The sequence below is a fragment of the Marmota flaviventris genome, chromosome 11 (assembly GCF_047511675.1).
Source record: "Marmota flaviventris isolate mMarFla1 chromosome 11, mMarFla1.hap1, whole genome shotgun sequence".
Taxonomy (NCBI): Eukaryota; Metazoa; Chordata; class Mammalia; order Rodentia; family Sciuridae; genus Marmota; species Marmota flaviventris.
In genome coordinates, this window is record NC_092508.1 from 74735673 (window position 1) to 74807761 (window position 72089).

Sequence of the window (72089 nt, forward strand, 5' to 3'; positions counted from 1 at the left end):
TCACACCCTTTCTTGTTCTTTACCCAGCCACGCTGTCACTTTCCTTCTTATTCTGTGTGAAGGGAATGAATGTTCTTCCTCCAGAATAACACACAGCTAACTTTTCACCTCTTGTTTTGCTCAACAAGACCTATCCTGATCAACTGTTAGAATTCGCATCTCTAAGAATGTCTAGCACCTCTTTTCCTGTTTTGTCTCTGTATATAGCAAGCATTTTTTTTTAAATACCGTGTTGCTTATTTTTATGTCTCTTGGTTATCATGTCTTTCCTGTGCTACAATTTAAATTCAGTGAGGTCCAAGATATCTGTAGGTTTGTTGTTTTTAAGTGTGGAACTTTTTGTTCATTATTATATCTCAAGCACTAGAACCTGGTAGACAGATAGCAAGTAGTCAATAATATTTGTTGACTTAATGAATGAATGAATAAAATACTCAAGGGAAAATATCTCCCATTTTCTTGATGAAAAATATTAATCAAGCTAGATAACTTACCATCATCATCATCATTATTATTAATATAGGAATTGAATGGTTTATAAGACAGAAAAATCTAGCTTTTACCCAGCTAATTGTTTTATTGGTTTCTTTAGTTCAACCACAGGGATGTGAAATTCTTTACAATTTAACTCTTTGTGTGGTTAAAACATTATTTTGATTTTTATTATTGGTCATATGCTTTAATCTCATGCCAATACCTGACATCTAGATAAATGTTTGGGGTCCTGAAACCAGTCTTCTTCTTTCTTGACTGGTATAGCAGATTTTTTTTTTCAGCACTAAATTAGCTTGAATTGGTCATATGGATGTCAGATTTCTAAAGGCAGAAATAGACATGGGTTTCATGTAAATGGAAATTAAATAAACCTTTATATTGTATATATTTTCTTTGATTCAAAAAATCTTTGTTTCAAAAAATAAATAATCTTACTGTGATGAGAAGTTATCTTTGGGGGCAAGGGTAGGAGAGGCAGGCTCCAGGCTTAACTCATGTGTTCTCTGAGGAGGATTAGAGGACTCTGAGCAACAACTGTGGGGTGAAGGAGGTTAGAGAGCTGGCAAATCTGGAAAAAAAAATCTCTATGTGCCAGATCTGCACAGCTGTGTCCACCACTCATAATCCATCTGCAGGAACAAGCCAGTTGCTTCCATTGAACATCCTGGAAGGCAATTTATTACACAGGAAAAAATAGAGAGCTGGGAGTCTTGTTTAGAAGCTCTCTACTTGTTGGCTTGACTTTTCCCCTTTGAATATTTCCTTATTTCCTTCATTGATTGGGTAATGGCACCTTCTGACCTTTCTTAAGTACAATGGTAAACCTAAGTTCTAAGTAAAAAATAAAAACAAAACAAAATCCTATTACATATAGACTCATTTCTCTTGTTTTTTCATGTTTAAAATCTGATAGTTTGTTAATTCCAATGAGAATACTCAAAAAAGGCCCAAGTCACCACCATTTCTTCTGGTTTTCCCTATGTTTCCAATCTTTTGTCTAATTCTAGCTTATCAATTATGTTGGTGGCACTTTTCTAACTTGTTCTTTTTAGCAATGACTGAAAACAAAACACAACAAAACAAAAATGTTCAACTGTAAAAGCCTGAAGTCTGTGCTTTTGTATTTTCATCTGGTAACTCAGTTAAAAGTTTCAGTGAAAAGTAAACTCCTAGAAACAACACAAAATTTTAATAGTTTTGTGATGTGATGTCTCTTATTTAAATTGTACATTTTGTATAATTTTTACAATGTGAAAACATTCCTGTATAAAATTCCTGTATAAAAAAAAAATGTCTAATAAATATTGAATAGAAGCAATGAGAATAGGCATCCTTGCCTTGGTCCTGATTTCAGGGAAAAGCTTTTAAAGGTTAAACTTAAAAATAGACTGTTCAGAGACACCCATCAGAGTTCAGGCTCCACCCAGGACTGCCTTCGCCCACTGGCAGACAGCTGCCGAAGTCAGGCTTGGCCCAGACCTACCTTGCTGACCTGCAGAGGAACTTGGGCCCATGGTAGGCCCAGGTCTATAAAGTCACTGGCAGAGCCCTGATGGCACCAGCCCAGACTGGCCTTGCTGACCTGTGTGGGAGCCAGGGTCCAGGATAAGTTTGGGTCCATCCCTCCCACCAACTTGGAGCCCAGTCTAACCCACTTTCATCTTGAGACACTGCGGCCATCCCTATGGGCTTCCTCATACAGTAGTCTCTACTGTGGTACAACAGACTGGGCCTAGAAACAGCTGCATCTTAGAGTAGGCATCCCAAAGCCAGTGTAAGGCCCACCCTTTCATTCCCATCTCTGAAAGACATTGCATCCATCTTGGGTACCTCCACTGCTATCTCAAGTTATCTTCTTCTATTGCTGCCACCACCTATATTTGTGGTAGCATCCATCCTGAGACACTGGCAGGGTCTGGAAGCCCAACATCAAGGTGAGGTACAGATAATCTGCACAGATGCTGCAAGATTATAGGGTAGAAACTGTAATAACTCAGATCTACACTGTAAAAAAGGAAATCACAGAGACAACATGAAAAAACAAGGGAGGAAATTTCCCCAAACAAACCAGGATACTACAATAATAGAACCCTTGGACAGCACAGTGGATGAAATGTCAAGAAAAGGAGTTCAGAATGCTCATAATTAAAATAATCTGTGAATTAAAGAATGACCTCAATGAGCAAATATGGGTAAAAATCGATCACTCCAACAAATATTTAAGAGAGCAAATACAGGTAACCTTTGATGACACCAATAAACTGATAAGGGATCAAATACAGGCATTCACTGACCACACCAACAAATAGATAAGGGGACAAATACAGGTAGCAAAAGATTATTTCAAGAAAGAGATAGAGATTCTGGAAAAAAAACACAACAATCAAAAATACTTGAAATGAAGGAAATAATAAACCAAATAAAAAGCATCACCAATATACTAGATCACTTGGAAGACAGAATGTTAGATAATAAAGATAAAATATACAATCTGGAAAATAAAATTGACCACATAGTGAAGATGGTAAGGAATCATGAGCAGAACATCCAAGAATTATGGGATAGCATAAAAAGTCCAAATCTAAGAGTTATTGGGATATAGGGAGACACAGAGTTTCAAGCCAAAGGAATGCACAATCTCTTCAATGAGATAATATCAGAAAATTTCCCAAACATGAAGAATGAATTGGAAAATCAAATACAAGAAGCTTATAGGACACCAAATGTACAAAATTACAACAGATCTAAACCAAGGCACATTTTAATGAAAATGCTTAAAATACAGGATAAGGATAGAATCTTAAAGGCCACAAGGGAGAGGAATCAGATCACATATAGGGGGAGACCAATTCGTGTCTCAGCAGATTTTACAACCCAGACCTTAAAAGCGAGGAGATTCTGGAACAGCATATACCAAGCTCTGAAAGAAAATAAATGCCAACCAAGAATCTTATATCCAACAAAATTAAGCTTTAGATTTGATGATGAAATAAAAACCTTCCATGATAAACAAAAGTTAAAAGAATTTACAACTCGAAAGCCTGCACAATAGAACATCCTTGGCAAAAATTCCATGAAGAGAAATTGAAAAACAACAATGAAAATCAGCAGAGGGAAGTATTACACTAAAGGAAAATTTAATTAAAGGAGAAACCAAGTCAAGTTAAATAACAAAAATAGATAAAAATGACTGGAATACAAATCATGTCTAAATAATAACCCTGAATATTAATGACTTAAACTCACCAATCAAAAGACATAGACTGGCAGATTGGATAAAAACATACAAACAAACAAACAAACAAAAAACCAAAAACAACCCAAGAGACTCATTTTACCACTCCCATGAACTGTGGAAGCAGGGAGGGGCTCCCATCCTCATATCAAATAATGTAGACTTCAAGCCAAAGTGAATCAAAAGGGATAAAGAATATTTCATACTGCTTAAGGAAAACATTCATCAACAAGACATAACAATAATAAATATATATGCCCCAAACAATGGAGCATCTATGTTCATCAAACAAATTCTTCTCAAGTTCAAGAGTCAAATAGACCACAACACAATAATCTGGGAATCAGGATGATATACACATTTTATCACACCTCTTTCACCACAGGATAGATCTTCCAAACAAAAGCTGAACAAAGAAACTATGGATCTCAATAAAACAATCAATAACTTCAACTTAACTGACATATATAGAATATTTCATCATTCAAAGAGTGAATACACTTTCTTTTCAGCAGCACATGAATCTTTCTCGAAAATAGACCATATATTATGCCACAAAGCAACTCTTAGCGAATATAAAAAAGTAGAGATACTACCCTGCATTCTATCAGATCATAATGGAATGAAATTAGAAATCAATGATAAAATAAAAAACAAAAGCTATTCTAACACCTGGATACAAAATAATATGCTACTGAATGAAAAATGGGTTGCAAAAGATGTCAGGGAGAAGATTAAAAGCTTCTTAGAGGTGAATGAGAACACAGATGCAACATGTCAAAATCTCTGGGACATTATGAAAGCAGTACTGAGAGTTCATTCCTTAAAAGAAGAAAAAGTCAACAAATAAATGACTTAACATTACATTTCAAAGCCCTAGGAAAATAGGAACAAATCAACACCAAAAGCCGTAGAAGACAAGAAATAATTAAAATCAGAGCTGAAATCAATGAAACTGAAACAAAAGAATAATTGAAAAAAAATGACTAAAAATAAGTTGGTTCTTTGAAAAAACAAATAAAATTGACAAACCCATAGCAATGCTAATGACGAGAAGGAGAGAGAAAACTCAAATTGCTAACATCTGTGATAAAAAGGAAATATAACAACAGACATTACAGAAATACAGAAAAAAATATTTTGAAAACTTGTACTCCAATAAAGTGGAATATATCAAAGGCATCAATAGATTTCTAGAGTCATATGAGTTGCCCAAATTGAATCAGGATGATATACACAATTTAAACAGATCAATTTCAAGTGATGAAATAGAAGACACCATCAGTAGCCTACCAACCAAGAAAAGCCCAGGACTGGATGCACCCAGAACACAGCCAAGTTATACAAGATCTTTAAAGAAAAACTAATATCAACACTCTTCAATTCATTCAGAAAAGAGGTAACACCTCAAAACTCATTCTATGAGCCCAATATCACCCTGAATCCAAAACCAGGTGAAGACATATCAAAGAAAAAACTTCAGACCAATATCTCTAATGAATATAGATGGAAAAATTCTCAATAAAATTTTGGCAAGACAAATGCAAAAACATATCAAAAAGATAGTACACCACGATCAACTGGGGTTCATCCCAAGGATGAAAGGTTGGGTCAATATATGGAAATGAATGAATGTAATTCATCACATCAATAGATTTAAAGATAAGAACTGTACGATAATCTCAATAGATGCAGAAAAAAACATTTGACAAAATACAGTTTCCCTTAATGTTCAAAACACTAGAAAAACTAGGGATAACAGGAACAAATCTCAACATTGTAAAAACTATTTCTGCTAAGCCCCAGGCCAACATCATTATAAATGGAGAAAAATTGAAAGCATTCCCACTAAAACCTAGAAAAAGACAGGGATGCCCTCTTTCACCACTTCTATTTAACATAGTTCTTGAAACATTAGCCAGAGCAATTAGAGAGATGAAATAAATTAAAGGGATACAGATAAAGAAGAACTCAAGTTAGCACTGTTTGCCAATGATATGATTCTATACCTAGAAGACCCAAAAAATTTCACCAGAAAACTTCTAGAACTAGAAAATGAATTCAGCAAAGTAGCAGGATACAAAATCAAAACCCATAAATCAAAGGCATTTCTGTATATCAGTGACAAATCCTCTGAAAGGGAAAAGAGGAAAACTACCCCACTTACAATAGCTTAAAAAAAAACTTGGGAATCAACCCAATGAAAGAGGTAAGAGACCTCTACAACAAAAACTACAGAATACTAGAGAAAGAAACTAAAGACCTTAGAAGATGGAAAGATCTCCCTTGTTCTTGGATAGGCAGAATTAATATTGTCAAAATGACCATACTACCAAAGGCACTATACAGATTTAATGCAATTCTAATCAAAATCCCAATGACATTCCTCATATAAATATAAAAAACAGTCATGAAATTCATCTGGAAAAATAAGAGACCCAGAATAGCTAAAGCAATCTTTAACAGGAAGAGTGAAGCAGGTAGCATCACTGTACCAGACCTTAAATTATACTATGGAGCAATAGTAACAAAAATGGCACCAAAATAGACTTGTAGACCAATGATACAGAATAGTGGACACAGAGACTAACCCACATAATTTCATTATCTTATATTAGACAAAGGTGCCTAAAATCTACATTGGAGAAAAGATAGCCTCTTTAACAAATGGTGCAGGGAAAACTGGAAATCCATATGCAACAAAATAAAATTAAACCCCTATCTCTCACTATGCACAAAACTCAAGTCATTGTGGATCAAGGACCTAGGAATCAAATCAGAGACACTGCATCTTTTAGAAGAAAAAGGAGGCCCAAATCTCCATCATGTTGGATTAGGCCCTAACTTCCTTAATAAGACTCCTACAGCACAAAAATTAATATCGAGAATCAGTAAATGTGATGGATTCAAACTAAACAAGCTTCTTCTCCACAAAAGAAATAATCAGTGAGGTGAATAGACAGCCTAAAATGTGGGAACAATTTTTTACCACATGCATATCAAACAGAGCACTCATCTCTAGAATATACAAAGAAGTAAAAAAGCCAAACACCAAAAGAACAAATAATCCATAAATGGGTCAAGGAACTGAACAGACACTTCTCAGAAGATGATATACGATCAATCAACAAACATATGAAAAATTGTCCAGCATCTCTAGCAAATAGAGAAATGCAAATCAAAACTAATATTTCATCTCACTCCAGTCAGAATGGCAGCTCTTAAGAATACAAACAACAATAAGTGTTGGCAAGGATGTGGGTTTCGAAAAAGGCACACTCATACATTGCTGATGGGACTGCAAATTGGTGCAACTGATAAGGAAAGCAGTTTGGAGAATCCTTGGAACACTGGGAATGGAACCACCATTTGACTCAGCTATCCCACTCCTCGGTCTATACCCAAAGGACTTAAAAACATTATACTACAGGGACACAGCTACATCAGTGTTTACAGCAGCAAATTCACAATAGCTAAACTGTGGAACCAAACTAGATCCCTTCAGTAGATGAATGGATAAAGAAAATGTGTGTGTGTGTACACACACACACACACACACACACACAATGGAATATTATTCAGCATTAAAAGATAATAAAATCATGGCATTTGCGGGTAAAATGGATGGAGTCGGAGAATATAATGCTAAGTAAAGTTACTCAATCCCAAAAAACCAAATGCCGAATGTTTTCTCTGATTTAAGGATGCTGACATAATGTGGTTGGGCAGGGGATGGGGCATGGGAGAATTAGATGAACTCTAGATAGGGCAAAGGGGAAAAAGGGAGGGGGCATGGGGTAGGAAAGACAATGGAATGAGATGGACACCATTACCCTAAATACATGTATAAAGATATGAATGGTGTGACTCTTCTTTGTATACAACCAGAGATATAAAAGATTGTGCTCTATATTTGTAATATGAATTTTAATGCATTCTCCTGTCATATTTAATAAATTAAAATTTTAAAAAATGTGGTGTTCACTGTGGGCCTGATATATATGTTTTTTAAATATGTTGAGGTAAAATACAAACTAATAAAAATTAATTAACATTATTGGTGATATTTGTTATAATTTTATTATTTTAGACTACTCTTTAAGCTTGTGGTTCACAAATTATTTTGTATTTTTATTTTTCATTCCTTTTGACATCTGCTTCTTTTTATCACTTTTATTTGAATTACCACTATAATAGTTTATTATTACCAAATATTCAGAAAATTGTATAAATATTTACACATAATTTTTATAAACTTATAAAATCAGAAAATATGTAAAAATACAATATAGACAATGAATGCAATTGCACCATTATAAGATGACCATCATTTATATTTGCTAAATATACTGGTTTTGTCCTAAAATTTATTGTTTTATTACATTTATCACAATTCCCCAAATGCACATTTGAAAAAAATGGAATCATTTAGTACATGCTGTTTTGTAATTTACTTTCATTTAAATGATATAAATGCCATCGGATGGATAAACCATAAATATTATTTAATCTATTACTAATAAGCATTCTGATTCTCCTCCATTTTTCAATATGATGAAACTTCTTTAAACATACTTTATACTTGTATGAAAGGAAGTCATAGTGTTTGATACTGAAATTTGAATAAAAATTGAAGTGTAATGTACATCCAATAATCTTATACAAAGTTATTACATTTTCTCTTATAAAGGTGAGACAAGATTTCTTCTTTAAATTTCTATTTTACTGTATTTATATATGTGAATAGTGGTCTCTATGGAAGTAATTAATGCAGGATTGTTGTACTCAAAACCTTCTAATTCAGTGTTAAGCACCCTACTACATTTTCCTGGAGCTGTGTTTGTGCTGATCAGAGACTGAAAACTTATTTAGATGTAGTAAAATTTCATTCTAAGTGTGTTGTCATCATTTCCTGAGTTCACTACTGGTAAAGGTAAGTTTGTCTCGAGAACATATGTTATATGTTATTTTTTGTATCTCTTGGAAAACTTTAGCATGGCTGTTGTCTCCTCTGGAAATCAAAACTGATTCCTGTCACTTTTGCAATAAAATGTAATTAGGAATATAATATACTATTATGAAGAGACACAAAAAATTCAGAGGATATATTCTAAATTGTATTGAACAGCAGCATCAGTATCACCTGTGAGAATGGTGAATTCTCAGGTCTTACTCTGGACCCACTGAATCAGAAATCTGGGTATGTTTAAAATTAAGAATTAAGAATTGCTGAGCTAGGTTATGCACTTGCAATTCAAACAAAATAAATGAATCTGGAAACACTTATTTCCTGATGATGCTTCATCTTTGCTTCAACATGTTCATTGTGGGTCAGTTGAGGCTCTGTTCTTTGTTTTCTTCCCTCTAAGACTCAGGCTGATGTCTAGCTCCTGTGGAGAACGTTGCCAGTCATGCCACCGGATGTCAATGAGAACATGGCTTCAGGCTGGCTTTTCAGGCTTTTCCTCAGAAGTGACAGAATTTATTTATTTATTTATTTGGAGGCCAAAGTTGGTCACATGATAGCTTTGAGTTTCATGTGTCAGGATGTGTCTTTCACAAAAAGCCGTGGGAGGAAACAGGATTATTGGAGATGAGGACAGCCTTGATTTTGGAGCTGGGCTGCTGCTCAGCAGGAGAGGAAATGTAGATTCAGACATTGCTAAAAAAGAGGCTCAGAGGCTGACCTCCACTCCATTCCTGGGTCAGCATGAATCCTATGACAGGAAAGAAAGGGTAGATTCAGGATCTGGGAATGATGACAACCAGTGAATTATGATCTCACAAGTTATCATCATCAATGACTTTTGATTTATATGCTGTCTTGTCACCTGTATCCTTGTTGGCCATACTGGAAAAATTTTTCTCTTTATATTATGTATCTTATTTTAGAAAAGACTTTATGTCCTACTGAGTTAAATATGATTTAACTATCTTGAATTTGATTAGTTATTTTTAATTACATTTATTATTATTATTATTTAATGGGTTTTTTTTTTTTTGTGCCACTGGCATTAGTGTTAGGCAACTTGGCCTCAATAGATTTAGATGAAAATGATCTTGAGACATTGTGCAATGTCAACTCATAAAACAAAGATAGCTTCTGTTACTGATGACAAAGAAGAGAGTGGGGAGTGGAAATGTCTTCAACTGAGAGTGATGAGAGTGAGGGACTCTTCAGGGTGTTTCAGGCAGGCTTATATAAGTCTGAGAAAACCTGTTTATGTATCCATAAAAAATTTGGTCAGGATACTCTCTAGGATTATTTTGTAATATAACATAGCGTAGTTATTTCACATTTGCTTTATTACTGGATGAATGTTGATAGAGGTGGAAGTGAGACATAGAGTTGACTGCCACTAATCATCTTATTTTCATTAGCATTTTATATAATGTGACACAACAAGTATTAATGTACACTCAAACATTTTAACCTAAGAAAACATAGTGGATGTATTGGTAGCAAATATTCATTGATTTGCAAATTGGCAACAGGACTCTTGGAAAATGCAAGATCACACGAACCACAGTGACCCTATGATTTGCTTTCCTTGGAGAACTGTAGAAGCTAATATCTATAAAAACTTAAAATAATGTTTGGCATAGACTAAGCACTAAAAGAGTGTTAGCTTTTTTTTTTACTTTTATGTCTTAGTCCAGTACTCACACAGTTTGATAAATGCCTCTCTACAACACACATGAGTACATGACCAGCCCCTCCCTCTCTCTCTCTCTCTCTCTCTCTTTCTCACACACACACACACACACACACACACAGACACACACAGAGACACACACATACATACACACACACTCAAAACAGCTCAAATGATATCACTTTCAAAAGTGACCCTCAAAGGACAGTAGCAATATGTATAGGTTTCTAAATGACATTTTATAAATGGGCACCAAAAATTCTTTTAAGAAAAGAGAGGGAATGCCAAATGCCAAAAACCAATTAAATTGTATGAAGAATAAAACACTATGTGACACAATCAGGTGGCAGGGAATGAAGGCCAGGATAGCGTTTCCAGCCGTACACTCTGGTGCCCTTTCCCCCTCATAACGGGGTGAGTTAAGGTGGAGTGTCATCCTTAACTTTGAATTTTGCTGCTTTTGTCAGTTTGTGTCACAACCTTAACATTATTTAAATGTACTTTTTTGTATTTAATATTCATATTCAGGTGTTCAAGCCATAATTTCTGTTAGTAAAAGTGACATTTCTTAAAGTTCATTATTTTTTCCACATAGAAATCTCAGACATTAAAAAAAAAACAGACTTTAAATAATGGAACAGAAGTGTCTTCAGGCTAACAGCCATCCCTATGATTTATCATTTTAGTACTTGAGTACTTGGTAGAAATAAGTTTGATAACACTCGAGTCATTTAGCTTTGTGATGAGAAACCCGGCAGTCAGAGCTGCGTGTCTGAGGCAGCTCTTCACATCAGGGGAGAGCTTATATAGACTGTGTTGCTTTGACTTTTTTTGCTTGACATTTTCAAGCCAAGATGCACTATATAAAATGTCCATTAAATTTGCCAAGGATTTCAAGTTATCAAGGCAATATACCTTGATGATAATCAAGAATGTGCCAGCAATTATATGGTATCCATTGGTGGAGTTTAGGTAAAGTACTCAACAAAGATTCTCAAAGTAATTCATTTATACAAAGCAAAATGAGTAATTCTTATTCTTCTGAGAACAGAAAATAGAAATTAAACTTCTTGAAATGTACCATGAGAAGAAATATAAGAAAACTCTAACCATATGAATGCTAAGACAGGGTTTCTGGCCCGATTTTATTATTTACATAGGAACATAAGATTTTTTCTATTTCTTTTAATGTGGCATGTATTTTTGAAAGTCAATCCAAAGAGTACAAAGAATTTCAGTGGCATTGCATATAGGTCTGTTTCAAAAGCATGGTATCATTCAGATATTAGAGTTTGACAAATACCATTATCATAAATACCGTATTATTAATACTGTTCCTTTATGATACTGCAGATGTAAAGAGAAAGGAAAGAAGAAATAAACTATTCAAGTTTTAATGTTACATTGAACTAGACACCACATTTTCCATCCTCAAACCCCTAATGTCTGTTTCAACAGCCTGTAATGCTTGCTTGTTTATATAGCATTCTTACTGAATGGTTCTTGTCCATTTCTAGGCTAGAGAATTCTGGGTCATATTCACATTAGGAATTTAACAGGAGGGATCCATTGATTTTTTTCTAATCTATGCAAACTTTAGTACATTTGTGGCAACTTTGATAAAACTTAGCATCATCTACAATGCTATAAAGTATTAAACCATGCACTAAGTATTTAAATAATAAAAATAAATCTTTCTCTGCCTTATTCAAGGTTTTATTCCTAAGAGTAAAAAGAACTAGCTGATAGTGTTTACAATGTACAACTTGTCAGAAACCTCTAAAAACATCTATATTATAATCTTACAAATGATGGTCTTCATAGGCCTTATCAGAACTATATACAATGAATGAAATATTTGCTGATATTTTAAAAAATATCAGTTATTTTTATATTGCTGTTTTTTTCTACTAGCTATCACATATAATGATACCTGTTGACTAGCATTTTTAACTTTTTTATGGAAGTGAATTGTTGTACAACACTTGTTTCAAAAGACAAAATGTGTTTTTGATCCATGCTTTCTTAGACTTTTGATATAAACATGTCCTTTCACTTTTAACGAAATTTATCCAGTTTCCACTTGCTAAACAGAGTATTTTTTTTCCTGAAAGAAAATTTTTTGTCCCCTCCTAAACACTTTAGAGTTTCTTAATAAGTTTCTTGCATTTTCTAGATGGTAAAAAGGAATTGTGAAGCTCTTTTCTCATCAAGGAGAGTGCTCTTCCAAATACACTGTACCTATTTAAATTCTATCCAATTCTTTGAAGCACAGGGTAAATTTTGTGGCTTCCTCAAGTTTTCTTTATCTGTTACTGTTCTTTTTTTACCCATCCCCCCACCCCCAACCAGGATTCCAAAGGCATTTGTAATTTTTAACATATCACATGTGTATTTTAAATTCACATATTTGTGTATTTATTAATTTCTGTAAGCTCCTGAAGGCAGATACCAAAGTTGACCATTTCTTCAAATAATACTGTTTTCATGTTGTATATAAAGCATTATTTCAATATGAAGTCTCAGAAAACTGCAAGCATTCTTTTTAAGATGTACAGTGTCTACAAATTGTGTGTCCCACATGTCAAAACTCCTTTAGAACATTTGATAAGTTTAAAATATTGTATTTTTAAAAATGTGATTAGTTATGTTCTGATTACTTATGTTCTTATAGTAATGTCCTTAAAGAGATATAATTGTTACTACAAGTATTTCAGGAAATAAATGAAAGATGCAATGTAGTTTTATTCCTAAGTGGAAAGCAACATTGGGTCACAGTTTAATTCTTGTTATAGAGTATGGATAACAGAAGACATTTGTGTTAACATCCAGAACTATTTAACTTTTCATAACATTTATATAGTTTTGGTCATATTATATGACACAAGCTTAGCTGTAGGCTATTCAGGTTCTAATTCAACAGGAACCCACAAAGTAAACCTGCAAACTGTGAAACTCAGATGACTGAACTCTTTGAAATGGGTTTATGTGTTGTCTTTCCCAATCAATGAAAACTATTGGTGGTTGAGCCCAGTAACCATGGAACCAGCCTGGTAAATAATCTTATTACCCAGATAAACCAGGATGGAGTTGATTTTAACACATTCTATTGAAGCAAAGAAATTAATCCTCTTCCTTAAGCTACAGCTCCCTGCAGTACATTTCCAAGTAGTCCATGAATAAGATGACTTTATTAGCTTACACCCAGGGCTCTTCTAGGGATGTTTTTGGAACGCATTTGTGTCTTGACATGACCAATTTCTCCAAATTTGATTAGAATTTTCTTATTGTGATTCATACATATGTTATATTAATATATTTCTGGGTAAAATATACTGGGCTCCACTGGAGAAAAAAAAGTAATCAGGTCATAAGAAGTTATTTTCCCACATTTTTTTTCTCTTTTTGCAGTGCTGGGAATTGAATCCAGGGTCTTATACATGCTATGCAAGTGCTTTACCACTGAGCTAAATCTCCAGCCACTTGCCTACAAATTTAATTGAAGAGTATCTGGGTTAGGAAACATGTGATAAACAATCCCTTTATATATTGGGTTTCTTATAAAGCTTAAAAAATACATATTTTTTGTGAGTCAGTGAGAGCCTATGTCATAAAATAATGTGCTATTCTAATAAATTAGAATATAAAATTAAATTACTAACCAATTCCTGGTATGACATGGAAAGGATTAGGGGTTATTAACCTTCTTCAAACAGGGACTTGGTTTTCTTAATTTCTTTCGCTTTTGTTTTAGAAATGAGTTCATACAAATTTAAATATTCTTGGCATATATAAGAACAATAGTTGAAAAAAAAATCATTTAGAAGTGATTCTCTTTTCCCCAAAATAATGTAAGATGTGTTAAACAAAATGGGCAAACAGATGACACAGATCTAGTTCATCTAATCCTTTGAAAGATGGGGAAGAGGAAGAGACAATTGGTTACCGTTTCTATTGTTTTTATTACTCTCTGAAATTCATTTGTTCTTTTCTTACTACTTTGCCCCCTGAAAACTTGTATCTGTCTTTTCCATACTGTGGCTTCTACATATTTCTGGTAAGATACTTTGTTGGAGGTTCAAGAACTCAGGTAGATTTTAATAGATGCATGCAAGGTGAAGGTGTGTCCCACTTCACTTTTGTTAAGCATCTAAACAGGATTCAAAAACTGTGGACTTGTGTGAGCAGATGGGAATTATTAATTGTGTTTTTTTCTCCCCAGAGATTTAAAATATCACACTCTTTAAAATGGTCCAAGGTAGCACTGTGTTTTCCTCTGAAACAAAAGAAGTAGATTTAAGATGAGAAAACTTAATTATGTTAAAAACTTTGGAGCAATCCAGTATAGTAAGCTACACATTGAAGGTATGCAAAGAGTAGATACAGATTCAAGTTGTGTTGAAGGATTTAATTACTGGATTAGATTGAAGTTACCTATGTGAATTACCAAAGCTTTACATAGATGCTAATTATTCAATAATCAATTTATTTTAAAAGTTCCCAAAGTATAATGTAAGTATTCTCACTTTCTATTAAATTAATTATTAGTTTCTATAGTGTTAATCTCACCTAGAAACATGATTTTATTTAATGATAAACTGAAAGACACACTTGGTCTTATTATTAACATGCATTTGATAGCATGAATGGCATATCAGAACCTCTCTAGAAAGAAAAAAGAAACCCTTATAATTATGAAATAGAATTCTATTTCCATGGTAATTACTTGTATAGTAATTACTTTAACCACTTGGCATTTAGCCTTTATGTGATAGCACCTGCCAATTATGGTCACCATGAGTTGGCTTACCTAGCATTTGTTACTTTTTATGTTAAAGTTTTTATCTCATGTTCTTTAAAGTTCCTTAAGAGTTATTACTGTTTCTCTTCAATTTCACCACCTTTGAATGCTGGGTGTTTAGGTAGTTGCCTAGCAAAAACTGAACTAAGCATCGTCTAATTAAAGATAAACTGAAGATAAGACAAAATCTAAGATAAATAGTTATTTTTTATAAGCCTAATAGAACTCTCTAAAATAAAATAATTTAAAAGAAAAGTTAAAAAAAAAAACAAAATAGAATTCATTCCTTAAGCATACTTATTGAGAACATAATGTACCAGAGGGTCTATTCTAAATGCCCCACAATAAGAATGGGAGCATTAAGAAGCATCATCAAGAGAGGTCAAAGAAAATATATGAAAAGAAGTAGTACACTCTGATAGTACATGGGCCATATAAATATCAAAGAAAATGCACTCAGGTGTGCAGAAATGATTAGACCCTTGTTTTAAATAAGTATTCTCTTGATTCTGCAATTCCATGCAGACTAGTGGTATGAATCTTAGATATTATTACTACTATTATTATTATTATCAATGTCTTGGAAACGGAGGACCACTATTAATGTACAGAAATGGCAGTTTGTTCTAGAATTGCTGACATATTCAATTTCAACTCTGGAATTCCTCTGGCAAACATTCTCCTAATATTTGGGAGGTGTTTTAATCAGCTATTTCACTGCTGTGACTAATGGACCCAACCAGAACTATTATAGAAGAGGAAAAATTCATTTGAGGGCTCACAGTTTCAGAGGTATTAGTCCGTAGAAGGTCAGCTCCATTCCTCAGGGCTAGAGGTGAGTCAGAACATCATGGCAGAAGAGCATGGGAGAGTGAAGCAGCTTACGTAATCAGGAAGCAGAGAGAGATAACTCCACTCTCCAGATACAAAATATATACCTCAAAGTCACACCCCCAATGAACCATTTCCTCTAGCCACACCCCACCTGCCTCCAGTTACCACTCAATTAGTTCCATCAGGGATTAATTCCCCTTATAGGCATTCTTTCTGAAGTCTACTAAGTCATCTAATAGAGTCAGAGTGGGCCTTTATTCCTTAGTAACCAACAAGATGGACTGACTTTCCCACTCTTATAACATTGGAACTCAACCAATGTTTCCTGTTTTTTTTTTTCTCCTTGTTTTCCTTAATGTCCCCCCACCAATCTCTTCTCTCTTTCTATCTTTCCTGTCTTTATCCATGGTACCTAATGTCATCTTCTCACTCACGACACTGAATTTTGTTTTCTCAATGAACTCAGGCTTTACAGAAAACAGCAAGAGCTCTGAATTCAGATTTCTTTCCTTTATCTGATTCCTAAATTCAGGAGAAAAGTCACACACAATCTGTGTATATAAAACACACAGAATTACATCTCAATGAATTATACTGATGCTGGATAAGCAATCATATAGCAGATAAATTTATAATTATCTTATTTCTATTCTTAGAGAATTTCAAACTGCAGGAAGTGAATTTAGTATTTCTTTTTAAAAAAAATTTTAGATAGTATCATTCAAACTTCTAATTTTTGGATGTCTTACATGCATTTGTTATGTTAATAAAATAGTAAGCTTATAAATTAACATAATTAATAAATCAATAAATGCATTGACAATATGAAATTTAAACTTTTTATCCATAAGGGTACATGATTTTTTAAAAAGTAGAAAAAGCTTGAGATTTTACTTAATAGTAAAGTTCTTGTCTAGAATTTGGAAGGTCCTGGGTTCAATTCCTAGCTCAGCAAAATAAAAATAATAATGATTAAAAATTTCAAAGAATGAAAAGTGAATAAAACTGATTTAAGAGATAAAAATACAGTTCAATTTAACAATTACATTAGTAGCTGACATGTACAAAACAATATGCTGATTTTTCGAAGTGATACAGAACATTAAGGAAGGTCTTGCTTTTTTGAAATTTACTATAATAAGGGAACTAGAAAATAAAGTTAAAATCTATACTATAGACCAGTCCTGTAAAAGAAGATCTTACAAATATAATCCTATTATAAGTTTTCAAAAGAAAGTAATACCTAGCTGTGTGTGTTTGTGAGATGGAGGATATGAATCAGAGAAACTTCATGGAGCTGATACTTTGGGACTTGGGTCTTCACAGTGGGGTTGTTATTACCTCTAAAAGTTTAAGGAAACAAGATAATCCAGGTTAGATGTCTTTCAACATGGAGGATGATGGGTCACCTCTGAAGGTACATAGACAATTTGTAGGAGGTATTTTATCTATCATGGCTACCTTTTAAAAAAACAAACTTTCATAGCAACAACCTTCTCTGTATTATTTTTAAAAATAGATCTGCCTGCTTATAAAGATCTCAGTAACATAATCTAGTAATTTGGGGATTCATTTTTTTTCCCTACACAACATCGCCCCCTGTAGGTGGGGGAAGAATCATTGAATACACATTAAAAGTGTTGAAACTCTGGACTGGTAGTTGTTAATATTCAAAAGAATGGTAGAAGACACAGAATGGCAATCAGAATATAGGATACATCACACACTGTGTAAAATATAATAATGTTTACTGTTGATTTTGTCCAAGAACTTAGTGATTTAACAATTATAATTTAACAATAAAAGCATTTATGATGCTTTAAAGAATCTACAATTTCCACATATATTATTTCCTTTTTATAACAGCCCTGTGGAGTAGATGACTATATACTATCCAACGATATAAAAGTAAATTCTGTCTCAAAGAATTGATACAACTGGAAAAGAGTATACATCTTGACTTAGAGAAACTATAATTCTATTCCAAGACTTTGGAAATTATCATATTATTTCTATACTGCTATCCAGTTTCTATGCTTGATCATTGTAAATCTGCAAAGAATATTGAATAAATTTGGTTAAAAATGAAGTTCAGATAGGCAAACTGGCCAAAAATAAAATATAGTACACAGAATAGATCTTTACATTCCAAAATCCACTCATTCTTGTTTCCAAAGTTTAGTCAACAGACCAGCAATGATAGCAACCCATGGTAATATGATAGAAATATAGAGTTTCAGGCTCCTAATTCAGATGTACTGAATTCAAATTTATATTTTTAACACATTTCCAGATGATTTTTTAAAGTTTGATAAGCACTGGTTTAGATGATGAAGCAACCCTCTCAATATAGGTAAAATAGCTTGTTTGCTATTTACAATGCAAATTCTCCAATGAATGGTTCAGACACTTTCCTCGATACTAGAAATTCTACTTGTTATCCACAAAAATCCAAGAACCAAAAAAAAAAAAAAAAATTCCCATTATCTCCACTTCATGTAAAAGAAAATAATGTGTGGTGTTTAAAGCTAATATCTCTTAATTTAAAAATAATACTTACCCAATTATCTGCACAATATTCCATTCTAATGATTACAATTTATATATAAACTGTGGGCAGTTTGCTTATTACAGAATTTATAAAGGCTTTATATAGAAGGTTATATATTATGTTTGAGCTTCATGGTATCTCCTTCATATAAGCAAAACATGGATAAATTCAAAAGGCAACCACAAAGATATGACCTTAATATTTGTCTCCTGCAATTTTGAAGTACTACCCAATGTGTCCAGTATTCATTATTTTAACATCAAGTTAAAAAAGTAAATATTTATAAAATTGGTGGTGTTTTGTTGAAACTCATTGTAATTTTGTAAATTTCAAGTGACAAGTGTGTTCTGTCATTAATAGAGGTTTTGGAGCCACTCATATAAATGTGCCTGCACATGCAAAAGCCACACATTCCTTGTTAAACTAAACAGTCCTAAGCATTGTGTGGACTCCTGGCATAGTGTGGCTAAATATTCAGACACATGCCTATATAGTACTGTGTGTTCTGCCAAATGGAAGGAAAACAAAAGAAAGAAAATCATATAAATATACTGGTAAACATTGACTTTGTAAGATACAGCATAAGCTGCTTTGGAAAAAAAAATGTAGAGCATGATTCAAAGAATACATTTAAATTCTTTTCCTTAGGAATATGTATCTAATTTGTTTTTCATGAAAACATGTATTTAGCAGTGGGGAGTTTTTCATTGGCTAAGATATTTTGGCATATTTATGGTGTAAAGGTGATTGGAATAATGTTTGCATTCATTTTGCACTGAAATTTGAAATAAGTATAAGATATACACTTTGAAACATAAAATCATTGCCAGTTAGGATATACTCCCTTTAAGAAAACATAATTCAGTATATGAAAATTCAAAGTGACTAGCCTATAAATATGGGGGAATTATTCATTTTACCAAAGATTCTTTTCTTGACCAAACATTTATCACAGGATATCTCTAAATAAATAGTTTCCTTTTAGGACATTTAAAAGTACTAGATTTAAATTTTTTAATGTTCAAGGAATATCCAAGGAGTACATCTATTACATAAGGCATGCATCTTAATAGATGGTTTTTGAAGTTCTGTATAATCTTGATTTATTCTGAAATGACACATCATTACCAGTCAAGGAATAAACTGAAAAGATGATGGCCAAGCCAATGTGATATTTCCTCAGATAAGCTCTCTACTCATGAATGAATACATTAGACTTCCTTTTCCCCCACCTCATGTGATGACATTCTAAAATGTTGGTCTATTATTACGATAATTATTTATTCCAGAATAGGTGCCCCCTTTCTGGGGGCTATTGGAAAGTCATCTCTCTTTCCATACAAATCAATGCTCTTCTCTGCATTCTCTCCAAATGTTTCCTGAGAAATTGCAGGTCAGACTAACTCAACTTCCCTTAGTTTTCATCACAACCTGTGCCATACCCAGGCAGGTGTCATGAAAGGGAGATTCAAATGCATTGAGTAGCTTGTACTTATTATTGCTAGCTTACCTTTCCTTTCTTGTTGGCTCTTGAAAATTTAGTGACAATGAGTAGTTATTTTTTTCTTGTTCATTATTTTGCTCTTTGTGTAACCATCATCAAAGCCATGCTAGCTTTCCTTCCCTATGCATCCTAGTGGGAAAAAGCTTATTTTTCAAGAAAGTTCATTTTTCAAGAAACAAATCTAGGCACACTTGCTCCTTGATTTGTTTAAAAAAACCTCCCAGGATGGTGTGTATTTATTATGGAATTTCTTAGCTGCAGAAAAATTACCCATTGATTGGTTCAAACTGAGTGAATGGTTCAAGTAGTCTTGGAATAAAAGTCTTGGAATGTATTCTATGTAATAAATGGTCTTATATTGGCTTCCCCAAACAAAGGAAAAAAAAAACAATAGTCTTTCTATTTGGGCCCCCAATGTGGGAAAAAAAATGACTACATTTTTCTCTCTTTTCACATGTCTGCTATTAGGTCTACCTGCTTTGTATGCTGGCCTCAATTCAGTTCTTGCACATCCTAGGAAATGCTCTTTCTTTCTCTACTTAAATTTTCTCTGTAATACTTTTTTTTTTTTTGTAGATACAGGATTTGCTTTGTCTTATATCCATTGCCAGAGATTTTGCTTCCTTTTCCTTCCTAACTAAAGTACCTGCAGAATCTCAGCTCAAGAAAGTATATTGTACCAATTTTCTTTGCCCATTCGACGAGCAAATTCTCACAGCACATATTTTGTGCAATTCCTAGCAAGGTTGTAAGACTGGATGGAACTAGGATTATGTTGAATCATTTTCAAAAGTAGGAATTTAGAAATGTTCCTCTCTGGAGTATAGACTCTTGTCTGTTTGTAACTATGCTGACTCCAACTCATCTTTTGCCCTAATGTATTTTATTCTTCTGTTGATCAGAAAGGCTTGACACTTCTTGATGACAATGGACTGTTTTTAAACTATATGCTTTTGCAATTGCTGTTTCTTAAATTTGAAATTATTTTCCTATTTTTCTGCACTGGGAAAATTCCTATGCATATTCTAGTAATCAAATGTAGTCTCTTCAGTGAAGTCTTCAAAATTTCTCCTGGACAGAATTATGCTTTCTTCTTTGTGCTGTGGTATTCAGTTTGTATTTTTCTTACAGCCCTTTTTATGAGTCCTTGGAGACTAATCCCATTTTTAGCACATAGAAAAAGTTCAGTAAGTCAGGCATGATTGTAATCCCAGAAGCTTGGAAGGCTGAGGCAGGAGGATCTCGAGTTCAAAGCCAGTCTCATCAATTTAGTGAGGCCCCAAATAACTCAGTGAGACCCTGTCTCTATTAAAATATAAAAAAAGTGCTGGGGATATGACTCAGTGGTTAAGTGCCCCTGGGTTTAATACCTGGTACCAAAAAAATAATAATTAATGTTTTTAAAATGATATAATAAAAATATTTGAAAAGCATCATACAATTAGTGTTCCATGTAAGAATAAACAATTTGTACTTGATATGCACAAAAATCTTTGGGAATATAAAATTTTAATAAAACATCTTACATCTCAAAATCTGAAAAAGTACTCTTTTTGGTGACTTATTAATTTAGATCATATGATTTTAGGTTTTATTTTTAAGTTCACATTAATACCTGTAGCAAAAACTTACAGAAAAACCTAATACTTTGGGCATACTATTGTCAGCATACAAATAGAAAATGGAGAAACAATTTTTGAACATTTTGTTCAAAGTTTCTGCCTAAGGTAGATTACCTAAAGAACAAAGAGTTCTCGTACCTTAGGAGAAATACCAAGTAGCACACTATGACACCAAGAATATAATTTAGAGGACTTTATCTGCTAAAATTATTTTAGTTGTCCAGCCATCATGAAAAATCCAGAAAAAGGTGTAAGCTATTGCAGCAAGTGAACTAGCTCATATTCTCACTTGCATTGACAGGCTACAAACTTCAAACATCACCTTTAACATTTCAACCAACGTATTAGATGTTCCTGAGCCAATTTCCCTGCCTAGGTTACTCTGCAATTGAGTTATACCAGGTTGGGAACAGGTCTTATTAATATTTCACACAGGTGTCCTCATTCAAGTTTGGTTCTTCAGCTCTCTGGTATTTAGCATTAGCAGACATAGGAAATGCTCCTTTTAAGGAATTAGATACATGTGTTTCCTTAGCGTCCAGGCATCACCTTCTAAATAATTTTGGGAAAATTCCATGATCTCTCAAAGAAACATTGAGGAATTTTTAAAATGGCTTTCAAAATAAAAATGATTACTCTATTGAAATTCTATACTGGGATTTGTATGTAATAAAATTAATTAGTACACATTTGAATTAGGATTTAAAGAAATTTCCTCATTTCAGAGATTTATTTTTTAAGTTTTTGGGAATTATTTAACTATTTCAACCAGAAAATATTAATAATGAATTAATTCCTTTTATACCTGTTCTAGCAACTAAAGCTGATTCTGTATTATGTAAATTCTCGAACCAGCTACAATTTGTTCTTATAGGTCTGATTGTTATTTCTTAATTTTTTAAAATATTGAAATATATTTCCCAAAGTACTGTGTTTGAACACACAGGCTTCAATCTATATTTCAGGATAAACCTGAAGGAATATATTATTTAATTATTATTATTTTTTTGTAACAGAAATCTCTCCTCTTTTTTTTTTTTTCAGGTGGTCTGTGCAGTTCTTTTGCTCTTATGTCAGGTGCCAAAATATTTCAAAAAGGAAGCTTACTTCTGCCATGTGTGATTTCTGGGGTGTGATTTCTTTGGATGTCATTTTGCATTGCATGTGAGACAGCTATTTTTTATTTCTTGATGTCTGTTGCACCCAAAAGAAATCTGTATTTTGCTTTCTGTAAGAAAAGAGCAACTGGGTGGCACTGGAAAAACTTCCACCCACTAACATGGAAAAATATTCAATCTGTCCTATTATATTGAAGTGGGAGACTTTAAAGGGCAGCATACTCAGTTAAGGAAGATATATTTCCATCTGTGATCAATAGCATGTGAAGAACAGCTCCTCTCTGAGCTCTATCCAATGCAAAATTACCTTGGTAATTCCTGGACCATGGACACTCTACAAGTTTCTAAGGTTGAGCAGCCATGGGGAGCCATTCCTGATTCCAAGGAGGAAACCATTATCTTTGTGAAGTCCATGGATATGAGTTTTCACCATTCCCCAGAGCTGCCGGACAGCTTTCAGAGCCTGTGTCCTCTACACAGACTACACAATAAGCAGGAGATAAATAGGTCCCAGAAAGCATTAGAGTGGGGCCAGCATGAAAAAAATGTTTTCTCGTTCCCTTTTGCTCTTCCATTCCTCCTGTACAAAGAAATAATTTGGTTTCCTGCTTGGTTTGGGGATGTTGAATATGTTTTCCATAAAAGAACCAGAGCACATCATTCTCTTGAGTGAAGTGGAATCTATTTTACCTAAGACCAGGTATCACACCACATCCTGCTATCCGAATATTTTTTATTCTTTCAGACATTTAATTATACATAAAAAATTAAAGTACAGTGAGAATCTAATAAAGGTGAACACTTGCTTCTTAATCATAAAGTCACTGTGAATTCTGAGGTTTCCATTTGGTATCATCTATCAGTTTTCTTTTCTTTTCCTTTCTTTTCTTCTCTCCTCTTCCTTCTATTCTTCCTACTAAGAAGAGCAGAGTTAGCCACAAAATATTTTTTTCTCATTTGAATATAGCTTCTTTCTATAGTACACTAACTAACCAAATGAGAATGTAGTATACACTATTTAATCTAAAAGTTTTCTCTGAGTCTAGGTAAACATAAAACAAACTAAAAAAGAAAAAGTTATTTTGACACCTTTTTATTATATTCATTTTAAAAATTAACTTTGAGCATTCAAGGAAAGATTTCTTTTTTCCTTCAGAGTGTTGCTGGCCTTGAGGACTGATGACAGTGTTGTTTCCCCTAAACAAATGGACTGGATGGTCTTAAAGGAGATTATCATTGTTTCCTCAAGAAATTTTAAAAAATTACAATTGGTTGTTGGTGTTCTTTTGACTATAACCTTAACTAATTCTTTTGAGAGTTATATTTCAGGAAGGGGAAACATTGCTTATCAGGCTTTATCATAGAGAATAATGCAATGGGATGATGTGGAGAGAGTAGAATAGAAGGTAGAGAGAAGTTGAGGGCAATGTTTGTATCTAAGAAGAATTCAGAATTCAGCGTTCAAAGCAGCAGTACTGAAGACAGACAATGTCACACAGTTGAAAGAATATTAGACCAAAAGCAAGTTCTGAACTTTGTCCTGCCACTAATTAGCTATGACCTTAGACAAGGAGCAACATTTAAATCAAATAAAACATTCCTTTTAATAAATCAGGGGATATACTAGTGATTTAGAGAGACTGAAATTCTGTGTCCAGTATGGTAAGCTATCTTATAAATAAACACAAATTTATCAGTCCATAAAATTTCCATTTAGTTTGTTCTGTTCTTTGTGGGGGGGGCATAGGTAATATAAACATAGTACATTAACTTATTTTACTTTAGTCTACAGGCCTTAATTTAAAAAAATAAGATAATTATTTAATCCTGAAGTGACATTTACTTTTACAAACAAAATCCACTACACAATTTCTTTAGAGGAATATCATAGAGTGTGTTTTAAAAGCTAGCTGATTTATACACACTTCACAGAACATATTTATTGAAAAAAAAGCGGGACCCACCTGTATTTACCAAGTGAAATGTGAATTTCTATGGTAAACTTGCTAATTATGAGACTGAAAATCCAAGTGTTGTTCTATTAGAAAGCAGAAGAATGGACCAAATGACCCTTAACCCACTCTTTCCAAATTCATTTCTACTTATGCTACTGCTAGGAGATACCTGAAGAATTTTATGGTATTTCTCCCTTTCATGTTTGAAATATTCTGCCTGCACATTTCCATTTGATAATTATAGCAAAGGTATTTTCTTTCCTTTCCCTTGTGAGAATGTCAATAGTCTATCTAGTCAGAATCGTGTTAATATTTGGGGACATTTTCCATGTTCCTCTATGAATCAAGGATTAGTCAGATGAGATTAATTAGTGTGTTGATTATTCAGGCCTCTTAACCTCTCTTCCTGTTCCTTCTTTTCTGCACCTTTTGGTTATTTCATTACTCACTAATAAGCTTATCAAAGAATGGGTAGGGAGAGGAGTTGAAACTCAGCATTTTCTACCATTTTCCAGAGCTGGTTAAAAAGGTTTAACTGTGGGAGTAAAGGAGGTTGGGAATAGAAGAAAAGGAAGCTATTAGCTGAAATTAGATTTTCTTTTTTATTATTTGGGGATTTTCATCTTTTCAACTGCAAAGGAAAGATGAATGTACTGTTACCTTTGCTTTTAGAAGCAATGTTTTTAGAGGAACAGCATACATTAGCTTATTTATCAAAGCTGAATCATATCACACCCCATAGAGAAAAGAATACAAAGCACAGAAGCTTCTAAGTGCACAAAACAAATATGCTATTTGCTCAGTGACTCCCATATGGATAAGAATGGAATCTTGACCCCAAAACTCTCATTGTCCTTAGATGTCCTTTACATTCGAGAATATGTAGAGAATAGAGTTGTTTAAAATTAGTTCCTTCATTAATCTTTAATAAGGTTCTGATTCTGCCTAATTCTACATTGTGGTAACCTCTTTTTCACTGTCCATAATTACCTGCAATTCTGAAAAAGTTGACCTCTAGAAAAAATATTCAACCTAAGATGGAAGAGTAAGAGTAGGCTCCTCAATATTAGTCTGTACAAACATTGATACAGGCATTTTTCCTAATTCTTCAAAGCATAGATGAGACCAGATTGTAACATTTAACAAACCATTCCGTAAGATGTAAGAATAACAGAAGGATACCCAATATAGGGAAACTTCAAGCTGGATTTTAGTACTAGATATGGTTCCTTAAACCATGTGCATTGTAAAGACCAGCGTTTCTTTCATCACTTTCTGCAAGAACACCAACATACCTATACATTGAATACTACCTGCCAGCCCTGTGTACATAGCTAAAGCCCTCAGAAGGGAAGATTTCCTTCTCACCCCACATCCAAGACCCAGTCCTCTGATTCTGACCCTAAATAATGTGAATTTTAGGATTTTTCTATTCACCAACATTCCTTTTTCATAGAAACTGTCCTTGTCTTTAGTTTTCAAAAGGTCACTCACATTAGGATGTATAATCTGACATTAGTTTATTGCCCAAAATCTAAGTTTTTCTGCTTAGTATAAAACCTCATTGGGCCATAAACTTAAAGTTAAGTATCATCAGTGGAGACCTTCTTCTCTGGCTTGAGAAGAACCCAAGATTTTGTAGTTTTCAGGCTCATAATTCCCAGTCTCTGATTATTTGCTTAAAAAAGAAACACACACACACACACACACACACACACACACACACACACACTAGCACTACTCTCTAGAGTCATTGCAATGTGAACATTTCCCCATATACTTCTCAGAAAGATACATGTACCTAGAGAACATCATGTTTCACAACAGAGCCACTGTCTCATATCAGGCAAAGCAGGTTATTTTCATGATGCATACCAAACTCCTTAATATCAAAAGAGTAAACTAGTTTTGCATTTATATAGTTAGAAGAAACTAAAATGGGGGTCTTAAAAATCAAAGAAAATACCACAAACCAATTCTTTCTTTCAAAAATAGAGTTACTGTACACCATTGAAAATGAAGTTTTCAAAATCCAAAGTCAAATTTGACTCCATCTCAAAAACTTAAAAGTAAGCAGGAGGTTCTATGGGTGATTAGCAGTGTAAAGTAATTTCTCCCAAGTATTTATATCATAATAACAGCCTAGCCTTGATGTTAGACAACTGGAATTACCCCTGCCATGTATTATTTCTCTGCTCTTCTTGCTTTATTCAAAATGCAAGTGCAAATTAAAAGTACTTTATTTTTAAGAACTTTGTTTTTGATGTCTGTATTTATTTATACCATCAGGTCAGAAGCCATGTATCTGTGTTATTAATACTTTAATCTCTTTTTACTTACTAGACTGTCTCAAAAACTATATCTTGTTCTGCTTTTTTCTTCAATTGCAGGGCATAAGTTTCATTTTATTTCTGCCCTGTTTTAGTCCCTACTCTCCTGATATAGTGTCTCTTCTTTCTGTAATGGTTTAAACAAATCTTTCCTTTCTGATTCTACTGTGCCTTTTATGGTGGTGGCATATAATGCCAGTCTGTCTTATTTGATTCTAATTAACATGCCTCTAGACTGTCTCTGGGTGACCTGACTTTTTAAGGAACTTGACTAATTGGAGGAGCCATCATAAATTATATATAGTTACATCATTCAATACTATAACATAATTGAAGCATAAACTCATACCTTCACAAATCACTTAATACCTAAGGTTATGAATGAAGGAAAGACTTGATTACATTTGATTTTTTCCCCTTTTCTTCCAAATGACCTACAAAGAAATGAAGATAGTTCCAGACTTTTTATTTTTGTAAAATGAAGACTATACTCAAAGAAGTGTCTAGAATTTGCAGCAAACTTAAAAAAAATTAAGTTCCCCCAATGTGCACCTTGGCTTATGTTATGGAATGAATTATGTACCACTAATTATTATGTTTATGACCTAACTCCTAGTATCCCAGAATATGAGTTTATTTGGAAATAGGGTCATTGCAGATAATACTAGATAAGGTGAGGTCATACTAGAGTAGGGTGGGTCCCTAATCCAGTAGGATTAATATCATTGTAAAAGGCAGAAATTTGAGGATAGACATGAACATAGGGAGATTGCCTTGTGAACATGAAAGTAGAGATTGGCCTGATGTTTCATCAAGCCAAGGAATGCCAAAGATTGCCAACAAACCACAAAAACTAAGAGAGCATCATGAATAATTTCTTCCTTGGAGCCTACAGAAGGAACAAGCACCACTGACACCTTGATCCTGGACTGCTGGCACCCAGAATTGTGAAACACTAAATTTCTGTTGTGTTAAATAACTCAGTGGTACTTTGCTACTGCAGCCTGGAAATTTTGTTGCCTTTGGATGCTTGTAGATGATGGGCATGCCTAATACATTCCCTTATGTTAAAGAATTACCTCGTGGGTCTCAGCAATGTCCCTAGCCTTGTAAACTGTTTTGATTTCTTTCTAGTCTCTGCTAGCATTATAAGCTTTATAAATATGGGCATTTCATTTAAAGGAATAAAGCCTGATTATGAAGCTTTATTATTATAAATAATAACATGCATATTGGGTCAATTTATAAGAAAAAGATCATTATTAATCTGGATAAACTCTGCTTGGTGTCATCATGAAAATTGAATGCATGCCATGTACTGTAGTAGAGGAACTTTGTACAAGGAGCTAGTTACAAAATTTGGGAGAACTGGAGAGCAAAACAATTGGTTGGCAAGGAAGCCTTTATTACACATGGAAATACACCATATTTGGGACTGGAGGACCAAAGGAGGATGTGATGCTACCAGAGCCCTAGAGCTAGGACCTCCTGATGTTGGGTGAATCCATTTTAGAGGCTCTCCAGGTAAGCTAAGATAATGCAGGGGGAGTCTGCCCAGCAGCAATTGCTGCTGCTGGAGATGTTATGTGAGGAAAGTCAAGCTACTTTTCTTCCCTGGCTGCTTCTTTCTTCCATTCTCCTGTTCTCGGTCATTACCTCTTAATAGGTGGACTTAGTTATCACCTAGCTGAAAATGCAAGTAGTCTGTGGTGGAAGTGTCCAACAAGCAGATATTTGTCACAGCCGATATGGAATAGTTTTTGACATGACAAAAATTCTCAATTTTTCAAAAGTTGTAGCCAAATTTTGCTGAAAAATTAACTAATATTTGTTGAGTGCCTCCTACATGTCAGGCATGGAATATTTGCATATATCATCTCATTTAGTGCAACAAACCTATGAAACAAATCTTATACATATTTTATAATATGTATATTATAATTCTGAGCCCAAGGCACACAGCATTTAAATAGTTTATATATGATTATATTTCTTATGGTTGGGAAAACCAGGACTTTATTTGTTTTTGTTTGACTCCAAATCAAAGCCCATCCAAACTCCACCACTACATATTTCAGCTCATTAAACTGAATTTCTCATTTGGGAAATGAATTGAAGTTAGCCAATTGAAGTTAGCCAATCCCAAAAAAACAAATGCTGATTCATAGTGGGATAGGGAGAGGGAGCATGGGAGGAATAGATGAACTCTAGATAGGGCAGAGTTGTTGGAGGGGAAGGGAGGGGGCATGGGGTAATTAATGATAGTAGAATGTGATGATCATTATTATCCAAAGCACAGATATGAAGACACAAATTGGTGTGAATATACTATGTATACAGAGATATGAAAAATTGTGCTCTGTATGTGTAATATGAATTGTAATGCATTCGCTGTCTTATATAAATAAAAAAAAAGAAAGCTAGATTTTAGTGACAGATAGAACTAAGCACTGGCTTCTGTTGCATAGAGTATACAAAAATTGGCCAGAAAGTTGGAAGGCAAAATGTTATAAGTGGGAGATATGCCACACAACAAAGAAACTTAAGTGGACTCAGTTCAAATGGACAATAGTTTTTTTTTGTTGGTTTTGTTGTTTTAGTCAATGAACTTTTATTATTTAGAGCAGTTTCAGGTTCATAGCCAAATTGAATTGAAGTACAGAGAGTTCCCATATGATACCTGTTAGAAGACATGTACTACCTTCTCCATTATCAATATTTCCCAACAGAGTGGTATACTTGTTTAAATTGATGAACTTAAATGGACTCACCATTACCATAAAATCTAAGGATTACATGAGTGAAGGTTCACTCTTGGTATTGTATAGTCAATAAACCTTGCCAAATGTATAATGATGTATATCCACCATTTTAGAATCACATAGAATAATTTCAGTATCATAAAAATCTGTGCCCAGTCTATTAACCCTCTTTCCCCAAAACCTCTTTTCACTGTATTTATAGTTTTGCCTTTTCTAGAATGTCAAAGAGTTGAAAACATACAATGTGTAATCATTATGAGTTTGTTTCTTCCATTTAGTAACATGCATTTAAGTCTCCCTATGTCGATTTTTAGTTTGATAATTTATTTCTTTTTAGCACTGAATCATATTTATCCTATGCCATTTTCTACATGTATTATATTTTAACCACTTACCTGCTGAAGAATATCTTGATTGGCTCCAAAGTTTTGACAACTATAAGTAAGGCTTCTATAAACATATATAAAAGATTTTGTTTAGGCATAAATTCTCAATTCCTTAGGGTGATAACAAGGAACATGATCGCTGGCTTTTAAGTAAGTGTATGTAGATTTGTAAAAAACAGTCAAAACTGTCTTTTAAAGTAGCTGTGCTATTCTGCTTTTCCACCAACAAAAAAATGAGAGTTTTAAGTTACTCAATATTGTAGCCAGCATTTAGTGTTGTCAGTGTTCTGGCCATTTTAATATTGTGTAATTATATCTCATTGTTTTAATTTGAATTTTCCTAGTAACACATGACATTGAACATCTTTCCATGGGCTTATTTTCCAACTATCAATTTTTCTTGATGAATGTTCTGTTCAGGTTTTTTGTTTATTTTTTTAAACCAAGGTTGTTTTTTTAATGTTCATTTTAAGAGTTTTGGACAATTCTCCTATATTAAATGTGTTTTTTAAAAAATATTCTCTCCCAGTATGTGGCTAGTCTTCTCATTACCATGACATTATCTTTTACATGGCAGAAAGTTTTAATTTTAATGAAGTCCAATTTATCAATTCTTTCTTTTATAAATCATATTTTTGTGTTCTACCTAAAAATTCACAATCTTACAAATGTTCATTTTGATTTTTTTCTGTATTATGTTCTAGAGGCCTAGAGGTTTTTTATATTTTATATTTAGGCTTATGCATTTTTTAAAAAAATTTGCAGTGCTGGGGATTGAACCCTCAGCCTCAAGAATGCCAGGTAAGCATTCAAGCATTCTACCATTGAGCTATATCCATTTTGAAGTAATGATCCATTTTTTTTAAAGAGAGAGAGAGAGAATATATATATATATATATTTTAGTTTTCGGTAGACACAACATTTTTATTTTATTTTTATGTGGTGCTGAAGACCAAGTCAAGCGCCCGGCGCTACAGCTTGAGCCACATCCCCAACCCAATAATGATCCATTTTAAAGTAATTTTTGTGAAGGTCTGTGTCTATTTTTTTTTCTGCTCTTGTACCATTTGTGGAAACACTATCTCCTCTTCATTGTATTTACTATTCTTTTGTCAAAGATCAGTTGACTACATTTATGTAGGTCTATTTCTAAGCTCTCTATTCTGTTCTATTGACTATTTTTATTCTTCTGCCAAAGTAACACTCTTCATTATGCTAGCTTTGCAGTGAGTCTTGACTTACCCTTTCTCCTTCACAATTAAGTTAGCTATTCTGGATTTAATGAATCCAGAAATATTGGTGGAAAAATTTAATGTTAGCTATTCAGATTTTTTGTAGAAATGAACATGTCCTCTGTGAAAAAAAGATAGCTTAATTATTTTTTCCCAACATGCATATATTTTATTTCCCAGCATATCTAGTATAACATTGCTTTGTTACTTCTTGCTTTGTTAATGGTATTCTCACCATTGCCTATTATGTTAGCTTTATTTTTTTGTAGATCATTTTCAAAATTATTTCTGTTCTTCTACTTGCTTTGAAATTTTTTTTCTATTTGGTAGAAGCTTCAATTTGATTTTCAATGTTTCTTCTAATTTACATGCATTCAATACTATAAATTTCCTTCTAAGAACCATTTTGGCTACATTCCACAAATTTTGATAAATTGCATTTTTTAGTTAACATTATTTCTAAATTATCTTTAGATACTTTTCCTCTTGATTATGTATTATTTAGGAATGAGTTGTTTTAACTCCCAAGTATTTGGGGATGTTTTAGCCATCTTTCTGGATGGACTTCTACTTTAATTTCTTTGTAGTCTGAGAGTAGATATTATATAATTCCTATTCTTTTAAATTCATTATGGTGTTTTGATGACTTTGAATGTACCCTCTTTTGGTAAATGTTCCATGTAAGTATGAGAATATTAGGTGATCTATTACTGGATGAAGCAATTTAAAGGTGTTAATTGTAAGTAGTTGATTTCTTTTGAGTTCAATTGTATTCCATTTATTTTTTGCTTATTGGACCTATTTTTTTTATAAAGCGATATTAACATCTCTGATTACTTTGACTATGATGGTCGATTAATCTGTTTCATCTTGGAGTTCCATCAGTGTTTGCCTTAAGTAATTTGGCACTTTGTTTTCAAGTGCATACACATTAAGGATTGTTATGCCTTCTTGGAAAATTAATTGCTATATCATTATGTAATATTCCTCTTTATCCCTGATAACTTTACTTGCTCTGAAGTCTGCTGTCTGAAATTAATATAGACAATTCTGTTTTCCTTGAGTTTTTTAGTGTGCTGTATCTTTCTCCAACTCTTTACTTTCAACATATATGCATATATTTAGATTACTGACTTTTAAAGTAGATTATTGATATAGTTAGATTAATAATCTGTCACATTTGTATTTTTTCCTATTTATTGCCCCTTTTCTTTGTTCTTATTTGTCTTGAAATTTTTTCTGCCTTTTGTGGTTTTTAAATGAATATTTTATGATTTCATTTTCTCTCAGCATATCAACTATACAATATTTTAAACTTTTGTGGGTGGTTGCCCTATAGTTTGTAATATATATTTATACTAATCTAAGTCCACTTTCAAATAATACTGTATTGGCTCATAGGTAGTGTATAATATAATGACATAAACGTTCCCAAATTCTCCTCATCCTTTGTAACATTGCTCTCATTGATTTTATACAAAGTGTGTGTGTATGTGTGTGTGTGTGTGTGTAGCATATATAATTGATGCAAGAAAAAAAAGAAAAGGAAAAGAGAAACACTCACGTGAAACAATTTGACTTTCTATGTTCTTAAATGATTTTGGAATTCTGAGGGAATCATATTTAGGATGTTAAAATTCTGGAAAAATATTCATTTGTATCTATTGTGGAGTATGAGGTGGGTTTAAAGTACATATTAGGTATGTTTTTGTCCAAGTTTTAGGTTTTAATTTGTAAATCTTAGAAGTATAAAATGTTTTCTTCAATTTATTTGTAATTCAGATAGAAATTCTTGGGTATTTATGAGAATGAAGTTAAAGGGAAGAAAGAGACACAATTAGAAAAATTCTCCCCAAATGCCATGCTGTACTTAGAAAACATCTTGCATTTGAGGAAATCTTTCCCTGCTGTGTGGCTGGCCTTTGCTTCTGCCAGGTATCCCAGCAGTATCACTGGCCTGGGACCAACTTGGAAGACTGGTTCTCTGTATCCTGTCATTTCAAAAATAGGAGAGAGACGAAGGCATGCATAAGTCAAAGAGGTTAGCATCATAAATTTGCATTAGTATATTTGGTAATTAATAATATTGGACTCCACTTTTCATTCATCAATCTCAAATGGTTATGATCAGCATTTTTTTTTCCCTAACTGGCTAGTACTAGTATCCTCAAATCTAGTGGGCATTTATCAAGTTAACTGGCTCTAAGGGATGAAAGTATTGGCTTTATTGCTCTTGACTGTTTACAATCAGTCATGATGCCTTTATGTGAGAAGCCAAAAAACAAAGTGCCTTTAATACGGAAGAAACAAGCCATATCTTGATAATATGCCCATAATTTATATAGTACACCAAATATGTACATTTCAATATATGAAGGGTACCAAAGAATTTGGAAATATGGATGTCATGGATGATCTTCTGAGAATGAAAATTAGCAAAATAACTCAGAGAAATACAAAACATGAATAGGCCAGTAGCTACAGATATAGTGAATAAAATAAATGAAGAAAATGGCTTCTGCAAAGTGCCTACATGGATGAACAATGTTCATCAAAGAAAATGTAGGTTGACTCTTTAAAATCTACTTTTCATTTGAAAAATTTCAAACCTAAAATAAAGTTAAAAGAATAATACGGGGCACACTAGCATATCCCATACCTACAATTTATCAACTATTAAAAGGTTGGCCAGTCTATTCCAACCCTCTCTAAAAGTTGACACACTTTTCTCTTTTCCTAAGTCATCTGACAATAGTTTCAGCCATCATGATAGCTGTCCCTAGAAAACTCATGATGCCTCTGACAACATGCACATCCTCTACACAGCATCACTATCATACCCAAGAACATCACCATTACGTATGTAATATCACACAGCCCATATTAAATACTGAATCTCCTTTTTTTCCAAAAATATTTTCATATCTATTTTTCTCTTTTAATAGGGAATTCAATCAAGATTCATGCACTGTAATTGTTATACCCCTATAGTGTTCTTAGAAGAGCTCCAACCCCAACCAGTCTCTGTCCTTTCTGACTTTGAATTCCATTGATGAATTCAGGTCAATTTTTCTGCGGGATGCACCATATATGATAGTCATCTGTTTCTTCAGGATTGAGGATAAATAAATCCAGCAAAAAGGTTTTTAGGCACATTTGTTTCTGTTTATATTCTATTTAAAATTTTTCTTTTTTAATTTTATATTTAAAGTATTTAAAACGTTTATGTACTTCATAAATCAAAGCTATAGAATATCATATGTGCAGGAAATCTTGCTTCCATGCATATCTCATTCATTCCAATCTGATCTTCTTCCTATAGAAAACTACTGTCATTAGTTTCCAGTCTATCTTTATTGTGTTTCCTTTTATAAAAGAGAAAAAATATATTCTTAGTTTTATTTCTCACAACAGATAGTATATTACACACTCTTTCTCATATTCCTTTTCTTAACTTAAATTTTTGTTTTTGTAATAATATTAGATTTACTGACCAATTGCTAAGATAGTAAAAGGAGTTCCCCTATATTCCTCACAAAGTTTCTCCTAGGGTTAAAATTCATATTACCATAGTGCAATTGTCAAAACCCAGAAACCAATACTGATGATTACTATTACTTAAATTCCAGATGTTATCTGGATTTTACAAGTTTTCCTGATAACATTGTTTTCTGTTCCAGAATCTTATGAAGTAACCCAAGTTGCACTTAGTCACTATGTCTCCTTAGTTTCCTCTGGTCTATGAAGAATTTCCAAATTCATCCTTTCTTTCTTTTTCTTCCTTCCTTCCTTCCTTCCTTCCTTCCTTCCTTTCTTTTTTCTTTTCTTTTCTTTTCTTTATTTTTTTTTCATGACCTGACACTTTTGAAATGATCTGGCCAGGTATTTTGTAGTACGTCTATCAGGTTGGGTTTGTCTGATTTTTTTTTCAGGACTGGACTTGGGTCATGGGCTTTGGGAAGAAATCTGCAGAGATGGTGCTCCCTTCTCATCACATCATATCAAGGGAATGTGCCACTAACCTGATATCACTAGAGAGGAAGGTGGCAATTTGTAAGGCATCACTTCTCATGCTTCCCCTCATTAAACTTATGGTTTTTCCATTTCTATATTCTGTTCTTTGGCAGTGTGTCATGATGTTTGATTCACATTCATGGGGGATGATGCTCAGATTCCTGGAGAAGGTGTAGCACCTTGCATTTTCACTTTTCAATCTATCTCATAAATCACTCTGGAGCATATCCTTTTCACCCTCTACATTTTGTGTCTATATGTTAGAGGAGTTTCTTGGTAGCATATACCATAATTTACTTAATCAGTGCTCCATGGATCGGCATTTAGATGGTTTTCACTATTATTAAATTACATTACCAATATTAATTTATTTCTAATTATCTATTTAAAATACTAAAAAATTAATATTTATTATAATTAAATACCTTTATAAAGTTGTTATTTTCCATTCCTACTATACTATTTTTTAACAAATCAGTGTTGAACTTTATCATTTTTTTATGTATCTATTGAGATTTTGTTTACTTTTTACCTTTTTTGATGAATTACACTGGTTTTCCAATGTTAAACAAATTTTGCATTTCTGCAATAAAATGTACTTAGTCAAAATGTATTACTGTTTTCATGGATTACTGAATTCAGTTTCTTAAGAATTTTCCAAGAATTTTTATACCTTATGGTTATGAGGGATATTAGTCTGTAATTATCTGTTCTCATAATTCAACAACCCTTCACTATGATCTTAAGAGTTTGTATCTGACCAGAGAGTGTTGTATACTGTCTCAGTTATAACAGACAATGACCTGATAGAAACACAACTGCTGTTGTCTCTTTGGTGGTGGATAATTTCAGATTCTGTGAGACTTAGCTTTTGATAATAGCCATGATGCCCTCGACCAAATCATTCAAAAATTTTCCTTAAGTGAATGAGTTTGAACACATTTGTTACAGAGAAATCACAATATGACACAAGCAATTAATTATAAATTCTTCCTTTTGATGTCTTTCTTTATCCTTTATTGGGAGAATCAGGAAATAATCCCTGTTCTTTGTAATGAAACTTTTGAAGGACCCTCTGTACTATCATCTGCTGTCTGTTCAGACAACAGGAAGGGCTTTTCTGGAAACTTGGCTGATATCTAGCTGGATTGTATATTGAACCTGTGATTTGATTTATGGACCTGTTTATATTTAGGTTCTAAATGGTGGTAGGGATAAGAATTCAGGTTTCTCAACTGACCTCTTGAGCACTTCAAATTGTCTTCCAGTTATAGGAACAGATCACTGATCTCAGTTCACAAGATCAAGTAGGAATCTGCACTTTTTTGTGATTTTATTTTATAGTCAGTGTGCAAAATTTAAATAATAGATGAACTATTATTTAACTATTATTAATAAAAATTTAATAATAGAAAATAACATGGGGAGAAAATACTAAACAGTCTTATTTTGGGGCATAGGAACATGCTCTACCATTAACCTTAATGTACTTTGGGGAACTTTGGAGTTGTATGATAAAGATATGTAAATTACAAAGGGGTGTGAGAAAAATAAAATTAAGACAATTTTCTAAAAAGAAAAAAAAAAGCAATAGGAAAATAAAAGACTACAAGAGCATTCAAGGTCAAAGATGATCTTTTATCCAGATGAGAGCACATTGTTATTTAGTTGAAGTCCAAACTGGGCTAATACAAGCAGCAGATGTATTTATTTTGACTTGAACATTATTAAAAAAAAATTAATGCCAGCACTTAAAAATCATGATATTATCCTCATCAAAATCCAGAATTCTGGTTCTATTGAAAAATCGAAAGTCTTGTCCACTCTGGACTCAATGTTATCAAAATGATAAGTTGTTACTTATCATTTGATTAATTGATTGATTCTCTTATGGTTATAAATCATATTTGTCCTGTTTGTAATAGTTCATCCTCAAACATTCCTCCCAAATTAACTTCTGTTCCTAAGTAAGCTTTTGAGTTTGAAATTCCTGATACAACTAATGGTAGCTTTTTATATTAGAATATTTATAAGCATAATAAAAGAATTTAGTTTCAGAAAACTATTTGATGATCTCTGCATAGGAATCATTTTCCTATAGTGAGATCTAGAACTTAGAGGAAGTCTTTCTAGAAAAAAAGATGAATGTTTGGGGCTCACAGGCAGTTAGTCTGTTTTCTAATTTGTGAATTTATAATTGTTGATATCTAAAGTAATATCAGTTAATTTCTGTTAAAGATAAGACTTGGTATTTAGAAAGTAGAACCAAGAGGTACTAAGAGAACATGTAAGGTAATTTTAAACCAACACATACATTGATTAATCTGATTTGTAGACCGACACAAGATTGCTGAAGAAATGTTTGCTTGCTGAGCAGGATGATTCCCTACAAGCATGTTGAGAATTACATGGGTTAGCTCACCTTGCATTTCATAACATTTTCTTGGTTTAAATGATTAACTTTCACATAATAATCAAGTAGCTGATTGTGGATCTAAATAAATATCAATATTTTATTGGTGAACTCATACCAAAGGTAATCTATCAGAATGCATCTGCTGATGGTCTTCTTCAAATTTCTTTTATATGTTAGATACAGATTCTGAAATATCACATGTGCCTATTATTGAAATAATATGAATGCTTTACCTTATTTAACTGCAATGAAGTGGTTGATTTTTATGTACTTAGATAATTAAATTAATTAGAATTAAATAAAAGGTTGATAATGAGAGCAGAAGAGAACACTGTCAGTTTATAGAGATTAAAAAAAAAAACTGTCTCTGGAAAAAAAAACAGGTAATACTTGCAATAGATTTGAATCATAGGAAGCAAGCCTTCTCTGTTGGACATTTGTGGCCTTTAAGGCCATTTTGTTTAATCTCTTTCCTACACTTGTAAACCTGACCAAAAAAAAAAAAATCCCTGTGTGATGAAATTTACTTTTTATTATTTGCTTTTGAGAACCAGGACTCAATTCCCAGGGCAGGCAGTTAATGTTGGTTAATAAGAACTATGTTGAATGGCTTTTGTAGGTTTTCACCTCCTTGTGTGCCACTTATGTGAGAAAAAAACAAAGAGTTTTCCAATGACTTTGGACCTTTTTATAAGACACACTGAATAATGATTAGAACTCCATGTCTAGCTATTGTAGTCAGCTAGAGTTCCCACTGGGGAGTGGATTTTTATCATTTTACCAAACCCTCAGCGTTTACCTAGGAGACTCAGGATGGTCTGAATGTAAAGTCTGTTCACTTGCTCTTTTCTCCCAAAGATTGGAGTTTGGGAAAATCAGTGGTGCTGGATATTATTAAATTTGGATATGTTTTATTATGAGGAGTTATACCGTGTGTTTAAATGAATGACAGTATGCATCTGGAGGAAAATGGAGGAGAAATTTAGGGTGCAGAGCCTTCATTATTTGTTTCCCATGGACATTAGTAAATGTAGCCTTTCATGTTTACTGTGTTAATGTATATTTCATGCATAAAACATATATATGACAAAATTGCTTTTGATACTCTTTATTTCTCAATATCGATGTACAGACCCCCTATGAATTACTCTCATATCAATAGTAGTTACTGAAGTACTTATTAACATTAATTATCTATAATGAAAATTAGGTAGGAAATATTAATTTAGAAGGATCTCTCTATGGCCTAAATTTATTCTGTATCCTTCCCCTAATTTTTGAGAAGCCTTTTCTATCACACCAGTCTTCTCTTCCTCTGAATGTTTACAGCATTCATGAAATCTATCACAGAGGCTACCATTTGGATACATATATTGTTTTCAAGTTATTTATTCATAGATTTTTTTCCAGATACATTGTGAAATTCCCAAGGAAAATATCCTGTCTCTCTATTAAAAACAAAACAAAACAAAACAAAAAGCAATGGATATCTGATAGGTTGAATGAATATTTTATTGTCAAAATCATTGATAAGAATTTCACCATCTCTTCATAGAGATAATCATATTCTTTTCTTATCCTAACATTTTAGTAGATGTACGATATAATTCACCCTATCTAATCATAATTATAATGGGAAATTGTTGAAAAGGACTATTCAATGTAATAGACCTCCTATATTTTACACGTGCAAAACTGCGGTCTCTGGTTTTTGTATACAATTGAAATGTACAATTTTCACCCTTGAAATAATGTTCTCCCTAAAATCTAAAGAAAAGTTACTCTTCTTTTAATATCTGGTCTTTTTGAGGCTCTGTCTTACCAAGGGCATTGTTTGTTTTTCTATCCTTATAGTTTATTTTTTCCCCCTACCATATCTGCTCTAGCTACCAAGAACCTTACAGGGTGTTGTTTTCCTTTGAAATTTCTACAGTAATTATTGTTTTAATGTTTGTTAACAGAATATAGCTCACAAATGCAGTATGCAAGAGATAAAATTTTCTTTTATTTCTTAAAAATCAACCCAATATTAATTCTGGGATTCCCCTCAAAGTACACTAGAAATTTCTTCTTAATAGGTAAGACTCTTCCTAAAGGATTGTATGAAGCTCACGCATAGATTCCAGATATAAAAGAGGTTGTTTAGTGCCATAGACATGGGTTTGCACTGGTAACTCTAGAAGTGCTCCTCTAAATCTGGAAGTTCTTCAACTACTTTTGTCAGGCTTAATGCTAGAGGACCCCAGTGACTAGGTTCTGATCTCCTTAGTTGTTGGACACCTATACTAATAACAAGGATAACAAACATTACCTCCTCCCTGTCTTAGAGATTCTTTATGACCTCAAAAGCCTTCTCCGTGTAGGCTCCCACTCCTGGATACTCACCGTTGTCTCTTCATGTCTTTGACTCCATCTACAGATGTCAAAAACCCTAAGAAAGGAACTAACAAAACTCAGTGCCTACATGTGATGGGAGGAAAAGGAGAATCTATAAGGGGAAAGATGCATGTTAACACAAGTCCACTGATTTCTGTCCCTCCATGTTTAAGACAATTTTGACTTTAAGGCCACCACAAATATTCCACAGAAAGCAAGCTCCATTTTATAAAGAGTTTCAGGGAGGTATGAAAGAAAAGCACTCAGAATGGCTAGGGCAGCTGCTGTTCCTCCAAACTCAGGGCTGACAGAACTGTGGTACAGTGTCATTCTCACACCAAGAGCCATGGCAGCACTTACCTCAAGAGCTCACTAGAGACTCCTCTTCTAAGTTAGCATCTTCAAAAGAGCCCCAGTGGCATTCTGTTTTCTTCCCTATCTGCTGAACTCATTTATGGAATTCTTACTGAGGCCCTAGGTTTGATTCCCATCACTAAAAACTCAAAACATCTAGTAAAATGTGAATAACTTATTCACTTCCAGATTAAATCTGTTCCTTAGACTTGTGACATTACTGAGCTAACATTAGAAAATTCACAAAATTTGATGATAATATTTAAATAATAGAAGTAAAATGTACAGAGCACTAATAATACCTAAGCAACCCTGCTGTGATATACACTATTACAACCCTTTAAACAACCCTTTGTGATATATATGATCATTACCACCATCTTCATTTTACAGACAAAACACATAGACAAGCTAAGCAATGGAGAAAAAGTTGAAATCAGTCTGCTCTCAAGTATCCATATGGTTCATCTTTCTACATTTTATGTGTGTGTTGAAAATGAAAACTAAAGGGCATATCATATAATAGCATGTTAAAAAACTTTTATTTTCATAAAAATGTAGTGAGAACTACAGCTACCTATTTACCTTTAGCCCTTTCTACAATGTTTCTAGGATGAGTAATGGCTCATAGTCTCTTGGCTCATCTCATTTGGGCAGCACTTTACTCTTCTCCTTCTTTTGTCTTTTCCCTTAAGTTTTACTCTGAATACCTTTGTTAGTTTCTAGAGCTGATGAACCTATTACCATACTCTTGGGGTATTTCAACAAGAAACATTTCTTCAAAAGTTTTGGGAGCCAGAATTTCAAAATTAGGGAGTCAGGCAAGGATGGTTCTTTCTGGGAGTTCTCAAGGGAGACCTGCTCAATGCCTCTTCTTTCTTCTGATGGAACTGACCATCCTTGACATTCCTCAACATTCAGCTTTGCAATTTCAGTCTCCCTACCCTTGTCTTTACTTGGCCTTTTTTGTTTCTCAAAACTCATTCTTCTTTCTAGGGTTGCCAGTCATTGGTGTTGACTCTGTGTCGACACATGATCTCACCTGGAGATTATTAACCTACATCCACAAATAGCATCAGTTACAATAAGTTCATATTCATAGGTGCTAGAGGTTAGGACGTCGGACATATTTTGGAGGCCACCATTCAACCAACCACACCATCTCCACATTTTCTTTATCATTCAATTCTACTTTTAATCCCTTAGTGAGTTAACTATACTTATATTAAAAATGCAATGTGTAAATCAACCATTGACATTCATTTGTTGTGCAAATTCCTGAATCTGGGTCCACTGACAAATAAACCAAGTCCCCAGAGCAACTTAGATTCTCCTAAAATTGCTGACTTCTAGACCTTGTTGTCTCTATAAGTATGGTCTTATTATCGATACCTGGGTCAGAATATATAAGAGGTAAAGAACAAACAGTAGTAATATTGGCCAAGCGCAGTGGAGCACGCCTGTAATCCTAGCAGCTTGGGAGGATGAGACAGGAGAATCGCAAGTTTAAAGCCAGCCTCAGCAACTGCAAGGTGCTAAGCAACTCAGTGAGATCTTATCTCTAAATAAAATACAAAATAGATCTGGGGATGTGGCTCAGTGGTCAAGTACTCCTGAGTTCAATCCCTGGTACCAAAACAAACAAAAACCTATAGTAATATTGATATCAGAGATTTTATTATAGTAGTTCATCCTGAGATTTTTCATCAGTGAGGTTTTACCTGAATTCTATTCAACTGCTTAGGAATTCTATAGGAATGAGTGCTTGGAGAAGAAAAAAATAGAAAAAAAGAGAATTCTATAGACAATTATATTTACAATTTATCTGAAATGTATGTAAGAATAACTTTCTTACATTACTTGGTTTCTGATACATATAAACACAATAATTATAAACACAATTTGGTGCTTCAGTATGTGGAATTAACATCCCACTTGGACTGGAAACATTAAATTATTAATCACCTCCCAGGGTTTTGCTTCCTGTTCTAATGCCTTCTACTCACTCATTACAATTTTAAAAATTGTTATTCCTAAACTAGATATTGTTTATATCCTTGAGTCAGTTTCTGATATGCAGAATATTTAAAATTTTTATACTGAACATAACCTCAATATTATTTGGTAAGTCAGATAAACACCATTTTTCTTACTTATAAGATCATAGCAACAGAAATTATTTTATTGTTTATAATATTCACTTTATGTACCCTGGTAATCCCCATTTAAAAGATGTTAAACTGTCAAAAAAAAAGGTGCATTTAGACTTAATTCTTAAATCTATGCATTAAAAGTCCTTAAAGCGATATATCAGAAAAATAGCTTATGCATTATCCCTCTTTATAATGCATGTGACTTTGTTTTAGTTTTGTGAATCAGTTCTATTTTGTAGGTGCAAGGACTATAAAATAGAAAAAGGGAAGCACTCACTGTCTTTTCCACATGTCATATTCTGTGGGTAGAGGATTGGAGTGTCTCCTGGGGCAGTTACCTTTGGTTACTAGTTCCACCTGATACAGATGAAACTCTTGGTATTCTTGGGCTTGTCTGAGGTAATTTAACCTGGTTTTATAGTGACTTGTGAATTAAGAGGCTAATAACATTTTTTTTTAGTTCTTTTTTTTTTTTTTTATAATGAAGGGGTTCCCAACTCATTTGAAAGTATTAGAAGAAAAGTTAAGAAAATGAAGCCTGGCAGGAAGATTTTCATATGCAGGGAGTAGTTTTAGCTCTCTTGGGGATTGGCATGCCTCTATTCAATCCTCTCCTTAATCCGTTATGAACCAGATGTAGCACAGGATCGAACTAGGAAATTGAGTATAGGGTTATAGGTTCTAACATGAGGAGAGACACCAAATTAAGACTCAGGAAATTTGGTCGGCACTTTTGCCAGTGTAGAATGTTCCATGAAGATGGAGAAAATGTGCTCGTTCACAGAGTGGTCCATGCCAGCAGTAAGTGATGTGGAAGGATTTAGTGAAATTTTGCCAATAACTCCAGGCTTACTGCTTAATGAACAGAACATTCCCTTGGGACTTTAAGAGAGCCTATGGAACAGGGGGCATGAATGATGTATTTTTTTTTCCTGTTAAGTATAAGAATTCTGGTTTGAGTGTAAATATGGAGAATCATTTCAGTCTTTCCTAAAAAATATCAACTATGCTTACATTTTGGGTAATTTAAAAAGTATAAGAATGTAAATGTTTAAAACCTATCCAGCCCATTGGTTTATTAGAATACCTAGAAGAAGACCGAATGAACAGAATCTCTCTTAGGTTCCTATGCTATGGGGCTAAATAAAGTAGTGCAGGTAAAACACTTGGTATAAAGATGGTCAAGAGTAAGATGTCAATAAATCTTTGCTATCACTGTTATTAGGGAGAATGGTGCAATTTAAAGCTGGGGGAAGAAAGAAAAGAACAAACAAGAAATGAATTGGAAGGAGTGGCAATTCTGATTGCCCTCTGCAAATTAGTATCAGAATCTTTAGTAATTCAGAGTTACTGTGACCTGGCTTGATGTATGGGCTGAATGATTTAGTCAAAACAGCATTGGGTTAGAAGCCAGAAGACATATTGTAATCCCTTTTCTTTCACTTACTGGAAGTTTGATCTCAGGAAACTTAATGTGTTTAAATCCTGGTTTCCTCATCTAAAAAATGAAGACTGATGGTGTCTGCCTTAACTCCATTTGGTGAAAATATGGTGAAAATAAATTGAAGTACAAAGAAATGTGAGGTGTTGCTTTTTACTAAAGGAATGCAGTGAATTTACATTTTATAAAGAAGAATATGTCATCTCTATGTCTTAAATCCTCCACAGCCTCAGACCATAATGGTATCATATTTTGATGGGGAATCCCATCATGTGCATATTGCCTTTAGAAAAGAAGACATGAAGTATTGTGACAATAAAGTACAGTCAGAGAATGATGCAGCCAGAGAATTTTGGTTGGTGGTATTACATTGGAACTATCATAGAGTAAGTGTTTTGCATAGGCAAGAATATTTCAAGAGTAAGAATTCATCTGGAAGATGCTCTCTTCCAATGATTCATAACGCTTTCATTCTAGTCAGAAGCATAGAGGACAATTAAGTATGAAGAAGGAGATGCCATTCTTTTGACCAAGAGCATGACAGTAACTATTTTTCAGAATATTTGAAAGCGATAAGGACTCTGAAATACCTTTAGTGGCTTATTTTATGATAAGTGGTAAATAGGCATTACAATTATAATAGTAAGTTGTAAAGTTTTATGTTAAAAAGTTATAAGTGGTTTAGATTTAAAACTATCACCATTACCGCAGTGAGTGCCACAACACAATAATAAACAAATAGAGCAAATAAAGGGGCTGGAAGAGCAAGGAATGGGAGTAGAACAGCAGATTTAAATAGGGGAGCAGGGAAGATCTTATTGGCAAGTTGAAACCTGAATAAAATTTGAAGGAGATAAAGGTAAAAGATGCTCGTTGATATGGTGGAAGAACCAAATTTTCCAAAGACAGAAAATAGCTGAAGCTTATGGTGGGAATGTACTAGACATATTTGAGAAGTGTAGCAATCAGAGAGGTAACTGGGTAGGGAACACCTCCCTACTGTTACTGTTCTCTTTACTCGTTTGATAGTCTCTGCTTTCATCATCAAATTCAAATCTTAGCTCTAATTTGTCTAATACATCTCATTACATATCAATATACATACTTATATTTTATATACATTAAAATAATTATCATTATTTATAAATTATATTATAATTTATATTATAAAATCTATTATTTTAAAATAACTTGGGAATTTGAGTCAGGAGGATTGCAAGTTTAAGTCCAGCCTCCAAAATTTAGTGAAACCCTGTCTCAACAAAAAAGGGAGCCTGGGGATGTAGCTCAGTGATACGGTGCCTCTGGGTTCAATCCCCAGTTTTAAAAAATAATAATTATACATACATATACAGTCATGCCTTACATAAGTATATATAATATATTGATACCCACAATACATATACATGTGTTTACATATAGGTATAAAATGTTTTAACTCTATTATACATAGAACTTTTTCCATAATTTGGAATCAACCTTTTCTAATTAATGAGTTTTTAAAAACATGTTATTGAAGATACCCTTATCAGTAATGCTGTGTGTGCTGGATAGTTTTGTAGATAATAATTTAAATCAATTATGCTAAGCAGAGTAAACTGAGAAGACAATTGTTCTTAGATATTGTTCTCTTAAAAAGGTTTATATTTGGATTATGCCACAAAATATATTTACAACAAAGCATCTGAAATAACTATAAAATAATAATGGACTATTATGCTTGTATATGTAGGATTTGTTTATTGCTGTCTATGGGAAATATTGTATATTAATTCCAACAGAAATTAGACTTCAGCTCTTGAAAAAAAAGATATATATGTGAACATAGCAACATACATATACACAGCTATCAATCTACATGTCTCTTTAGTCCTAGAGTTACGTGTTTGTAAATAAAGTAATATACATGTTGATTCCCTAATTCATACCTTACTCTATGCCCAGTTTATTTTTATGCTATTTTTCTGTAATTGTGACCTTAGTGTAATTTTAATTTTTTGGTTCTCATCTATCTAGGACCCATTTCCTCTGACAGTTTCTCTAGGATCTTTCTTTTCCCTAAATCTTATGTTGGCTTTCAATCAAGACAATAAATGTTAAAATAAGAAAATACTTTTCCTCACTTGATACTTTTCTAAACACATTTTAAGAAAACTGTTAACTATACTATTTTATCTATCTATCTATCTATCTATCTATCTATCTATCTATCTATCTATCTATCTATCCATCTATCTATCTACTCATTCATTCATTCATTCATACATACATACCACGGATTGAACCCAGGGGCACTTAACCCTTGAGCCACATCTGCAGCCCATTTTCTGTTTTATTTAGAGACAGGGCCTTGCTAAATTGCTTAGAACCTTACTAAATTGCTAAGGCTGGCTTTAAACTTGAGGTCCCCCTGCCTCAGCATTATTTTACATTGCATTGCATTATTAATGTAAAACTGATGCTCAGCAAATTATCAGCATTATGAGTTGTTTTTTCCTTCTCCACTGTTAAACAGTAAATTTTTGGTATACTGGTTTCAGTGACAGTGTGATTGTGAATTCTTAAATGATACTTGACTATTTTGTAATGAAAGGGACATTTTTAAAAATTTATATGAAAATAAAATTTTTATTTAAATAAAAAGTAAAGTAAGTTTCTGAAAGATAGTATGGAAAAATATCCTTGTGTAGTAAATTTGCACTCATAAGAAAACTTTAAATGCTCATTTTCTTTCTATATTTGAAATAGTAATGAAAGGGTAAAAAGGAATTCTGAACTGTGAAAGTTTATGCCTACTCATCAAATGATAAAGCCAAAAATAAATAAAGTTTCATGACATGTTATCTCAGATTCTCTGGAGATTTTGATTAATTTCTAAAGGGATGAACAGCACTTTCTGAATGTCTCATCTTCTTGCAGAATCAAACTGAAGTTTTCAAAAATCCTATCCTACATGTGCTGGTTACATTGATTCTGGGATCAAATTAGTTAAGTACCATATCTTCTTGGTTGTTGTCAACTTCAAATTGAAAATTGGAAAAAAAAATTTTTTTTTTCAGTTAGTCCCTTTCTAAGAGAAATACGCCTGTCATATAAGCTGAATTACAACATGTCTGAATCCCATCTATGATAAAGGAAATTTTTTGTTAGGCAAGAGACATTCTTTATTCTTTCTTTGTATTATGAAAAAATGTTCCTAAATCCACCCCAGGAATATGGCTGTTAGAATTGTTTGTCCTGGAAACATGGCATTCAAAGCAAATGGCCCAGAAGGCCTTTCACCTTCTACCTGTGTTAAAGTGAAAGCAAATGCTGCATATATTGTAAGGACAGAAAACTATGCCTCTTTGAGAGGAACTTTAAAAACTAAGCAACCATTTCTCACAAGTATTGTGGTGGATTTAGAGTTAAGGCATAGGAACTTTTATTTATTTATTGATTGATTGATTGATGTGATGCTCTCTAGGGAAATCTTATTCTTCCATAAGTCCTAAATGGTAAGAGTGCATTTACCTCTTCAAAATGTGGTGCAATTTTTATAACTGTACTACCTCATTTCTGTTTGAACTCTTAAGATTTTTGTTCTTTGCAATCTGACAGCTAACTATAAAAGAGAAAATGTTGTTTCTTTAAGTTAAATTTGTTGAAGGCAGTATTATGAAATTTGCATGATCCGTCTTTCTAGTTGTAATGCTGAATTAGACAGCAAATGCTTTTTTTTTTCTTTTTTCCATGTTTACGTTTTGTGATGTCACCTGTAGGCTTCTGTCCAACAGAATTCTAAAAGTATTTATTATTCTGTTTTCTCGCTCTGTCCAGATGTTTAGCCACAGGGTAGTGTTACTGCCCAGATTAGTACAGCTGGTTAGAAGACACTGCTAAATATGTACAGCATCTGTGGTTTGTCTTGGGAGGTTGAATTTCAATTAATTAAATGTGCAGCTAATTTACAAAGATCTTGCTTTTCAGTAAAATGACTATGGAGCAGAACAAATTTCAAAAGCCAAGAATGAATAGTATAACAGAAAACTTCTTTTATAACATAGTGCCTAGCATGACACTTAGTTACTTTTGAAGACACTCAACTACCCTAATGGAGTGAAAATAACTATTTAAATTTAAAAAAACCCTGTCATTCTATCTAGAAAGCACGAGTCTGCTTTCAATATTGCTAGGAGGAAAAAAAAAATCTTTGTAAGATTACCTGAAAATTAGCATCACTGCTTTCACTAAAAATTCAGTTTAAAAGACCACCATTTCATCCTGTGTCCTCTGTGCTTTGGTATTTAGTTTTATATAAAGAGAAAAAAATTGAGTCAAAAATAATCATTTCAACAACATCTACTGAGCCAAAATTAATCAGACAGCAACTACAGCTTATACCACTTATGATTACAGTTGTGATGTTTAGATGAATTTCCTGGCTTAATATTCTGTTAGGAGGTCTTTTGTCATTATTCAGACATTTGGAAAATGGATTTTATGAAAAAACATTCTTAACAGTGAATGCTTACAAAACCTTCCCCTAAATATCTGCAACAAATTAAATAAGGTTGTAAATATAATAAATAAGCTAACTTGAAAAGTACTAGGGAATAAACAAAATTTGATTTAGTTTTCTTTGGCTAGCTACAAATAATTTTATTTGTAATGGTTTTTACAATCTCTGTAGTGTACATGCTGGATACCTGCCTAATACAAGGGACCACCAGACTGATTAGTTTAAAAAAGAAAAGAAAGACAGAACTGAAGTCCAAGACCAGATTCCACACATAACATGAACTTGGAATTCTGTAGTTTTTGAGCATCTAAATGTGTGAAAACTCACTGAATCTTTCAGGCCATGATATGGACTGAATTTTGTCCCTCCCAAATTCATGTGTTGACACACTAACTCTCCTAAGAATGCACCATAGAAAGCCCTTTAAGGACATGATTAAGATTAAAATGAGGAAAGGCAGCAGAATACAACAGACACTAGTATGGCAATATGTAAATCAGTGGATGTGTAACCGATGTGATTCTGCAATCTGTATACGGGGTAAAAATGGGAGTTCATAACCCACTTGAATCAAAGTGTGAAATATGATATGTCAAGAACTATGTAATGTTTTGAACAATCAACAATAAAAATTTTTAAAAAAGATTAAAATGAGGTCATAAGCGGGTAGACCTACAAAAGAGGAGGTGATGCTCGAGATGTCTTTCTCTCTGCCATGTAAGGACACAGTGAGAAGACTACTGTCTCCAGCCCACAGTGACAGCCCTCAGTAGAAAGTGATTCTGTTAGTACCTTGATCTCACATCTCTAGCCTCCAGAGCTGTTGAGAAAATATATTTCTGTTTTTTAAGCCACAGACTATATATTTTGTTATGGCAGTCCAAGCTATCTAAGACAGGCTACTGCATCCAATGTTGACATCTGTTTTAAAAGAAGCAATTTTTCACTTTTGAAACAGGTTTTAAAGCTTTTTCACAATTCAAATACGGTCAAAGGTTTTGCATAATTGATTTCAGCTTGCTCTGAAACTATCAGCACAGATACTTAAAAATTACAACTCACAGATGAGTAAATTAAATGTTATAGCTTTATTTTTCCATAAAGTATACTCTGTGCTTAGTTTTCTTTTTCTTTCTTTCTTTTGAAAGGAAACAGTTTATTGAGATGTTTCAAAAACAACTGACCCTAAGTTTGGATCAAAGAAAGCTTTCATTTCCAACTTAGATAAACCTCTGTTCCCTGATAGAAAAGGACACATGAAAGATGATACAATTGGGGCTGGAGGTGTGTGCATAGCTTAGTGGTAGAGCATCTGCCTGGTATCACACTTAGTTATCTTGAAGGCACCTTCTGGGCTGACACATTCCATGAGGGTGGGAAGCAATCCCTCAGGGGAATTTTAAAGATCATCACCTGTGTAAAAGACCCACAGGAACTCTCCAGCTTCCCTGGAATTGGTAACAATATCTGGCTCTTAAAAACAAGAGAAATTAAAGTTTGCAGCATGTTGCTATTTGAATGACCTACTCTGTGGAATTACAGCCACAGACTAATCCTTTAGGAGCGATGGCTCTATCAATCTTTGGATTTTTCTAATGTGGAAGCTACTCAATTGCATCTCAGAAATCAGGGAGGTAATTACTCATGCAGACAGCACAAAATGAAAGAAAAAAATGCAAGTTCTGCTGAGTATCCCTTTTAGAACAAGCCGTGGAACAAGGAAAACAGCCTCTATAATCAGTCAAATTCTTCCACTAATTTTTCAGGTGTTGAAGGCTGTAGTGAGAATACATGCTATGAAAGTTAACAAAGCAAAGTGGCTTTGAGAGTGGGTTTTGGAAGAGAGAGAAAAGGAAAAAGAGATTTCTTATTTTTAAGCAAGAATTCTACAGGGAGTGAGGTTTAGTTCAGCTTTATTTCTTTAAGTAAATGTTCTAGGACTTAAGTGTGATAGTATTTTATGGATCATTTACTGAATGTCTCATCAGTCAATAAATTAAATATATTTTAAAACTATTTGGCTAGTTACAAATAATTCTATTTGTAATCTGTGAGGTGAATTAAAAAATCCTAAATTTTGACATGGGATTTTAAAAAATCTAAGGATCCATTTTAAAATAGGGAATTGTAGGGAAGATGGGGCTATGGTACTTACTAGATTGCTTCAGACTTAGTTGTTCCAGAAATCCAAAGCATCTCAACCTCCAATTTAAAGCTGCACTTTACTATAAAGTGTTTGCCTCCAATCATGCAGGTACTTTAGGAGGCTTCTTATCACTTAAGTGAAGGGACACCACCATTACTATAAAGTGGGCAGTCTTTGGATATGCCCTTGCTTGATTTTATTTTGATATTGTACACACAATTATTATAAGTAAGATTTCCCCTTGATTCAATCTCCCATCCCCCATTCAGAAAATTTCCTACTTCAGGTTCTTATTTTGAATATTTGACACCAATAAGCTTTCTTCTTTATTTACAGAGAAAAACAAGAGATAAGTAATAAGGTCACATAAGCTGTCCAACATTGTGACCAGTCATATGAATTATTTTTTCCCCTTTCTTTATAGTTTTTTTTTATTAGTTGCTCATGACAATACAATGATCTTGACATATCATGCATTTGAATCAAATGGGGTATAATTTCTCATTTTTCCAAGTGTACAGGTTGCAGAATCACATTGGTTATACAGCCACGTGTATACATACAGAAATTACTAGTGTCTATTTTATTCTGCTGCCTTCGATAGCTCAGCTGGTAGAGCGGAGGACTATAGCGTATTCTGGTGTAGTCAGTCATATGAATTCTAAAGGTGCTAACTTGTAGTAAAAGCTCTTTTTAGAAATCAATCATCTTTTAGTTGCCATCTATGTAAGAAAAAATATTGTACCAGGAACATGCTAAAAATGATATAATTATCTTGGGTTGTTGACTTTTAGGTGAAGCTACATCTATAGGGCAAGATGAGAAATAGTGTTAAAGAATATTGATATATCTAATCCAAATGAATGAGTTAGCTTCATCCTTGATTTTAGCAGTACACTGTTCTTTTGAGAATTGGGTAGTTGTGACTTTTGCAACCATTTAAAAAATCATCTGCGACAATTGGTCTTGAAGGAGGAGGAGTTGAGGCTAGTGTTTATCATGAGAACTGCTCATTTGTGTGGACTTTAGGAATTATAGGCTGTTGAGGTTTCATTTTGGACAGGTTCCAGGTAACGCAAAAGTGAGCTTCTGTCCTTCAGAAATTCAAGTTGAGGTTCACAAGACTAAAATAGTGTGTGCAAGTCGCGTTCCACGTTCTTTCTTGCTCCATCTACTGACAAATGTTTTGCACCAAATTACCATTTTCTAGAATAGTGAGAAATCTCACCAATGGCATAGTTTTTGACTAGATAAGGGAGTTTCAGTCTTGATACCTAACATTCAAAAGAATGAATCAGAATTCACAGTATTGAGAAGTTCATGTATATCAACTGTTTGGAAGTTGATATACATGAAGAAAGTAAAATGTAGTCCTGAGGGATCCAGATTCATTTTTGTCACAATGGCTTTTTGAAAAGTTCTCAATTTCTCCTTTTCAGTGTGCTTTGTCCTATAAACATCTGCAGGCAACTCACATAAAACACACACACACACACACACACAAAATGTTATGGAAAAAGAGAAAGGTATTATTATAGTGTATATAGTAAGAAAAATTTCATGGAGAAAATGGTATTTCAAATGAACCTTAAAGCAGAGATTAGGATTTCTAAGAGAAAAGATCTCAGTAATGCTTCAGGCAGACTAATCTGACCACAGAGTGTAGTATGAATAAATATCAGTGGGAAAAGACAAGATATGAGCAATGGTTTTGTGACCAGGTTAGGGAACAAAATAGGTTTGAACAGAGGTGATAGCAATGAGTATGAAATCAGATGTGTAAAACTAAAAATATTGAAATTTTTGGGAATAAGTTGTAAAATTTAGAGCAAAAATGAAGAAACACATTTGACTTTTTCAGTTAAAAACTAAAAAGTAATGGTTTATATGGAAAAAAAATATGTACCATGTTAAGATTGCTATTATAATTATGAAATAGGGATCAGGTATTAAGAGCTAGATCTGGGAATCATGTCCAGTATGCACAATAATTGAGGCAATGAGAATAATTATTTCCTGAGTAGAAGAATGCAAAAAGAGAAGAATCTTACAGGCAAAAATTTAGGAATTGGTTGCATGTTCTAGAAAGGAGAATTTAAAAAGCCATCTAAAGTAATTTTACTTATATTAGAGAACACAAGGCAATTTTCAAGGAAGTTTAGTTAAAATGGTGCAAGATTCAGAGATCATAATGAAGACGGATGGAGAATACTAATGAAGGTTAAGTTTTCTTTTTTGACTCCATTTACTCACATTTAGGTCGATTGTGATACTCCACCTGAATAGGACAACTTCATGAATAAATAGCTTATACATACTACGTCAATTTTTACTTTTTTATTTATGATTTCTACATGGTATAAGTGAATTAATGATTGTGAAGAACTGATGACCTAAGGCACTTTCTCATTGTTGCCCAGTCTTTCTTTTTCCTAATTTACTTAATTCTCCCCATCTCCTCCTCAAACCTAGACCATAAGTGGAGACTCAGAAAATAATAAATGCATTTCTAGTTAGAAGATAAACAACATGAGAAGCATTAGAAATTTTTGAAGCCATGTCTTCCCCTACTCAGAAAATATTCACTTCTTGTTTATTCAAAAATAAAATGGCATCTTTGGAAGGAAGAAAAACATATGGGTGCCCTCAAGAGTGAGCCCTCTGTCTACTAGGAAAACACAGCAAAAAGCTGGTCCTATCATTTTTCATTTTTCCTTTAGAAAACACAAATGCCTTTTGATGTTAAAATAAAAGAGGGCTGGAATTTGAATAGAATACATTTCTCCAGTCTGGAAATGTTCAGTCATACAAGGACACAAATGCAAAGAAGATTTGTCGTTTTCCCCTCAGGATCTTTACATTCTTTGTTAAGACCCACCGAGGGAAAAGAAAATACTTTTAGGAAGGAAATGGGTATAGAAATTGTGAAGGGCGGTCTGCTAGAATCTTCTTAGCTTTCTTTCCTTCATTGTAGCATTAAAATAAATAAACATCAATATAACAGCATACTCATAACTTCTAGGTACATGGGAAAAAGAGTGGAGTTGTTCTTGGCCATTAGCATACTGGTTCCCTAAGCAATGCTCTCTAAAGTTCAGTAAATGGTTCTTAGGAAGAAGACGGTGTTGTTAAAACTTGTAGACTTATTAACCTGCTTAATTTTCCATATCAAATTTTAAAATTTTTTCCAAAGTTAAAATAGAAACCTCTTGGTATTTTTTAAAGAAGTACTTTAGAATTATGAATCCATGGCGAGTGAGTGATTTTTCCAGGTGAAGCTGTTGTTATGATTTAAATATGAGGTGTCCCCCCAACACTCATGAGACAATGCATGAACGTTCAGAGTGGAACTGATTAGATGATGAGAGCTGTAAATTGGGTGGTGACTGTAGGTGGGTAGGGTGTAGCTGGAGGAGGTAGGTCACTGGGTGTTTGCTTTTGGGGTTTATATTTTCTCCCTGGTGAGTGAAACTTTCTCTGCTTCCTGGTGGCCATCCTCTGAGCTGCATTCCTTTGCCGTGCTCTTCCGCCATGATGTTCTGCCTCATCTCAGGCCCAGAGCTCTGAAGTTGGTTGTCTATGAACTGAGACCTCTGAAACTATGAGTTAAAATAAACTTTTTGTCTTTAATTGTTCTTGTTAGATCTTTTGGTCACAGTGACAAAAAAAAAAAAAAGCTGACTAAAACAGTTGTCATCTTGTTGAGAAATATCTCAGGTTGCTTCATTACCTAGCCCTTTCCCCATGTAGCTTTTTACTTCTGTTGCTAAAATGATCCCTAGTTAATATTTTTGTTGGCATTTTGAGTGAGGTATATTTTCCATTTTTATTAGTTTTTTATGTGAAATAAAAATCAGTTTTTAAAGCACACTTCCGATTATTCCTACATGCACTTGATTGTCATTATTTAGTGGTATGATTATTATACAACAGTGATGGTTCAATTAAATGAAAAGTAAGCATGAGCATCAAACTGGAAATGATTTTGATATTAAAAAGTTACCTATTTGGAGTTTAGGGGTCAAACACTGTTGTAAGCATGCTTATGTCTTTTTAACTTCACAATAACATGAGGTTGGTTTTGCTATGGCCCCTCCTTCATGGATAAGGAGATTAAAACACAAAGGGGCCTCCCAGCTCCTTCCTGGTCAACATAGCCATAAGGGTAGAGTTCTGGGTTCAGGGACAATGTAGTTTGACAGGAATTTTTCAGAAGTAAACACTGTCATTTTAATAAACAAAATGACTATATACTTTAAGAATCCAAAAGAATCTACGGATATATTATTTGAATTAATAAGTAAATTAAGCGAGATTACTAGATACAAGACCAATTTATGAAAATCAGTTGTATTTCCATATATTCATGATATCATATATTAGAAAAATGTAAATGTAAGAGTCTGGTATTTGTAATAGTATTAAAGCACCAAATTCATAGGAATAAATGTTACAAAAGATTTGTAATCCTCCACACGGAAAACTACAAAACAGTACTGACAAAAGACAACCCAAATAAGTGGAGGTATACGTTCATGGATTAGACACATGGGTATATCCTGATGAATTTGACAGGCTTTTAACCTCTATATGAAATTGTCTTGCAAAATGAAGTATTGATAATACTCATATATAACAATGAATATAGTACATACATGTTGGGCGAACTCACAGCAAGGAACACCAGAATTTTCCATACGAAAGGGAAGGTACGTGTGTTTAGAGAAGGAGGGAGTTAAGTTTTTGATGGTAGAAATTTCAAAGAAGGAAAATGGAGGATGTAAGAGAATTAAAATCCTTTAATATTAGGAATAAAAAGCAATTTAGCCCTAAGAAGAGCCAAATATGAGAAAAAGCATCATAGTTATAAGAACTAAAGCAGAGCAGAAGGATTAGATTAGTGTCATTACCTGGGCACATGCAGCTGTTTTGGAGAGAGCACTGGATTTTCCCCTTAATGGGTACGGACTTGGTCTATTGTATCTCATTTAAGAGGACGGGATTAACATTTGGGTTAAATTGATAAAATACATAGAATGCCTAAATAATCTAGTACAGATTGAAGCTTGTTATTTCACAGTTTAAGAGACATTTTTGCACTAAGCAAATATAAATGTTATGAAGATAAATATTGATTTTGATATAAAAAAAAGAAAATAGGAGCAGAACTTAAACTAATAAAAACATGGTCACTTTAGACAATGAGAGAGTGCCATTTTAGATGGGGTGATTGTGTTTACTTGGGGGCCATACTATGAAAATTTGTTCTGTTACCTTAGTCCTGTTTCCATTCTGATGTCTGCCTACTAGGGAGAAGAACTGCCACCCTTGAGAGTTATTCCAGTCAGTACTTTGCTGTTGTTGTTCTTATATATTAACTAAAAAGACAAATAATGTATCAATCTCTTTTTAACAAAGTGTTCTGATTCTTGTCATTAGTCCTGATAATACCCGTGAGGTGGGTGGAAATCCTGGGCTGGGCACATGGTCTACTTCACTTCTCTGAGGTGCATATTTTTGGTTTCCTACTTTCCACTCTCTTCTGTGACTCTGCACCTCTTGGCTCCCGGTGGGATGCCACCAATGGACACCCAGCTGGAGAATGAACAGAGGGAGGAGAGTGAGCACCATTTGCTGTTCACTAGCATGGCAGGACTGCAGGGGTTGCCCTACACCCACCCACACTGAGGTAAAGATCTCTTTACCCAACTCTTCTCAGTGATGTGCCATCTGTTTCCGGCCCACTCCATGACTAATATGCTATCCACATATGTATGACTGTGGTGTTTTTTCCTATGTAAAAATATATGTTTTACGATAATTAACATTTTCATCTAAAGCTTCTAAGCATCTGTAGAGAGAAAACAAGACGTTTTCTTTTTCTTTTTCTTTTTTTAAGGCAAAACCAACAAAATATTTAGCTTGGCATTCTTTAATTTTTTAAATTGTGTTTAAACAAAGCAAAACATCTGGTAACTGGAAACAAATGCCTGTAGTCAATTTTTTCATTTATTCATTTATGTATATTCATTAAATACAAAATTCTCACCATGGCAGGTATGGCCTCTGCTCTTTTGAAGTTTACAGTGTGTACAGCATGTACTGGCAAACAAGAAAAAGAGATGTGGTGATGGCTACAAAAGAACAGATAGCAAGAAGGCTTATCTCAGGGGCATGTGTGCATGCGAAGGGGAGCATGAAGACAGGATTTTAAAGCCATTGTTTAAATTGAATCAAGGATGAGAGAGTTAAGAGGAGTCGTGCTGGCCTGGCTTTAGATCTTCTGAAGGAATTGGTCTCTACTCTATGGACATTTGCTTTATAAAAAGCTAAAAAAATCATTTTAAACTGAAAAGTAACCCTATAGACTCATGTTTTTATAGACCCCTCTGATTGATTTGTGAAGTTCTATTGAAGGCAACTAGGTATAGAGGGAATTAGTTTTTGTAACAGTCTAAATGTGGTGGACTGGGCCCAGTAGGAAGGCAATGAAGAAGGGGAAAGGAAAAGTTTTCAGATGTAGCAAGGAAATAATTATATTCCAGGACATGATTATACCAATAGTACCTTATAGTTGATTAGGTGTGTGTGGTAAGACTGCAGTAATGTAAGTAGTTAAGTAAGACTATCAGGTATGTGTGCAGAAAGGCAAACTTACCAAGGAGGAATTATTTTATGGCTTTTAGTCCTAATATAATCACACGTTTATGTTTTTAAAGTTATGATTTTATCAACTACATTTTAGAGATTCTGGTTAATTAGATCCTTTGGAGCTTGGGCATTAGTATTAAAAAAGAAATAAACAAATAAATAGCAATAAATTCCTTTGGTGTTCTGATGTACCTTCTTTAGTTGAGAATCTGTGAGTCAGGTTCATTAGCATGAGGGGAAACTTTCCATGAAGAGAAATCAAAGAGGCATAGAGACAGACAAATTGATTTTATGACTAGGTAGTTTAGTCTGTTTTGTGGTACTGTAACAAAATGCCCGAATCTTGGTGCTTTATAAAGTAAACAAGATCTTGAATTTGGCTTATAATGTTGATGGTCCAAACAGCATGGGACTAGTGTCCTGGCTACAGATTTCTGGCAGGGTCACAACATGATGGAAGAAGTAGGGAACTGACCACATGCAAAAGAGGTAAAGCCATGGAAGGCCTCTCTTTAGAACAACTTGCTCTCAAAAGATCTAATTCAGTCACCAAAGACCTGACCCACTCCTTGAAGGCAGCATTAATCTACTCATAAGGATGGAGAACCCATGACCTAGTTATGTTCTACTGGCCTCTACCACTTAAATGATTCCACTATCTCAACAGGGGAATCGAGCTTCCAGCACATGAAACTTTAGGGGATAAACCATATCCAAACCATAGCACTAATAACAGTTAGTATAATATGTGACCAGGAAGGAGGCATGAGATGAGGCTGGATGGATAAGATGTGCTATTTGGCCAACGATCTTGAATGTCATGTTAAAAATGTAGAAATTTATTCTTTTTGCAGTTTCCTGGGAATAAACTCACTAAATCAGACATTCCAAAAACTTAACATGATTCAAGTTGGATTAAGAGAAATGGTTAAGGGAATAAATTAAAATAGGTAAAATACCTGCATTGGACTTGTAAATTATCATGGTGATTGTATAGATATTTTAAACTACAGAATTGGAATCTTAATTTAAAAAAAAAAAATCTTTGCTGAATTTTTATGTGTAATATAACACATTTTACTTTTTAAATGTTTTTAATGCATAGATTTCATAATATGAAAATTCATACTTCATTTTTTTGGTATTTTTTAAGGACATCAAAAATTTGAAAGGAGAAAAGGAATGATATATTTTTAGAAACAACTGGCATTCAGGCCAGCCTTTGTGTATTCTGGGAGACTTATAGAAACCTTAAAATATTGCAAATTGATTTGCCAATAACCTGTTATTTTCTGTATTGTATCTATATTTTTGCACATTTGCAAGACTAATAATAAACTTTGACTACAAAAATACACCTTACTTGAAGAAAAATTGTCAACATTAAAAGATACAGTGGGATAACTCTGTTTCAGGTTTAAGACTTCTGCTGAAGTCCCAGAAGCATGGAAGTGATGTAGTGCCTGTATCCCAGAGTAGTTTCATGGATGGAAATGCATTCTGTACAGAGTGGCCACAACTCCACTCTTAGAAGGGTTGCATGCTTGATTTATTGCTTTGCTATGATCATCTTGGAATTATTAATAATTTTTCCAATATGGAGTTCTGCATTCCAATTCCCACTGGGCCATAGAAATTATGACACTATTCCTGAATGTATCACTTTATGGTAAATAGGACAATGGTCTCCAAAAGTGCCCATGTCCTAGTCCCCAGAACCTGTGAATATGGAAGGGACCTTGCATTTGAGATTAAATTACAAGTTTGAGTTAGGGATATTGTTTTGGATTATTTGGCGGGGACCAATATAATCATAAGGGTTATCATAGATGAAAGAATGGAATAGCAGAGTCAGTGTCAGGGTAATGTGATGGGAAAAAGACTCAATTAGCCATTGTTAGCTTTGAAGAGGGAGGAAATGATTACAAACCAAGAATGCAAGCAGCCAGCAAATAAAAGGCAAGAGAGGAGGAGATTCTTCCTTGAATCCTCTCCATCCCTGAAAAAGATCCTGCCAAGACCTTCATTTTAACCCAAGGAAACACATTTTGGACTTGTAACCTCCATACTGCAAGACAATAAATTTATTTTGTTTTAAGTCAGTAAATTTGTGGTAATTTATTATAGCAACATGGGAACTACTCAAGTTGGTAAGAGTAGGAGCTAGAAACATGACAGGCAGACAGGGTGGGGACCTGCATTGCTATAATTCCCTGAATACTGTACCTGATGGATCAGACAACAAGTGATCAAACATGTGAACAAGCTCTTGAACAGCACATGATCAACATCCTGATTGGAGCCCCTCCCCCATGATCACCAAGTGTCCTCACTCTGATTGAATGAAGCAACTCTCCTCCACAAAAGTCATCAGCCAATTGCTTTAAAGGTCACCTACCTAAGCAATACTACCTAAACCTCTAGACAGTAGCTACTCACAAGCTATCCATTCCTAACCTCTCCCTTGTGGGAGCTGCATTTTCTCTCTGTGTAAATAGAGAAAGACATTCCATCATTGTACTTTACCAGCTCTTTCTTAGGAATCCATGAGACAAAGAACCTATGCCTCTCTGTGTCTTAGATTTATGGTAATTTATTATAACAGCACAGAAAATAGTCAAGTTGGGATACATAACAAAGTGCCATAGACTGGACAGGTTATAAACAACAGAAATTTATTTCTCACATTTCCAGAGGCTGGAAGACTAGACCAGGGTGCCAGCATGTTGAGTCCTTGGGCCTCTTCCTGGCTGCAGACTGCCAACCTCTTGTGTATTCTCCTGAGGTGAAAAAGGAGCTGGATACTCGGCCTGTTCTTATAAAGGCACTAATCCTATTATGAAAGCTTCACCTGCGGAACTAATTACCTGCCAAAGGCTCCATCTCCAAATACCATTGCTTTGGGATTAGGATTTCACCCAGTGAATTGTGGGGTGGGAGGTCACAACTTGTTCATACAGAAAGTAATATATATTTGTGTTCATAGACACAAATAACACTATTACAGACACAACATATTTACTCATATATCTAGCACCAGGATCAAAGACTCAAAAGAACTAGGGACCTAAACACCTATTTGGGACTGTCCAGGTAGTGTGGATTCTTTGTGACAGTGTCCTCAAAATAGATGGACTAATTTCACAGAGACTCAGGATTCCAAGTGTGAGTGTTCTCTGGAAAAGGTGTATTAATTACCCTTCATAATGCAGATTGGGAAGTCACACAGCCTTACTCCGCCAAACCTTATTGGTTGAAGCAGTCACAAGGATGCCCACATTCCAGGGAAGAATGCATAGGCCCTAATCTGAAAGAGCAGTAACAAAGAAAGTTAAACAAAAATTTAAATCAAGTGTTTTAAAATGATCACAGATGGTTTGTCTTTTTCTTATTGAATTTTACTAACTCATTGCTTATTATAGCTATTAATCATTGTTTTTTTCAAGTAGTTTTTGTCAGGCTGCCATGTCTTGATATTCTGTTTTTGAAATTTAAAATTTTATATTTAATGAAAAATAGGTAAAAATTAACTAAACAACATTTCTGAATTTTCAGAGACCTAAACCAGGTTTAATTCATTATTGGATAACACCTCATTTTCAAAATTAAGCAGACAAAATGTTATAGATTCCAAGTTAACAGTGTATCTTTTTTTGGGGGGGGAGATGGTAATATCTCTGAGTTGCTATAATTAATATTTGAACCACATCTAATTTGGGACTATTTCTTAATAGTAAAAACTACAGTTATGATAGAATCAGTGTATTATAATCAATAAGCATTTTTCTGTTTTTTAGGATTCAACAATATACATATTTGATTTCAGGTGATTATTTTTATAACTCAGCAGGCAAGATTTTATTTTAAGATATTTATTAAAAGAGTCTATATTTTAAATAAGTGCAGATTAAATAATTTATTCATTTCTATTCAAGTTATGTTCTTTAAGTGCTATAATTTCATTTATACTTTTTGAATAAATCTATATGTTAATGGATGTATTGTTTTACATGATAAAATATAAACAATTTTAATCATCTTGCATAAAAGCTTTGAAAGCCATTAATTAATAAATATAGATCAATGTTCAAACCTAATGTTCTTTTAAGAAAGATCACCTATTTAGTACTCATGTATTTAACACATATATGCTTCAATATATTTGATTGGGACATTAATAAAACCTTATTGCTTATATTAGCATCCACTTGTATAAAACAATTAACAGGCAAGAAGAACCAGGCACAATACATTAATCACTGATATAAAAAGCAGAACAATTTAAAGAATTTGTTAAAGATAATTACTTTTGATAAAAATAGGAAAATCAAATGTAACATTATTCTCTTAATTAGTCTATATACATAAAAGTATAAGGAGGTGATGCTCAGAGACCATACAAAGGGAGAGGGGGAAGGGCCTGTCATAGCCAATTCATAAGCCAAAGTGATTACGCTTTGTGTGTTAGCAAAAGACTTGGATCTTCATTATAATGATCGATAGTGTGTTTAAGCAACTGGTCATGTCTAAAAAGTGTTTGTTTATTTTCAAAGAATGCATATATTGCCATTTTAGAATTCTTTTTAGATTGCTCACAGATGATTTTGGATCACACAAAGGGAAGACAAGCAGTACTGTGGTTGTAAAGATATCTTGGATACATAAAATTCAAATTTGATCTGGTAATCTGTCTTCTGCTTTCCAACAAGGTGTTCAGATACATCCCATGGCAGTTGTGTTTTTATCAAAACATCAAGGAATGCAATTCTTAGAAACTATACTTAAAATGGTTTATTTTGTAAAACTTTCTCCAATGGCTTATTGTCAGTTTCTGGAGACAGGGTAAAAATAAGTAAAAAGCATCAAAAAGGGCAAATTCCCAGTAACTTAACTCAAGACCTGAGAGACCATTGACTAAAGTGTCTCGGTCAAGTTAGGACACTTAAAGTTAAGTATGCCAAAAGAAACCAGTAAGAATACAATTCATAATGGCTCAACAGTAACTCATCACTTTTGAAAATATGGAAGTCAAAGAGGAAAGGGAAGTGGATTTTGATAGTAGTGACAGGATAAAACCAAAGAACATTTCACCCAAAACCTGATTTAATAATGCTAATATTTACTTTCACTTTCATCATGGTCAAGGTTTTCCTTCCACCTAATTTGCCCAATATCCCTTTCTTTTCCTGGAAAGTGTACAAATGTCAGGGACCATTGGATGGCAATTTGCCTCTGGGTCAGGGTTGTGATAGTTCTCTGAAATTCAAATTTAACTAGGAATCTTGTTTATTATGTGACACCCAGGATGGATGATGAGCCAGAGGTAAAAGAAATCCACAGCAACAACACCTAAGTACCAAGTCCCTAACTTATTGCTTCTTTTGAAAAGAAGATACTTCTCTCCATTTCCATTCCATGGACTCTCCAATTTAGACTTTTCCCCTTCTCTTTGCATTTTACCTACTTGCCCTTCTTCAAAAAAGTGAAGAGGTAGACTATGTAAAAAAAAAAAAAAATCTAGATTAAGATTTCAAACTGAAGCCCTACTAGTCTGAATCAATTTATGACATATATATATATATCATGTAACTCCATATTGTTTTTTTTTCTACCATGAAATAAATTTAAATGCTCTTCTTCATTTCTCCAATATAACTGTTTCAGAGAAATAGATGATTTTAGTTCAATTCCATTGACAGATTCACCTTAACGGTTAATAACCAAGTGGGATCCTCACACTGATCCAATAATCTCTTTGCAGTTACCTTTTGTCACCACGAAAAGTTTTTATTTATGACCATACCCTCATCTGCCCTTTAGCCAACACTCAATCCATTTAATGTACATTTATGTCCATTTTGTTTTCCTCCTTTTTCAGACCTCAATCTCTCTACCAAGACCTTGATCTTTGATGTGGAACTTTGTCAAATGCTGTCTGAAATGTAAGAGCGCACTCTCCAGTGCATGAGGACAAAGCTGGAGTCTTCTGCTAAAAGCAGAGGCTCTGAATGAATAAACATTGGCATTTCATGGTGGGGCTCTCTGTCAGACACAAGCTGCTCCAGGTATGAAATTTTGATTAGAAATTTCAAGAGGTGCTGTGTGGAAGGGCATCATTTGTCCTTTGTCTAGTGATTTCACAGGTTACAATAGTACTTTCCCAAACCATTTGTCAGTAGACAGAAAAAGACGACAGTTGGAGGCAGGGGTGCTTTGGCTAAACCTTGTCTGAGACTAGACTATGGGAGTAAAGAAATGTTTTTCTTCCTTTTGTCCAGAAAAATACTAGTTGTACTGAAGTCTTAGGGATGGATATATTTGACTGCTTGTCCTGGAAGTGGCTTGGTAGACTGTAAATAAATATTCAGTCTTTTTTGAAAAATCTTGATTACATTTTAAGGGCTGCTTTAGGTCTTATCAGAAAACATATGCTGTCTATTCTAATTTGCTGTTGGACGAATGTAGTTCTTTAGAACACAGTATAATTATATATACATTACATACATATGCTATGAGAAGAGTTCTCTTTTAAGAGCTGAATAAGATTGGTAACCCATAGAATGTCAACATTTTTATGCAGTTAAGTTTGCAGTTATAAACTTCTTCAGACTCAGTTAAAATTCTAACCTTTTTCATTTTTCCCTAGTCTTTATTTTAGGAGTAGAGTGTCAGAGAATGTTACGTACAAACAGTCACCTACCTTGCTTGGTAAAGAGGCCTGAGGGAAATTGTAATGTAACCTCCGTCTCTTCTTCATCCCCTTCTCCAGAGTCTGAACTCTGAGTCCAAGATCAGAATTGTGAAGAATATTAAAAATCCATTTCTGTTAGGCTCAATACACCCCAACGTTCAACAACATTTTCCTGCAACATTTTCTGAACTTTATCTTTAATGTTGACATTCATGTTTTTGAAACATGCATATTTAAAGTGACAGAATAAGGGATGAATGTATTTAAGTTAATGCAGAATTTTTGATATAATTTTATAATCTATTCAGCACCAACTTGAAAAAATACTCAAGTTAAAATATTAATTTGAAAAAAATTTTAAACCCTACATAGGCATTACATCATAATATTTTATGAGGACGAAGCAAGTTAATATATGGTAAGTGCTTAAAACATACAAAGTACTACACAGATGTTGGCTTTGTTATTAATACTAGTTTAAGCCAATGGAGGTCAGAACTAAATTCTTTTTTTTTAATCTTTATTTTATTTTTTATATGGTGCTGAGGATCGAACCCAGGGCCTCAAATGTACTAGGCGAGCACTCTACTGCTGAGCCACAACCCAAGCCCAGAACTAAATTCTTGACTCTTTCAAGTTCAATGCTTGCTATTCCCCTTGTCTTTCCATCTGTCTCCCTTGTTCCTCTGGCTATCCAACTCCCTCAAGTCCATAACCTTGGGGGCATCCTTGTTGTCTTTCTCACATTCCCCATGTCAATAGGCCTGTTGTTTTGTTGTCTCCTAAGTGTAGGCTAAATTGGTCTACCTCTCCCCATCTCTACTGCTAATGCTTACCACTATGATCTGTACTTAGGATTACTTTACGATGTTCTTAAATGATCTCTCTGTTCAATTATTGCCCCCTACAATTCATTCTAAATATGGCAGTGCAAATGACATTTTAAACACAAATACATTTGTGTTACCTATGAAAACTCTCTAATAATCATTTCATGTAATCTTTATAAAATTCAAACCCCTTGCTGTGGCCTATAGGACCCTAAGTGCCCTGGCCCCTGTCTACTTCTCTGACCTCGGTGTCACAGGTCTGTCTGTAATGATACTCGCCAGCCATAGTGGTTGTCTTCCTTTTCCTTAATTAAGCACTTGAACTCATTTCTGTTTCAGAGCATTTGCAGTTGCCATTCTCTGTGCTGGAAACTCCTTTTCCTTTTGGTTGGTCCCTTCTCATCATTCGGGTTTCCGTTCAAATGCAGCCTTTCTGACCCCAATTTATTATTTGTTGCCGCCCCTCTTTCATTCTCTCTGGTTTCCCTGTATTATTTTCTTTATAACACTTCTTAATGTGTGAATAATTACTAGAGGAACAACTTCCTTACATAATTACTTATTTGTTCGTGTGCTTGTTTACATTTCTTTGTCAGCTTCTGGAGAAAGAGATCCTTGAGAGCAGGGACTCTGTCCTGTCTTGACCATGGAACAAAGACTGGTGTATCAGGGCGTTCAATAAATATCTCCTCCATGAATACATTTCTTTCTTTTCTTCTTTCCTCCCCATCCTCCTCTCTTTTGCTTTTTCTTTCACTCTTTTACACAGAAGGAATATGAATGTATAAATATTTATTCATATGCAAAAGGATTTGTACTTTTAATATGATTAAGAAATATTTACATATTAGTATGTTTAGCTATAACTTATACTTTTAAATAGTTGCAAGGTATTATATTATATGAAGGAACCATGATTTATTTAACCATTCCATAGTGATAGACGTTGAAATGGCTTAGCAATTTTTTCCTTCAACAAGTAATCAGTACTGTAGTGAGTTTCATTATTTGTTTTTCTTTGCTCACTTATGCACTCATTTGTCTAAAATAGATTATTATAAGCAGAGTAATTTTACCGCTAAAAAATTCTCACCTAAAAGGCTCACTAAAAACACAAGAACTTGTCTGAATTTCCCACCTTTACCAAAACTACTTAAAAATTATTTCTCATTTTTTTTGGATAAAACATAAAATCTTATTTTTAAGTTGTGAGGTTGATAATATTTCTGTAAATTTACTGGTTATTTATATTTCTTCTCTGAGTTGTTTTCTCATCCTTTTATCCTCCATTTTTTCCCCATTTTATTTTTTTAATTTTGCTTTGTATGAACTAGGTATAAATTCTGATTATAAATATTTTGATTCATATATACCGAGTATATTATCTTTCCTGGTCTGCACCTTTGTTTTTATCTTTGGTGATAATATCTTTTCAAAGACCAAAGTATAAAACTTTGGCCAAAATTTAAATATTTCCTTCTGAATTACAGATTTGAAATTTGTTAGAAAAGTTTTATTCAAAAAAAAATTTTCTAATTTTTCCTAAAGTGTCATATTTTAAAGTTTCACATTTATCTCTCTATCTAAAATATACTTTCAGATATGCTGCATGTATATGTTGCATATTGGTATTGATTTCTATATTTTTCAAAAAATGGTCAACTGTCAAATGGTCATTTTTAAAATCATTTTTCTAAATGATTCAAATTCTTAAATGTTCATATAGCATTTGCCTCTTTGTGCACTCTATTCTCTTCCATTGAGATATATATATATATATATATATATATATATATATATATATAAAAATTTCTTAAAAAATGTTGAATAAATGTAATGAACAATTATTTCTTGAACAAGTAATTAATTTTTAAGATAATATTGATAGCATATAGTATGCCCATATTCAGTTATAAGTCCTATCACATAGGTTTTATAATCACAAGACAATTCATAAGAATTTCAAAAATTCCAATATACAAAAATAAAAGAAACTACATTACATTATTTGAACATTAGATGGTAAAATTAGAAATGAACCATAAGAGAATGTCCTATTGTCTCCATAAACTATCCATTGCAATAACCTCCTACACAACTTTTTTATATATAAACATGAAAAAAAACAAGATGGCAAACAATTTTGAAATGAATGACAGTGTTGGTGTACAACAGCACTTTTGAGTTAAAACCATACAAGTTTCAAAAATATAATGCATACTCATAATTTAAGAAAGCAAGATAAGTATAAAATATTGTATGCATTTTATGTAAGAAAAGCAACTAATAATTATCTTAAACATAGTATTTCTGAGAGCCTTAGTATATGCCAGCTATGTTTCTAACCCTAGTACACATAAACAACTCTTTGAAGTAAGCAATTATCCTGATTCCTGTAAATAAGAAGCTAAAGAGCAAGAAGCTTATGTCCATTGCTTAAGGTCACCCTGTTAGCAAGTTGGTGAAGTTGGCATTGATTCTAATTCAAAGTTGATAAAACAGGGAAATAAACTAGGCCACAGAATGAAATTCTAAAGATTGTTCTTCACAAGGACCAACGGAAGCAACCAAAACTGTAGTAAGTCTGATTAATTCAAAAGAAGTCTGAAAATTAAAAAATAAACAATAATAGAGAAAGTAAAATTACAAATGCCAGATAATTTTAGATTTTAATGGGAATACTAGGCCCATCTTGACAGTTGTAGATTTTATAATTTGAATGAAATTTATATTATAAAATATGAGTGGATGGATAGAACATAAAATTACAAATTGACTTGAAGGGGGAATTTAAACAAGTCTGTATAGGCCAATCTGATAGAAGAGATTTAAATATATTAAGAATTTACCTCTGAAAGTGAATGGACTGGCATAGTTTTTGAAGTGAAGGCACTCATTTGTTCAACAAATATTGACAGATTCTTTTTCATTGAGGTAGTTCATCCATGGAACAGCGTGCTTCTATCAGCTAAGGCTACACAGGATATTCTCCCGCAATATAATCTTGTGCTGTAGCCTAACCCTGCTCCTGCCTTCAAGTCCAAAGATTCTCATGTTTTTCTGTGGCAAATGTAACAATCTTGTTTGCTATGAACTGAATATCCCCATCAAAATTCATATTTTGCAAAACTCAATCTCCATTGAATTTGTGAAACAAATAAGGTTAAACGAGGTCTCAAGAATGGGATCATGATCCAACAGGATTCATGTCGTTCTAAGAAGAGTCAAGAGTGCTGTTATGATTTAGATATATGGTGTCCTACAAAAGCTCATGTGTAGGACAATGTAAGAAAGTTCAGAGGTGAAATGATTGGGGTATTGAGAACATTAATCTGTGCATCAATCCACTGATATGGATTAACTGGGCAGTAACTGAAGGCAGGTAGGATAGCTGGAGGAGGTAGGTCACTGCCTGTGGGGTTTATATTTTCTCCCTGGTGAACAGAACTCTCTCTCTCTCTCTGCTTCCTGATTCCCAGGTTCTGAGTGGCTTTCTTCTGTCATGATGTTCTGCCATATCTGTGGCACAGATCAATGGAGTTGGCTGCCTGTGGACTGAGACCTCTGAAACTATGAGCGTCAAATGAACTTTTCCTCCGCTAAAATTGTTCTTGTGGAGTCTGTTGGTCACAGCTGTGAAAAAGCTGACTGAAACAAGTGCTGTCTTTCTGTCCTGAGACACAGTGAGAAGGTGGTAGAGCCCTTACCAAAAACAGCAATGGCTGGAATCTTAATCTTGTGTGTTCACTGCCAGAGCTCTTGGAAAAATAAATTTCTGTTGTATAAGCTGCTCAGTTTATGTTATTTTTTTATGGCAGCCTGAGCTAAGACATTATCACCTAAGATACCAAAACTTGTGTGATGAAGAGGAGTACTGCAAACAGATTTCAGAAGCAAAATAATAAATTGCAAAATATTACTGTTCCCTTTAAACTAGCTAAGTTGGCAGAAATATCTCCCCACTCTTGGGGTTAAGGCTTCTGTTTTTTCACAAAATGTTTTCTAAACAGTAAAACACAGTAAAAAAAACATTATTGTTGTTCTTTAATGACTTAGTGTTATATTAGCTTCTTATTAACTATATGTGAATGAGACTGAGAAGAGTTCATGAAGAAGACATCAGAAAAATTAGTGGTAGTTATACAGCTGGTGCACCTTTTATACAATGAAGACAGGGCCACAGATAGAATTGAGGAGCTCTTACAAACTAGAAAGTCTTTTTTTTTTCCCACTGATGGGAATGCTAAACCTTGAGTTCCAAAGTGGTTTATCCATCAACCCACAATTATGTCAGAGATGGCACTTGAACACACATATCTTCACTCAAAATGTACTACTAGGAGTCCATAATGTGTTTGTAATGAATGACTTCCAAGTCAGTTTAGATGAACATCAGTGGGTGCACATATTTGCAAGGTGTATGAAATATTGGCATATATATGTATGCATGTTATCTATTTATTTATTTGTTGTAATTAGTTATACCTGATAGCAGAATGCACTTCAATTCATAGTACCCAAATGGAGCATAATTTTTCACTTCTCTGGTTGTACATGAAGTAGAGTCACACCTTTTCTGCAATCATGCATGTGCCTAGGGTAACGATGTCTTATGTATATATTTTCCTTTGAAACACTTATTGCCTTGAACATACAGAAAACAAAATAAGTAATTCCCTCCAATGTACTCTGAGGATTACAGTTTTAGAGAAAAGATTTGCATTTAATTGCTGCCCTTGATATTACTTACCCTCCAAAGGTAGATGTCACCAGTATGTGTTGAGCATAATAATAATAAAAATTACTATGAATCAAAACATTCGAAAATACTTTCTTGCTCTAAAAGTTTTTATTTCTTCAAGTTAATTTGTAAAAGACAGGTCCATACAGCAAGGATAGTACAAGAATGCTCCTCTTTTGACTTGGGATGATTCCTTCATTTCTGTTGCTGTTGAGTCTGTGTTTGCCAATACTTCTCCTATAGAGAGATTTCCAAAAAAAAAAAAAAAAAAAAAAAAATTCCCAAATGTTTTGAGAATACTTTGGAATTTAACTTCTTCCCAGAATCTAATTAGACAGGAACCCTGGATTTGGGAAAAATGGTCTTTAGAGATGGGATATATATATATATATTTACCCCTATTCTCAAAAAGACTCCTCAAAAATATTGTCTTCATAAACATCCCTTCTCCTTATTTTTGGCCTTTTCCATAATGGTTTAAAAATTCTTCTAAACAATAAGAACAAATGTTATAAACAAACTCTTTCACAGGCTTTGTCTTCATCACACCCTCCTTCTCTTCCTACACTCTGAATAAAACAAATACCTCACAAAGCAGATTTTCATGAAGCAAATGCAGAGATCATAAAACTAACAAAAATAGGACATGGATCAATCTGCCAGAACTTGTCAATACATCGAATTCTTCAAAATGACTTTTCTATCATATCTAAAGGAAGCAGATCCTATTAGCAACAAGCCAGGCTGGCAGTATAAAGGCTGTTGACCATTCCGGCATTGATTCTGCCCACAGAAGTATGCAGCATGTTGCAAGTGGAATTTACCCTTTGGCCTTTAGCTCCCCCTCTTCTCAAACCAAGAAGTATTGTTTGCCCTGAGACCAACTTTTCCACCAGCTAAAAGTGCTTGTAGCTTCTGACTAAAGAGTCTTAAGACAGTTCCAGAAAACACATAATTTCTTTTCTTATGAGTACATGGGAAAAGGCTTAAATCTGCCAGTTTTTAAGAAAACAAAACCACAAGTAGCCTAGATTTTTGTTTTTTCCCTTCATATTTTCAATACATTTTTATTTCCAAAGTATATTAGAAATTAAGACACAGAATTATATGTAACTGAGAAGATGCAGTGAGTTCCAGTGTTTAGATTTCTACATATTCATAACCTCCCTAAAGTTTATTTTTCTTTTAAATTAAAGAAATGAATTAAAATACTTTGGAGATATCTGTAGAGTTTCTAAAATTAAGAGCAGTGTGCACAAATAAAAGATATCCATTAGGTAGAAGGGAGAGTTTTGTCTGGTTTTCTCCTAAAAGAGTGAAAAACATCAATTAGCCCATTAGAAAAGTAAGTTATATAAGTAAAATAAATACGATATAAGAAATAAATTATTCCAAGAAAATAAATAAAATTCAACATGGAGAAAAACTGACTGAATATGTTGATGTATGCCAATATAGAGAATGTTACTGACCTTTTTAATGAACTTCCCGTAATTATGCTTAAAAGATGTTTCCTACCATGTGAATATTAGCTGTGGGAGCTACTTTTAGCATTTTATATTTGAGAAAATAGAGAAATAAAATAGAAAATTGTACAAGTTTGTGTCTGAGAAAGGAAGAGAATCAAAATTCACCTTTGTGTCTCTCAAACCTTTCTGCTGCTGCTGAATACTGACTGAGCTACCAGTGATAAGAACAACAACGAATACATGGAAAAATAAAACTTTCATGAAGTAAATGACAATGAAAAGAAGAAAAGAAGAAGTAAAACTAGAAAGAGTTAAAATACCAAATGTAATTTTCTTGGTTTAATCATCTCAAATTTCGGATTAAGAGTTGAAATTTATTTAAGTCTCTTTTGTTGAGGCATAAGGAAAGCGTTCTTGTCAGAAATTTGTTCACTTTTCTTGGCTGTAGTAAAATTATAAATGCCGTACAAATACTGTTTTTTTTTTTTCATAGCCTGCCAAAAAACATGGCAATAAAGAGTTAACTAAATATATCCCCATCTCAAAAGCACTTTAATTTGAATTTTTGAATAAGATTGTAGTTAATTCACTTTTAAATGCTATAAACTTTCTTAATTGTAAGAAGTAAAAATGGAATTCATATATGAAAAACTGCATGGTTTGTTAGTGAGAGTATGAAAACACAGACTCGAAAATTATTGATAATCTTGTCCTAATGTTTTCAGAGATGGAGAGTGATGTCAGATGAAGACCATTGTAGTTCTATATATTCTGCACTGTCATTCATGTAATTGTACAGGGCATTAGAGACGAGGCTAACCATA